Source organism: Theobroma umbraticum, unplaced genomic scaffold (assembly GCF_002168275.2).
Source record: "Theobroma umbraticum cultivar Fairchild unplaced genomic scaffold, ASM216827v3 scaffold_81.0, whole genome shotgun sequence".
NCBI classification, from domain to species: domain Eukaryota; kingdom Viridiplantae; phylum Streptophyta; class Magnoliopsida; order Malvales; family Malvaceae; genus Theobroma; species Theobroma umbraticum.
The window spans coordinates 1,408,912-1,480,044 of NW_018397268.1; the positions used below are offsets into that span (position 1 = coordinate 1,408,912).

Here is a 71,133-nt window from a genome sequence, read left to right on the forward strand (position 1 = left end):
GAAATTGACAACTTAAAAATGTACCAAAAAAGGGTATAAAACTTTGTAAAACTCAGACTGGGAAAGAAAAAAAGCGTGATAAAAAGAAGCAAAAAATGGCAAGTGAGGGGATCAAAACAAGGAACCTGCTGAGACAGAGAAAACCCTAGCTCTCTAGCTATAGGGAAACTAGGAAAGAGAGAGAGCCCCTTGGCTGGGTCAAGTCAGGGCCCTGTCAATTCCAATCCAGCCCCAGCTCTCCACCACTTGATGGAAAAATACTTGTTCAGGACGCAACATATACATATCAAAGCCACCATTACTGGGTAAGTTTTTGTTTTTCTATTTTTTTACCCAATTTTCGTATTGGCTAATGATATTTCTGTTGACATGTATAGTGAAAAAAACAAAAAAATAGAGCAAAAAACTGAGTCACAGACAAGAGTAAAGAGTTTTGGTAAATTTGGTGCCAAGGATTACGATGTGTAACTGTTGTGGGTACTCAGTCTCTCTCTCTCTCTCTTTCCCTTTCTCTTTCTCTCTTCTATCTGACAAATCTCTCAACTCACCCCAAGTCACCAACCAATCCAAACCTATTCATTACTCTCTTTTTCTTCTTCCTCTTCCTCTTTGGTGTACCCTCGATCTCTATATATTTATACCCTTCAACCCTCTCTTCTATATCCCTCAATAGTCCTCAACATCTTTGCTGTCATTTCTCTCTTAGTTTTAGAGGGTTCCTTTTAGTTTTGATAAACTTTGCTTCATTGTTCTTCACTTACCTTTTTTTTAAGTGTATGCAACCACACAAACAAGTACCTTTCTTTTTTATTTCAAGTGGGTCTTTACTTATTTCACATATCTAGATATTGGGTTTAAACTTTTGAACCCTTTTTTATTTTTATTTTCTGCTTTTTAACTTTCTTTTTTCTTTGCCCTTTTTTTTCTTCTTTTTTATTTCACTTGGGATAATTATGATTTAGGGTTAGGGTTAGGGTTTTTTTATCACTCCTTTTCTTTTGCATGGGGCTGATATGATGATGAAGTTGAAGATCTAATGATGATACAACAGTCACTGTTTGCTGATGGAGCATCATCAAGATTCACAAAACTTTTTTTAGGGCTAATGATCAATGGTGAAGATCATGCTTCACTATAGAATCAGCCCTTTGAATATGTATGGGAATCTTGATGATGCTGCAGCGGCAATAAATGGCTAAATATTTATGTTCCCATTTCCATCCACAAGATAAAAGCAAACAGCTATCCAAACATGGTTTCTATGATCATGTTTGATGAACTTTACCAGCTACAAAAAACCAATGAAGGTGAAGTGGTGAACTCAATTAACTCCCTTTTTTATTTCTCCAATTTTCTCTTTAAGTAAAAATGTTTTAACATTCTGATAAATGTTATTAGGGTTTTGGCTATGACCCAAGTTGCAATATAATCTAATAATATCTGTCTGAGATTTCATTTTTCAGTGTTGGATTGTTTTCTGACTATTTTCAGAAGATTTTCAGCTGCAAAAACTCCTGATTTCTTCAGTGGGTATGTCTGTACTTTGCTTTAAATTTTTATGTACCATAAAGAGAAATGATGATCAGGTAGTTGCTTTTTATTTCTTGGATACTTGAGGTTCTTAGTCCCTTTTACCCTCTCTTCTCTTCAGGTTTCTTCGCTTAGATCTTTAAGTAATTTCCATATTGAAAAAAAGAAAAGAAAAAGAAAGACTATGCTAGTCTTCAGATCTCTGTAAGCAGCTTTTCTTTTACATATTATTCACAGCTCACAGCTTGGGAATATATAACAAGTCTTTCATACAATCATTTTGTTACTGTTGTACATTTTTTTGTTGATTTTTTACTGTGTTTTTTTCCTTCTTTCTTTGCTAATTGTCTTTCTCTTTTCCTTTCAAATTAATTTCATTAAAAATATTTTAAACTTTTACAATGGAAAGGTGTATTTTATTGCAGTTTGGGGTTACATGTCTTGTCATTCACTATTTACTTATATTTGCTTTAAATGGTTCTTTATGATGGAAGATAGGCCATATTGGATGGTTTCTCTCTATTTTTCTTATCCTTTTCTAATGTATTATATACTATTTATCATTGAGTTCTTGAAGGTTTACCAAGAACATAAAAATCACTGTGAAAAATTAACAAAGAGATCAGAAAAAGTTCATTTTGCATGTCATTTATTTTAATCATTGAGTTGCTGATGTTTCCTCTTGTTTCACAGGTCATAGAGTTTTGCTCTCTCATTATTACCATGTGCACTACTGGATCTTCCACAAAGATTAATGGTTTCTTCTTAATTTTATGTGTTTTTTTATTCTAATTAATTGATTGTTGCATGTCCTTTTCATAAAATTAATAATCAAAAAAACCCTTTTGATGGGATTATAAATGTAATTGGGTTGGATACTAAGCTTATGTATTTCATTTAGAAGGTTTCCTAGTTCATTCACTTCATTGTATAATGTGGAGCAATTAAGTATCAAACAATCTTGTTTTACTAAGATTACATGCCAAGGAAAGAAAATGGCTAAGGTTTCATGTGGTTGATTTTTTTATTTATTATTTGTCTTTGATTTTCTATTCAAACAAAAACTAAATGCATATATGGACGCATGAGATCCATCTTAATGGACAATACGAAAAAGTTTTAATTAAAATTTTGATTTTAAAGGTTAAATCGGATTTTATAAATTAAAATACTTGCAATAAATTTGATCATTAATTGTTCGAAATAACTAATTGATTAACACTACAACATATCTAATATGATATTCTCTTTGAAAACCCTCCTACCACTTCATATCTGCATATCTCAATCTCTATCCATTGGAATATCCAAATTTCCCTCTATCCATATATTTGATTTAGTATTATTAGAAATAAGCTAAATTGACATTAATTTGATTGACCTAATATAATTATTTGCTAAGGTTTCAATTTGATTTTGCTAATTCCTAGTCAAGGTTCTTATAAATATTGGAATGTATTTTTTTACCAAACTAAGGTATCAATTGTAAAGATGATGAATAGATGGAAAGCTAGAAAAATAGTTTGATCTAATAGTTAATTATACATAATTTTCTCCTTAGATCGTAACTAGGCATCAATTTTTCATTTATAATCCTAATAGTTTTCACCTCAAATTGGGCCTTGTTGTGTAAAAACTTTCATGTAATTTCTCCAAATAAAAATATTGGGAATGACCCATTTCTTATATTGGGCCATAACTTTGTTAGCCCAACTTGACGTTAAGAATATGGACTGATGGGCCTAACCACCCTATATCTCCTCTGTGCAAGTGTTGGAATTTATTTATATCAATTCAGCTGTTCTACATGAGTGTTAATCTAAGTTGAATTATTTTTGTATATAGTTGTTTAACATCAGAGATTGCTAACAAGTCAATACAATAAGGTATTATAGAGTTTTTGGTCTTGATTTACAACTCAAAATTAAAAATTTTTCGAGATAACGAATATTATGATAGTCAAACATTTAACTTATCCGCAAGGTTAAACTTCAAATGGTAATATTCAAATCATAAATCTTACCCTATCAATTTTTTTATTTAAATGGAAATTTTCATGTTGAATTTTAGGTTTATATTGTATTGGACAATCAAAATTCCCACTCCTTAATAAGCTAGCCCAACTTGGCAGATAAAAATACATGCATGCAATTAAGTCCTCTGTTTACTTTGTTAATAAAACTGAATAAGAAAGCTTAGTTTAATTTCTTGCAAATAAATTAAACATTGGTTCTTGTCTGACAAATCAAAGCATAAAATCTCTTGCCATTAAAATCTTCCAAACTATCCCAAAGCACAAATAAAATATTCAATCATTGTGGGTCAGATTTCTTTGTTTCTTCTCCACATAATTTCATTCATGTTTCTTATCAATTTTTAGATTTAGACATCAACTCAAATAAATAAATAGGATTGGAACAAAGATATGGGGAATGATGCTCATGTGTCTCCAAATTTGCCAAATGAAAGGGGGCAAATTTATACACTCCAAACCAACTTGCTCCAACAATAAATGAATTAAGGGTTTTTTTAATGGAAAAAAAGATTTGGAAATGGATAAGTTAAGGGTCTAATTATTAGAAGTAGTGGGAATCAATGGAAGAAGATTGCTATGCTATCTACCTTTGCCTTTCACATTTCTTCCTATGTTTTTCTTTTTTTAATTTATTAACTGAAAAGACAACATTTTCTATGAGAAATGTAAGCTATAATTTTCTTTGAAGGTAGCACATGGAAGTGACGTGGATAGAAACCTACAAATTAGAATAAAACATGTGAGGTTGCAAGCAAAAACTACTTAAATTATAGTATATATGTAAATATAAAGAGAGAGAAGATTCATGCGCATGCATAAATATGTAAAACAGTTACACTAACATCTCATGGATACATCTTATTAAAAAATTAATAACGTCACAAGTAAATATAGGCAATTTGTTGATTTTGGATTCGAATAATTTATGATCCATTACCTACTACTATGATGCTTAGATGCCTCTTTATTTCTTAATTTGAGTTCTTGATCTCTTGCATGTGATTTAGGTAAAAGATGTAAAACCCTAATGTTACATTTGCATGTGTTTTGCTTACATTGATATTGTAGAACTTTGACTGGTCCCTAGTCAACTAAAACACATTCACAAGCATAAAAAAGATACCCCCCCATGAACTATAGAAAAAGCTAAAGAAATTGTTAAAGAAGAGGTGGATACATTAGAATAGTAAGATAATATCCCATCCATTGAACAATGGCATGGTCTGGCCTTTGAAGGAGTTTGTTCCTCATGTAATTTCACCTTCAGCCCCAGAAAAAAAGGATTATTCTTTAGCTTAGTAGCAGTACATGCGTGGAAATTGGAGTTTGGATATTGATCAAAGCCAAGGAAAGGCCATGTAAGTAGAAGGGTTTCTGTGATAAATAACTGTCTGGTCTGAATTTGTACCAAGCAAGGAAAATCTCCTGTCTGGGGTTCTACTTTATGAGTCAAGATAACTTACTTATTTGAGTGAAATGAAACAACCAGGGAAGTTGTTCAATTCATTCGTAGAAAGCAAGAAAGTTTCATGTCTGTCCCTGTCATGAACAATTCACAATTTCAGTGGAAGTTGTTTGATCTCTAGGATTGTGTATGTGGCTAAATGCATTCCACCAAACCCTGAAAAACTTTGGGGGGATCATATTTAGTCATCCTGAAGGTACATTCCATTGAGACAAGCTAAATTAGAGGCATATTTCAAGCTGAAAACTTGTGTTCTTTTCTTTGATTGCTTCAACAACTCTGTATATATGCCGAATTTCCATCTAATTTTTTAGGTACTTGCCCGGTGGAATCATTATCAACAGTTTCATCAATCCGGCGCCTTATCCAGCCAAGAAAACAATCTTTATAGATGGATGAATTTTGGTAGAAAAGAAAGGCATCAAATCTCATCTAATCATCATAGAAATTAGTTATGAAAATTCAGTCAATAAAGCAGTCCTCCGTAAACAAGTTAGTCAAATGCTGTCATCTTTCCCCCCCCACCATCTTTTTTGCTCCAAATCATGCTTTCTTTTGGATATAATTAACAAATTTCAGACAGCATTAAGAAGCATGCTAAAAATATTCCCTTAAACAGTGATAAATAATAATGTCTCATCATCCTTTATCACTTCTTTAAATTTCCCATGCTTTGTAGCTGCAAAGATTTGACTGGGGTTTTTGCACTATTTTGCTATTGAATTTCTTTCTTTTGTCTGATACTAGGCATTGTTGGTTTGTGAACATCCAAATACTGCATGATGCGACTGTTTTAAAGGGTTTTCTCACATGGAAGCATGTGACTTTCTTTTTCCCCCCATTGGAACTGACTAGATAGATAGGAAATGAGTTCATTAATCTTTCCCTAACAGGTAGATTTTCCCTGTTAAAACTATTTGTTTATATGTCTATATATCCTGCTTGTGCTAGGCACGTCCATTAAGTTAATAATTTGAGCAGTTAAGTGAAAATCTGTAAAGTTTACATTCAGATATATAGATGTCATACTTTAACAGCCTTAGCTGCAAAGCTGGGTTATATATGTTTTGAATAAGGACAATATCTAACTACCCCATGATCTTAGATGCTATCCCTTCAATTCTTAATTCAGTACGTATTTGTTCTTCATGTGGTAGACGATGAGGTTTGGCATAATAAGGCATTTTCAAGCCGTTTAGGAGAATATTAAGTTGGCAATTAAGCTTGATGACCATACATAACAAATGGAAGAAGAAAACATGGTCATGTATTTTACTTTTGGTCACTGCACCCTATTCCTTGAACATGGGCATGCTTCAAGGGATCTGTTTCTACATTTGAAACTCGATTATATTAAGCATATTACTAAAATTTGAATTGCTTTAAAGGAGCTTATGATTGAGAATGAACCAGCACTGCTAGAAGATAGAGTAACGAATTTGTTCACAGTTTTTATAATTTCAAGATCATATATAAAGGCAGTCTAGGATATCCATTTTTAATTATAATGCTGACATGGAGAAATGAGCTGTCTGAAGAATTGTTTATGGCTAATTGAACTTCTAGTTCACCATCAAAGTAATCATTGGCTTGGGGACTTTACTAGGCAAGCAAATTTTCCCATTATAAGTGGATATGAAGTAATCAAGAAATCAAGGTAACTTTACGGTTTTGTACATGGGAAACTGTTGATATTTGCAGTAGGCAAGGGTATCTGAAATTTCTGCAAGGAAGATTGACTGAAAATGGTATGAAGGAACAAGAAACAGATGGTTTTATCAGGGATAAGTTGTCCAAATTCATTTAACAAAATCCATATGAACGTTATAACGAATCAAGTAACCGGATGGTATGCTATCAGTGTGGTTGATACGTTCAGTTGGAACGGATTGAAACTTTAGGCTCAAGATAGATAATTGAATCACAGCTCTGAATTATGTTTTATATACCAGTTAATGCGATGACTGCATACCTTTTGGTGTTTTTGTGTGGCTATAGTTAGGCCGTGCATACTGGTTGGTGTTCATCTACTGCAAGCAACATTAATGTTTGGCATTGGGAAGATAGTTACAGAATTAGGAGGAGAAAACAAGATTGGCAAAGCTTTAAATGGGGCAGATCATGTTAATGAAATCTATTGTCTTGGTTAAAGAAAGTCAAACAAGGCAAGAAGATCTTATCCAATCATGGTTATCAGTATCAAATCATTAGATTATAAACCAAATGTAACAGTCAAATTATATCAGACATTTGTTGTTGCTCTCTCTTATCAAAGTTCTAGTTCCACATAGATTCTGACAGCAATAAGAAAGAAACTCTTTCTTTAAGCAAAAGAATATGGAAAACAATACTGCATATGTCCCCTCTTAAGGACCCTCTATTTCTTTTCCCTCTTATCATATCCCTGAGAAGAAAGAAAACAAAAGGGTTTGACTGCAATTTTTTTTTTCAGAAATTTTTATGCTCTCTGTTGTTACTTGCATATGGTTAGGCAGTTTTGCAAGGAGGTTGGTGTCTGGATATGAAGACTCAAAACGGTATTCGAATCTGCTGGTTGAAGGTTTTGCCTCACATGGCTGCATGTGAATGTTTCTCATCTCTTAGTAGCCACTTGATACATAAGAACAAACAACACTGTTGGGTTAAATTCAGCATGTAATCTCCACTTGAGCTTGAGAAAACAAAAGGGTAATCCAGAATAAGACAAAAACCCTTTCTAATTGTTGACCACCCCTTGATCCAAGATGCCAAGTCCTCATTCTTTAAACTAGTTTTTCTTTTGTATTTAACTTAATGAGCTTACAGTAAAAGTCTTTTTTTTTTTTTTATGGAGCAGCATGTCTGGTACTACCGAGAACTTTGACTGGTATAGTAAGCAAAAACAAAGATACCAATCAAATCCAATCAAAGTAGACAGTTTAAAGTATCTTGAGAGCAAATGCTGGCTTCTCCAATAAACATGGCAAGCTTTAAGGGAGCTGCTGTTGATCATTTCTTCATGTTTTTCTGTTTCTTTTTGTTATGAAAAGTTGGGGAAAGTGATGCAGTGATAGATTCCACATGCAGAGCTGACGGTTGAAGGTGCAATTCATAGCACTTAAAAAGAGGTATTGGTGATTTGTTTCCAATTTTAATATCTTCATTCATGGAAGGTAGTCTTGGATTTGTTCATAGGCAAGAGCAAAGACATCTTTAGCTCAGAAGAAAAAGTGTTCTCATGTCGGAACTTTGCTACGTAGAATAGATGTAATCAAAATATTATTCATTATTTTATATCACGTAATGTTAATTTAAAAAAATATCAATATGTTATAATAAATTATTACGTGATAAATTAATGTAATATAATGATATAATCATGTGTTATATTTTATTTTTCACATTAACAACACGTAAGCATCATGTGGTTATAAAATGATGTAAAATTTTAATTAATATTAATTAATCAACTATTAATCATAAGAATTTATTTGATTTAGAATATAAAATTTTGATTAAATATAATAGGAAAATTAAAACTTATTTAAAATTTTTAACAAATTCATATACTTTTTTTAGAAAATTATACCTTCGATTTAATATATTTATTTAAATAACTCAACTACACTAAATTAATCAATAAAACATAAAATTAATTTGTACCCAAAAATAAAAATCTATGTACAGTAAACAGAATAAACTTTCAACACTCTTTGCATTAATAAATTTTTTTTGGAGAATTCTTTGCATTAATATATTTGGATTAAGAAAAAAACGAAAATAAATAAAGAAGCAAATTGAAATAATATACTAAAATAAATAATAATAAAACAGAATCAATCAAAGGTACAGGCGTTCAGGCCAGTTTCTCTGTAAACCCATGTATTGTTCCGACGATTTGAGCCGAACTAAAATAACCGGCTAGGACTTTTGGTCCGAAAGACCAGAGACACGGGGGCTGCCTTTGTGCCGACTGACACGTGTGCATAAAAGTAATAGTACTAAAATTTAATAAATTACCACCTCTATTATTTTTATAATTAAAGAAAAATAAAATTAATATTATTATTAGTTTTCGAAAAGACGGTGCCTCGACGGTCACGAGTGAATTTAATCTAATTTTATAAATATAAATTTTATTAATTTGTTTATGAAAATTAAGACTACGCAAATTTTCCGTACCTCTTTAATAATTTACTCTTTATAAGAGTTATATTATTTTTCATTTAAAGAAATTATAAGTTTATCATAGGCAAAAAAAAAAATTATTAGGGTATAAATGAGGATGTCATTAATTTTGCTTAAATAATAATATAATTTACAAATTTTTTAATTTACTCAAAAAATAATGTGCTATAATAATTTTTGTTTGTTTCTTTATTTGTTATGTATGAAGTATGATATATCAATAAATCATAGTTCATATCAGTCATTCATTGGAATGGCAATCTATCAAAATCCCAATCCAATTTCCAAATTGATGATATATATCGTAGAGTGGGGCCTCCAACCCCTTCTTCTTCTGTTTTTGCCTTTTAACTTTGTGTAAATGCTTTACTATAATAGTACAATAGCATGTTGATTGATCATGACTCACTGATCTGTCATCCCTGTATTTGATCTGATCCCCCATTTTCCTTTGATTAAAAATCAAAGCCCCTGCCCCTCCCACCATAGTCTATAAAGCATGTCTGCTCCATCCTTGGTACGATTCCATCTATAAGAAAATCAAAACATATTTTATAAAATGTTATTTTCTTTCTCATATTATATTATATTGATATTGTTAATTTTTAAAATATATAAAGATTTAATTTTTATAAATTAATTATATAATTTGATTGTTTTAAGTTAAATATATATTTTAAAAATTTAACATGATATTAGTGCAAACGCTATTTACTGTTATTGTTCCTTTTGTGATAATTTTTTCATGATTAGAGATTTAAATGGATTATTGTTAGTAAGTATTTAATCAGATAATATAAAATTAAGATACTTTATATTCGTTTATAGGGCGAATCTTGATTGGTTATCATGTGTTAAGCCCATCATCCTTATGAGATGAAGAGGGGAACAAAGAAAAGGAAAATGGTTGACATAATAAAATCCATGCTTCCAATTTTGAATCTTATGAACAAAGAACATGGATAAAAGAGTGAGTTTGCCTGGCCAGTTTGGGTGTGTTTGAATTAGGAGATTAGCTAGTCGGTGCAAGGAAAGATTTACCGTACCCTTTGGAATAGGTGAAAGTTACTAACTATTTACCGCTCTCCCTTCAAGATCTCACTTCAGTACTTTTTTTTTTTTACTGAGCACTTGACAGCTGTTAATTTGGAACATTGGGGGAGGGAGAGGGGGAAAATCAAGAAGATAAAAAAAAATTACTGAGATTAAAACTTTTCCAGGATTTTGCTTTGTAACTTCCAAATCAACCAATTAATAATATTTCTTTTTACTTTTTTATTCCTTTTTTTGGGGGGGTTTCCAAAACCTTAAAATGGGTTTTGTTTCCATGATTTTTCTAAATCTAGAAAGTCTAATGCCTCGGATCATGTATGCTGAATTTAATGCTTTCCTTTCTAAGTAGGCAAATTTATTTGGGTTTGGAAAATTTAGGATTAAAGGTTTGAATTATCAACTTTAGCCTTCCTTTAATTTTCTTGTTAATTAAGCAAAAATGATAATTTTCAACACCCGTAGTTATAATCTCATTTATTCTTACTCAACGTTCATAATTTAAGAATTCGAATATGAAAATAAATTTATGATGTTGCATAGGTACATACATATTCATTGATGTTGTACATGTAAATAGATTATTTGATATTTAAAATAGATGCATACATTAACAGTGTAACAAATATATTTTGATTATCAGATACAAAATTAAGCAATTGTCCTTGGATTCCTATTCTTTTCCTTACGTTCTCAACATTATTTCAACACCCCAAGTTTGTTTGTCCTTTCCATACTATTTTTTTCTTTAAATTTGCAAACTACCAACCCCAAATTGAAATGCCTTTACCAAAAGCCAATTTGATGTTAATAGAAACAAATGCCCTTTTTCTTTTGCTTGCAACTAAGATTTCAAGCATCCAAATGGTCAAAATCATAAACAAAACAATGAGGAAAATGTCACCAAGGCAAAGCCAAAAGGAATTCTCAAATTTATTTTTTGCACTATTGATGCAGTCAAAAAAAGAGAAAAGAACTTGGAAGTGCTGGTAGTTCATTTCCATTTACAGCCCCCACTCCATACCGAAACTATTCTTTGCAGTAAAACTTTTTTTGAGTTATTCCTTTTTCTGGTTTTGGCCTTTTGGGCTCAGTTAGAATTTACTGCACAAAACAATTGCTGCAAAAGGCAAGATCTTTTACCTTGATCCTCCTCGTAAGACACTGTGTTATCTTTTCTCCCACCCTTTTACCTCCACAAGAAATTCCTCACCTTTTTTTAATTACCTAGCAATTTTTTTTACCAGTGACAGGGACCCCCCCACCCACAAAAAGTGCACTGAGATTTCCTGCATTCAATCCACTGAATTAATTATCCTCCACCATGACGTTTTTCATTGGGAAGCCACCTCTTTTTTATTTAATTAAAATATCTTAATTATTTATATTTTATTGTAATTATTAAATTTAATTATACTAAAAAAATTTTAAGAAAATATATTATTTGGTGGGCCTATCGAGGCAAAGAAGCCCAGGTGATACCCATTGCCACACCCCATCTTAACTTACTATAAATACTGACCTTAATTCGTCCCTCTTCCCTCACTCTGCCCTCAGAATCTGAGGAAAAGAAGCTTTCTTCACTCTTTACCACTCCAAAATTCACTCCCTGTTAGCTCACTCTGTTTCTCTTTCTCTTTTGCTTCCAAAAGGGTTCTCAAAGATTGGATCTTTTGCCTTTTTGGGGGTCTTTTAGCCATGGCTGCAACTCTTGCTACATGTTCAAGTGCACCACCAAGTTTTTACTTTGATGATAAATGGAAGTTGTCAAAGAAAGAAAGCTCATCAAGAAGCAGGTCTTCTTCAACATCTTCATTCATCAAGAATTCTTCTTCGTCGTCGTCCTCCTCTCATAAGAGATGTGCTTTTACAAGGAAATGTGCTAGACTGGTCAAAGAGCAAAGGGCACGGTTTTACATCATGCGGCGCTGCGTTACCATGCTTATATGCTGGCGTGACTACACTGATTCTTGAGGAGAAGCCAGAAACAGAAAGTGTTCTCTCTTTTTTCCTTTTTCTTCGACATGGTTTCTTGGCCTTTTTGGGGTTAGCTTAGCTAGCTAGGCTTTCGTTTCTTTTCTTTTCTTGTCTTATCCAAGCAGGAGGAAGAGGAAGATTATCAAGTTATATATATACTTGTATATAAAGATTTGTTCTTTTTGCCTATTTTGCGGTGGGATTAGAAATTTTAGATCTTTTTCTCTGAATCTCCATTGAAGGAGATGATGGGTTCTTATTAATGTGACTGTTACTTCCAATCAAATGATTAATATTAATATAACTAGAGAGAATCAATTATAGTTTTTATTCATATCTATGGCTGCTTCTTTTTTCTGGGTTTGTTCTTGATCTCTGAGATCTCAAAGACTCTCTAAAATCTTTGAGAGAGAGATTCCACCCAACCATTGCAGGGTTAGCTCTGTGTGGATCTGGTGTGGTGTTGCTGACACAGATTACTATTTAATTATATTAATTTAATTATTTCTCGACACATTTGGAGGTGTGACAACACAGAGAGTTGTGTATATCTTCCTCCCCTTGGATGCCCTTAAGGTGGGCAGCAGTGCAAGATACCATTTTCTCTTCCATTTTTCTGCACAGTTAACTTGTACAAAAATTTACTCACAGATAAGAGGAATTGAGAGGAATTTTGTATGCTCCCAATGCTGCAAAGAAAGGCTGACGACGGCATGAGAGAAGAAGTACTTGGGGAGGCACTATTTTCAATGGCTTTCTGCAATATAAATCCAAATGACCATATTATCCTGCAACTTTGAGGCCTTTGACCAGTTATGGACAACTTTGACCTCTTATCCTCTCTAGGGTTATATTGGTAATTTAGTAATTTTATTTTTTTCAATAAAAATACAGGGTATTTCTGTCTAAATATTTGTTTATTTATTTTTACAGCTGGGGTTCTCCCTGTAGTTGATACTGTGGGTGATGGGAGTGTGGATGTTTTGATCATGGATCTGACCATTCATTTTTCTTTTATTAAAAATGGAAACCCTTCGGAAATCATAAAGTTTCAGAACTAAAATAAGTAATCTACAGTAAAGTTATTTAATTCTTTTGCCTGGCATATTATACAGATACTAATATTAGTTAATTATTTATTCAATGAGGTAAGAATGGTAGCTTTGGAAATGAAAAAGTTGGTACCCATTTCACATTTGCAACACTCAATTTCAAAATCCTTCTCCTTTCGTTGTTAAGAGTATTCGTTAATTCTAAAATATCTTAAAATATAATATCAAAATTTAATTATAAAATATTTTAATTATATTTTATTAAATTGAATAATATAAGATATTCGATTATAAAGTATTATGTAAATTTTAAGCAATTAGTCGAGGAATAAAAGAGAGGAGACCCATTGGCATATATATATGGAATCAATTGATTGATGGTGGGTCTCTTTCAATCTTGTTATATAACCATGACATTTGATCTGTTTGTGTCCAAAGTAAATGCCAAAAAATGTGTTGTTAATAATGTGAAGTTTTGTTATTATGGGTGTAACTTTGTAAAGTAAGAGAACGTCTCTAGTTCATGTTTCCAGATAAAGAATAATGTGTTGAATTTGAATATGATCATACTAAACAATAAATTTTAACGAAATCCATTACATATCTTAATTTCGATAATAATCAATCTATTATATTTTAGTATAAAAAAAAGTAAAAATTAAGTATTTTACCCATATTTTTATTTATCTCTAATTTTGTATCATCTGAATTAAAAAAAATAAATAATTTTTTTTTCACGTGAATCACATCTCTGTCTAGTCCAAGTTTATTGAAAGAAACTGATCACCTCTAAATCTCCATTGTGGGCTAAGACAAATCAGTGCAATAGGTTGTCTTTTTTTGGCTTTTGTCTCTCACTTTTTCTTTTGATCCTCATAGACTTAGGTCAAAGAAGAAGCTTGCTTTCATTTATTTATATTTTCTTCTTTGCCGTTTTCATATTCTTCATGGCATGCTCTTTCTAGGTAATCAAAGAAACATCACTCAAGAAACTAGATCAATATTTGAACATTAATGATTGAATTTTAGCCTTGGCGTGCTCAATTGGACCCCAAAAGAAAACAATTTACAAGAACAAAATGATAAAGAAGGAAGAAAAAAGAAATAGTAGCAAATTGCTAAATTTCCGAATCCCTAAACTTTTAGGGTAGAGGAGGTGGCCTAGAACCCCCCCTCTCCCCAAACCTACACTAGGTCAAACAAAGAAAGTGGGAACATTAGTCACCCCACAAATCTTACTAGGATGATTAAGTATCTTTGAATTGATATTTGGGTGTGTTGATTTTATTAATCATTACACTTTGGATAACAATGATAAATCAATTTGCACTCTTTTTTTTTTTTACCAAGTCAATTGTGGGTCTATAAGAGTAATGTTGTTTTCTATTTCTTTTTGGAGGTTATAATGATGGGTTTCCTTTTGTTTTTTTAAACCAATTTGGACCCAAATTTATCTGCAACAATGACCCAAATCTTCCTTTATTATTATTATTATTTTGCTTTGCATTGATTATGGAATCTTAGCTTGTGACCACAACCTATATAAAATATTAATTCTTTTCCATCTCAATAAGTCCAAAATTTGTCATTTATTTGGTTCCACCATGAAATCCCAAATCTCTCTTTTCTTTTATTTTTTTTTCAATGTAAATAGAGAAAAATGTTCTCATGTCAATAACATAACCAAAATTGGTGTTAGAGTGGTCCATAGTTTAAGGAAAGCTGCCACTATATCCTTAAAAAACTTACTACAATTTATGGCACCGCATTCCTCTACTTGTCTATTAAAGAGTCAATAGATTTAAGTCCAAAATCTTAATTCTAAAAGCAATGGTAGATTTGAGATTTTACATAAAAAATAATTATATATAATTATAAATTTATATATTTTAAATAAAAAAAAATCGACCGTCAACACCTATCACCATTGCAATTTCACGTTAAAAGTGGTATCCAAACAAAGCCTTGAAAAAATGAAAGACTAACCCCTTACCAAAGACAAAATCATAAACACATTTGTGGGCCTAGCCCTAAACCCGGAGAATTTCCTTATATAGGACAAGGTCTATGAAACAGGCGGAACCTTAGGTCCCTGTTTGGTCAATGGTCACATCAAGAACACGCAAGCTTAGAAGTTGGAACAGTATGATAAATGCCTGAAATTAGAACCAGACCACATGGCAACCCCCCGTTGGACAGTCACCTTCCGAATGGGACCATCAGGCACATGGAAGGCTAGAAATTTGGGACCCACGCCCATGACAAGATAGTCTTTTGGCTCATTCTTTCTTGAACAAAATACACTGTATACTCTTCGAACTCGATATAGGCTTTTAGGAATCTAGTTTTAGAGTTGTCGGAATGGATTTAGTTTGGCGATAGTTATTATTGAAAATTTGATATATTTTTAATTAAAATTATAAAATTTATAACAAATAAAATAAATATTAAATAAATACTTAAATATTTAGTTCATTGATTAATGTATTATTTCACTATCTAAAAAATAAAATTTAAATCCTCTCCCTTTTAATTATAAAAAAAATTAAATATCAAACACAATTATTATGGGGCAAGATCCTTTTGGTCAAAGGAACAAGGTATTCTCTTTTATTAAGCTATCACTAAACATTGAATAAGGGGTGCCTTAGCCTAGACTTATGTATTGTGGGTGTGTATGCTTGGACTTATGCATTGCATTTGGACTTAGCTAAACCTTGTACATGAATAAGGCCTTGTTGATTTTGAGTAAAGGCTTTTAATACTTCATCCCTCAAGATGTAGCATTGGAGTAATGAGATGTCCTCACAATTGTTTGTATATGTCGATTTAGCAATTTTTAGTATGTTTTGTAACAAAAAATTCAGTTGTCATAATTACGGATAACTCAAATAAATAATTTTTTTATTATTAAATAAGTTCCAAGTAAGAAAGAGAATGAGTTCGACAAGTGATTTTTAAAATCATAAACGATGAGAACAAATTTTATTCGATAAAGATAATAATTAAAAGTTAATAAAATGTAATTTGAATATTTCTCATGTTCAATATTTATGTGTCTTTATCTAAAGTCATGAGTTCATGAGATCCAAATGGTTGGTAATAATTTACTATAATATTCAAAATCATATTAATGAGTTTGGGTAGTGGGTATCTTAAAACTTTCACCTGAACCAGTTACGGGTAATAATTTTATTATTCGAATCCGATTATAAAGTATCTTAATTTTAAACATTTATTATGAAAATTTTCAGTTTGAAATGCTTTTGTCTAACTTTCATGATCTCAATGTTTTGGGCTTTATTCGGTTCTTTTTTGGGGGCCGAGGCCATGTACAATTAAAACGCCCATTCTCTAATAATTTTGCATATTTGGGCTTTAAGCCCAATTCATTAGGGCATTAAGCCCAATCCATCAGAGCCATTGACCCCATCAGCCCAGCTTCATCCACCAACAAAGAGTTCAACTCACAAGAGCACGATTCACCTTCCTGCGTTACGCAAACGGGAATGGAATTCAATGTTTCTTCTCTTCGCCGTTTTCTGCACACGCTAGGAACGCGAGTGGGAATATTATTCGTCTTCTTTCATTTTGGGAAAAGTCAGTTTAATTTCATTTTTTGTTTTTAAACTCTTCGTGTGAACCCCCAAAACAAAGCTCCAATTTGACGCGTATATGGCCACCAGAACCGACGGCGATTTATCCGAAACATCGCCTGCGACCCGACCCGAATACCGAATCGCTCACTCTGTCTTCGCATCCTCAGTCCTCGCTCTAGTCCGGGTCAGTCCAAGAACACTTTCCATCTATTTACTTAGCTAAATTGTTCATTCTCTGAATTTCTTTTAAAGCCTTAGGGTTTTTAAGCCACTGTAATTAGATTGGAAGGAAATTTGAGGAATTGGGTTTCCTTGGGTTTTATGGTTTTACCTTTTTTTTTAATTATGATTATGAGAGAAATTGTAGGAGAAATGAACCCTTTTATGTAAAATGATGGTATGGTATTCATATTTCCATTTGGGGAAATTCTTGGGGATAAATTTGGGAGAGGGGGGGGGGGGGTGGAACAAGGGTAGAAGGGTTTAGGGTTTACTATTTATCCCTAATTTTTGAGAGAAATGGTAAGGAAAATAGTTAATTGTAAGTTTGAATTTGTTGTTGTAAAAATTTTTTCCAATTTTGGTCTCAAATTTGTTTACTATGGCAAGATATGATCCGTGTATGTGACTTTGGGTTGCGGGAGAAGGGCAGTTATTGTTGTTGTAATGTTTTATCAACATGTTTTGTTTGTGAACATGCAAGAATGGTAAAGCTTTTGGGGATTGGAGGGTGCTGTAATGGATTTGAGTTGCATTTACCTTATTTGTATGTCTTGAACAACCTTTTTGACAAGTTACTCTTAATTGCTTGCCTTTCTGTCTTTGAGGTTCACCTTGTTGTTCATTGTCTAAAGGTATATCATGAGCTAATGTGTGCATGTGCGTTTAGTTTATTGGCTAAAATCACTGAACTGATGTTGATAAGGTTCTAAAAATTCAATTTTTTTTTTCCATACGTGTTGTTTCTCTCGCTTGATCAGGTTTTTAATAGTCTAGACACCATGGATGATGTAATTGATTTGACTGGCGATGGAGGTGTTGTTAAGAAGATCATAACTCGAGCCAAAGCTGGTGCTCTTGCTCCTTCTGAGGACCTTCCTATGGTTGATGGTATGCACTTGTCGCATGCAGACTTTTGTTCATTTGCTATGAGATAGCTTGAAGCTTTTTACCATTTTATCTTTATTCTATCTATGTAGTCTAAGTATATAATGAGCACTCACCTTAGATTCCTGATTTGTAAAATTTGCTTGTTTGGTGTTGAACAGTTCATTATGAAGGCACTCTTGCTGAAACTGGTGAAGTTTTTGATACTACACATGAAGATAACTCTGTTTTTTCCTTTGAGCTTGGGAAGGGCACAGTTATTCAGGCTTGGGACGTAGCATTGAGAACCATGAAGGTCACATATGCTTTCTTCCTGCAGTTTTTTTAAGTGATTTAGATTTCCATTACATATCTTTTTTAACCTTTTTGACAGGTTGGCGAAGTTGCAAAAATAACTTGCAAGCCAGAGTATGCCTATGGTAGTGCAGGCTCTCCACCTGATATCCCACCTAAGTATGTGTGTCTCTTGTCATCTTTAAATGTCATTAAAAAATGCATTCTGAGAGTTAACAATTGGCACTGTTAATGCATCTGGAAATTTTGCACATATACTAGGATGATCCTCATGTTGAGTATACAATCAAACTGACCTGCTTGGATATTTACCTTTGAAATGGGATTATTTTGTATCTCTTTAATTTCTCAAGGATGAATTTTAGATGATTGCGTATTTTTTATGGCAGTGCAACCCTTATTTTCGAGGTGGAGTTACTGTCGTGCAGGCCACGGAAAGGTTCTAGTCTTGGTAGTGCTTCAGAGGAGAGAGCTAGGCTAGAGTAAGTCTCATTCTTTTTCTCTCTTGCCCTTATTGTCTTTGGTTCTGCATTTTATATGGTACATGGAACAATGCAAATTTCATTTACCTTTTGATAAACTTAAAATCAGAGAGCTGAAGAAGCAGAGGGAACTTGCTGCTGCTGTGAAGGAAGAAGAAAAAAAGAAGAGAGAAGAAGCAAAAGCTGCTGCTGCCGCCCGTATTCAAGCCAAGTTAGAGGCCAAGAAAGGTCAAGGAAAAGGGAAGGGCAAAGCCAAATAATTGCTTATCACACACTAATATAAAGATATATTTGATGATTGGACTAATAAAAAATGTATCAAACTTATTTTCCATGTAAGCTCTTTTAAATGGTGATACTGGTTACTGTCAATGTTGCAAAAGGGTGGCTACAACCCTTTTATCCCTGCAACATAGCAACTATGTTGAAAATGGTGATAAGTTTATATACTTTGTTTAACCTTTCATGCAAAAATGGCCCATGCATGTCATTTGAAAGCATACACATTTAGTTTAATCTTTCATACTAAAAGATGATACTTGACCAATTGATCCCGGTATGCTGACTCTGTTTGATCTTTCAAATGTCGTAAAAAAATTGATTGCCAACATAATTGATAAGATACGGCATAAGATCAGAATTCTTTTGTAACATCAAGAACAAACTATTATACAAGCTTGTTAGGTGATCATACAATCATCAGCTGTCAAGTGATTCACCAATTCTAGAAATAAGTTAAGGGATTCGACCTCTCATTTTGGTCAATGGGCTTGTATATGTAGATTTATATGTTAGATACAATGATGCACAGACAGCTTAAAGTGACTAAACCATGTAGGAAGCATCTATTCCACCAGTTTCATGCCACCCAGATCCTGCTCGGAACTTACAAACAGGGCATGTTCCTTGTTGTCGTAACCATGGGTCGATGCAACTAGCATGAAACTGCAGCAATTCATCATAAACTTGCATAAGACTGACATTGTTCTACATAAAATACAAAGACATTCAAGATAACTGCCTCTTTTTATTTTCAAACTGCATTAGCTTTACTAGTTTAGTAGAGGGTATGTAAAGAAGCTTTTTATCCAACCAGATTAACTGGAAATATTTTTATCCTTCATGATAAAGAGAAAAACCAAAAATAGAGAAAAGAGCTGAAAAACAAACCACTTTGAGGAGGGCAAAAAAAAAACCTGATGCAAACAGGGTAAACTGCGGATGAGGTCTCCAACACTGACTTGCTCCAAGCAAACACTGCAGGTCAATTCATCTTCTGAGCCCTTCATGCCACAAACTGGATTAGTAGAATCGTGCTTCTTCTGCCAAAGAGAATAAGTTACCAAATTAGACTCTTCATTTTCGGGAAAAAACAAGAGAGCATGCAGTCGCTATTTTCTTCAAATACCAGATTATGTGAAATGCTAACAGATAAAACCCTTTCAAATATAGTCTCCCAAGAACTTACCTTGGAAAAGATCATAAAGTGTTAATAATCCAATATTCAACATCTCCCTTCATTGCCAACAAAAACTGCCAGTGGTCATGTTTCGGACATTTGTATACTATTCTAAGCTAAACACTACACAACCCTTCTCAAAACAAAGAACACAAAGACACTATCGCCAAAAAAACAACACAAAGAAACCAAACCCAAGATATGAATCCTCAACTAAAAATTACTATTCTAAGGTAAAAACAAAGAGAGGGAGAGTTGTAAAAATACCTGAGGTGAGTTTGAAGATGATGCTTGTTGCATTGTAGAGTCACTGCTATAAAGCAAAAGCAACTTCTCATCAGATTATTAGCTTATAGGTTCCAAAAGAAAAAAAAAATAAAAGGTTATAACAATGTTTCAATAACTCAAAGATTTCAAAACTGAAAATAAAGACACTTCTGTACAGCTGTCGAAAAATCGTTTTCAAATATATCTAAGCATCACCAAAAAAAAAAAAAAAACCTTCACATTCCCAACATCTGCCAGTTATCTGTTTGTCATTCGAAACTTCTAGCACCATAGAAAAACTATAGCAGTAACTATTGGCACTAGATGATACACAGAAACAGCTAGTGAATGTTATGCACGAGGACAACTTTGGACAGCCATACTTGATCAGGATAGAAGTCACTCAAGATAGTGCTGCAAGTGTGCAGGACAGACATACACAGACAATATACACTTGTAAAGTTTCTTTTCTTTCCAGCTTCCTTTTTAGGGCTTTGATTAATGTTCACTTGTTCAATGAGATAGCTGAAGAAAAACCTCTGCTGTTAATATATACCTCCTTTCATAAAAGCAGAGGGGTGCCCTTCCAAAATGCATTGAGAGGAAGGTTTATGCCCTTGAATCAAGTGCACGAATAAATGAAGAAAATGGATACTTACCTTTGAGGAGCAGCCACCTTATACTTGTGAACTGGAAGGGCATTTATCTCTTCTTCGCTCAATGAAGTAGCTGTGGGGACATTGTCGGCATCAAGTGCTCTCAGAGTTTCATAATCTAGTGATAAATAGCAACTCCTTATAATATTAGGATGCAGAAAATATGGGCACAAAACCAAACAGAAAAGGTCCTAGCTAGGGTTTACAAATTGGCAACCACTGTATTGACCTATGAAACACATTATTAAGCCTAAATTTAAACACCATACCAAGATCATCAAATTCTCGGTCGAGAAGTGCAAGCTGCAATCTAAGGCCTTGTAGACGCCCTCTTGTTGCAAGTGCAATTGATGGTGGCATATGCAACCGCAGTTCAGTATGGCCAAGAAGGCCACTTGCTGCTGCAGCATGTGCTTGGGCCTGAGCTTGAAGTTGTTGACAGGTAGCATACATCCTTAAGGTTGCGGCCATCAAAAACACTCCAAGGACCAGCCAAAGCTACATGAATTGATTTAACAGGAAAGTCCCTTAAAATTTAAATTTCAACATTGTGAAACAGATAGACAACATGCTATTTAAAATTTAACTACTCAGTGTACGAAAATACCAGAAAATTAGGTGACATCTGGTGTGAGTTCAATATCATGAATAGCAAAAGTACTGTCACAACAAACAAAAATATCAATAAAGATAAACAAACTAAATGAAATATGTTGCAATTAAGACAAACAAAAAGCTATACAAGTACCTGTAACAAGAAATACAAGAGAGTTGGAATTAACAGGACGTCCTGCATGGACACGCTGACAAACAATAGACTTACATCAAATCATATTGATTGAAAAAAATAAACAAACTACAAATGAATAAAACAAAACTATAATCCTCTAAGTCTAAGCACCATTGGCTAAGTAACTTTTTAAGTCCAACCCTTGTAGCAGTGAAAACCATTTTAACCTCAAGTTGCTAAAAGTGAGTAACTTGAACCCTTATATGGGCTTTCATCAATTGTAACAATATAATCCCAAGGCGATGAGGTATCATAACTATAACAATACAAAGTCAAGCATGTGAAGTAATAGTAACATACCACAGCACGCCTTTCCGGAATGAATCCTGGAAATCCACTCTCTAAATCTGATCTCGTCCCTCGGAAAACGAAACTCATGGTTGTGTAAATAAAATTCACCAGTTCAATTACATACCAATAATAATGAAAAAAGTTCCCAAATTTTCCTGTCTAAGCAGAATAAAAGAATCAACCCTACTATATTGACTCCTCAAAAATCTGCATAAATTCAAAAAAAAAATGTTTAATCAGAAAATCAGTATACTAATTTTACAATTACTCCAGCCAATATATTTTAATTAAATTTTAACATAAATCTACTTTAGATTCAAATAATTGTAAGAAAAATCGAAATAATTTCATTTCGTATTAAATTTAATAAATTTTACAGATTTTACTCCAACATCGAATAAAAACACGTCGATTTAGTTCCGCAAATACAACGAAAATTACCTAAAAAACCTAATCTCTAATTATTTACATAACCAAGTGGCTTCTATGAGCAGATCCGTAATTAACAGATTAAAGCTTCAAATAATCGGAAAAAATTTGATCAAAATGAAGAAATCAAAGAGGAGAGAGATTACTTACAGAGATCGGGAGGGGAAACGACGGCGGATCGGAGTCGTCTTGGACAAATGTAATGTCGAGGCAACCTTTTCATGTAGAAGATTAGAGGACCGAGTCGACTCGGACGCGTCGGGCGTTTCCTGCCTAACGCTTTCCTCGTCAGCTTGTAAGAAGCCCTTTTTGCCTTCTGGTCTCTAAACCATAACGAAGACTCCAAAACGATGTCGCTTACCACTTTCTCGCTTCCACGTCTTCGTTTTTTACAGTTCATTTTTTGGGGTCTCGTTTGCGTAAATATGTGTATTTGAATTTAATATTTTTACTTAAAGTAAAAGTATTTTAATTTTTTTATTACCTTATTCAAAATGATGGATTAAATTTATTATTTATTTTTAAATTTAGGTTAAATTATTATGAAATTAAAATATTCTGAAATATTCTGTTATTTCTGTTACGAAATTTTCTTTTATCGGTAAGTTTTAATTATTTTTTACCCAAATTAAAAATTAGAATGATAAAATTACACCTATTTAAATTTGGACAAAACAGACAAATAGACAAACAAGGCACTGCAAGAATCAGATAAGGTGACAGCCGGGGCAGAGCAAAATACATCTCTGTGCTGAAAGAATTTTCTCTTTTTTTTTTTTAATACAAAAAAAAAGAAAATAAAAAATGTAGGAAGGTTTTAACTGAGGTGGGTCCTACAATCCCCCACGTGTCGACGTATGATTTTGACTTACTGATTAAAGTGGCATTTTATAAGATGTACACGTGCTTTCTCGAAATGTTATCAAAGCTTTTGATAAGTAGGGTCCACTCTACCACGCAGAAACTGAAAAGCAGCCAATACTAGCCTTCACCGCACAAAAACAGCCTAGTAGTAAGTAAATTTATTGTTAAATAATATATATCGATGACCTTGGTTATATCAAACTTTTTATCCCAACAAATGGAATAGAAATATGATGATGTTATAAAGTAGTTAAAAAAATGTGACTCTTAATTTAAAATTTTTAAATAATTTTTTATTTTTAATAAAATTTTTATAATTTATTTTAAATTAAATAAATTAATAATTAATAATTAATTAAATATATTTAATATATCAAAATATTTGATTTATTGATTAATATATAATTTTTTATTTGAATTCTTCTTTTTTAATTAAAAAAATATCTTCAATTAAATCATATTTTATATTAATATATTATAATAAATATTAATATAATCACATAATAATTTCATCTTACATACTAACGTATTGATTATTGTCGGCAAGTCATCTATTATACAATCTTTTTGGAAGCTAAATCTCTCACCGAATTTCAAAAATATTTATTTTTGATATAATAACCAAAACAGTAAAAAAAGAAAAGAAATTAAAAATGGAACAAAGAGATTTTGGTTTTATCATGGAGAGCTGGCATTGGCCCACTACCGAATATCCATGTGGCGGCTTTCACTATTGCCAGCCTGGAATTTTCTACACTTTTACTGTTTGTTTCAGAAAATTAACTCAAAAAATTTTAAAAAAAGTTTGATCATGATCATCAGCCTCCAGATTTCAGATCAGAGATTGATTCTTTATTCCCTATTATTACCAAACTCGACAGAGATTCAGGGAATCAGAGTTTTTTAAAAAAATAAAAATTTATTTACAATATAAAAAAAATCCCATACATTTTTTCAATCAAGACCATACATTGTCCGATCAAAGGTCCACCTCTACATAAAAAGGTGGGCCATGGATTGGACAATGTGGGCTCCATTTTTTATAAACACCCCCAAAAATCCCCTGCCATTTCGTGGGTCCATGTTGTTTTTAGAGGCCCATCCCGAGCCTTTGACCAGCGAGATCACATCTGATCTCTGCAAATCCGACCCGTGATCTCACCAGATCGAATTCCATCCACACGTTTTGCTGATGATGATGGCCAATCACAAACGCCTCGATCCCTAGCAAATCAGAGTTCCCGAATGTGAAGCAATACACGGAATCACTCCCCTTGTTCATCCCGGGTACTCGATATAATAACCTCTCGCCTGACACACTCATCTCGGCCCCTTGAAACATTAGGCTGACCCGCGGTAAATTGGAAAAACTAGCCCGAGATGAATCGCTTACTAGATAACACAAATCCATTGCCGCTTGGAAAACAAAATTAGGATCCTCCTGAACTCGTAAAACTCCTCTCGTTTGTTGCAAAAACTCGTTTTTTAACGCGGTATAAACCGGACCCAATAAGAAAGTAAATTGGGTGCCCGAGTCAACCATTGTTTGACCCGCACCGGTATGATCGGGTAGAAAAGCGGATCTCGGCAGGTTCAACATTTTATTCCCAACTTTAATACCCTCTAGTTGGACTGTATATGCAACCCGATCATAATATGGTAACGGGTCGGATATTTGAATCAAAGGAGTGTAATTTAACCCCTTCAGCCACGAGAAGCTAGCGTCACCGAGAAGTAAAACGCCAGACGAGTCAAAACCCGATATGCAGTAGGAGAATTTGGGAAAACCCATTTGACTCACGAAAGATAACGACCCACGGTTCATGCCCATTAACCCGGTCGTTTTCGAATCTTCCTCCGAGTTCGAGCTGAAACCCGAGTCCATGCACCCGAATAAAAACCCAGGTCGAGTCGAGGTTCCGATTACAAAATTTTCATTCGCGAGATTTCCTTCAATCGAGGAAGCGTCAGCATACGATACTGCCACGTGGCAGAGCTTGTTATTCGGATCACAGGAAGCCGGCAAGGTTAAGTCTCGGGTTCGGGTTCTACAAATTGGCGAAGTGCAAGGGATGGGCTTGTAAGACTTGGAAGCTTGAGGTGTGAAGATGGAGTTTAAGTTGGGAGCTTTCTTACAGTGAAGCCAAGAGAGTTCACTCCCTGTGTCGAGAACCATAGTAACATTCTGCGGGGGCGAGCCCACGGATAAAGAAACTGTCAAAGTTACGTTATGGTGGAAAGCAAGCTTGTTGGTGGCGGTGGCGATGGCGGAGGAGGAAAGCAATTTAGAGCTTCGACCAAAAGCATGTGGGTCATGACCAAGAGTCTTTTTGAGCGGTAAAAGGAGTGTTTGTTTGGAAGGAAAAGAAAAGTTTTGATGGAAAAGAAGAAGGAAAATCGTGAAGAGAAGAAGAAAACGAAAAGAAGACATTGATCTTCTTCTTCCTTCGTGTTTTCCAGTCGGAGCTTTGCCTTTGGTACGTGAAAGCTATGAGGGTTGGGTGTGTTTCAAGGTTTGAGTTGTGAGTGGCTTTGGTTCCTTAAATAGTACTAGGGTTGTGTCGGAAGAGCAAGCAAAATCTTTTATTTACATTTTATTAATATTTTAAATATTTTTATTTTTTTATTTGCATACCAAAATAATATATATATATATATATTTCCTTATTATTCTTGTGTGATCTAGGTGAAAATACCGTACAATTTTGGGGTTTTTTTATAATTATTTTTGTTGAAAAAAAATACCACCATTACTACTTTTGTCATATAATTTTATTTTTATTTTTACTCTAATAAAAATAAGACAAAAAATTAAATATAAGACAAAGATCCCGATGAAGTTCAAAAGATAATTATGATGGTAGTTACAACTTTAAATCAAAATATGTTCCAAAAATAAAAAATAAAAAGAGAAAAATAGACATATTTGATTTCCCAAATCTTATATTGTTTATTTATATAGAATATCCTAGGATTAATTGTGCTGCAACAGGGCAAAAAAGCTGTATTTTTTAATTTATCTATGTCAACTAGGAATAATAAAACAAACGGTAAATTTTTTTAAAAATTTCTTTCTTTTTGTAAGTGAAAAAACATATGGAATACAGCACACTTTTAGTGTTTTGTGTATGATTTTGACATATAATCATATAGATTTGTGAGCCTTTTGTCTGGCTGCGTTAGAAAGAGAAAATCCAATTGTGAGTAATTAAAATTACTAAATATTAAAATTTATTTGAATTTTTAAGAACAAATCCAATTAATTGGGGTAATTAAATTATTAATTGTCTTTTCTTTTTAATTTCCTGTAAAAATAAAAAAACCTAAAGGTTGTTGCTTATTGTTGGGACTTTGAAGTAAAGTTTGGGTGAAGTAATATTTACTTCCAAATTTTGGTTTTTGAGAAATTCAACTTATATCATATGTTCGGATCAAAAAAATAAAAAATTATTATTGTTAATTTGTATTTATAAATAGTTATTAATCGAATTGGTCAGGTTATGTAAAAGAAGCTCGTAAATTATATTTTCATTTGTAAGTTCAAAACCAGAGATATTTAAGTGAAAATTTTAAATTAATTTTATTTACTAGTAGAGTTGACTTGATAATGTAATTAAAAAGTTTTATGATAATAAATAATAAATTATTTATAGTAGAAGTGGGTTAGATTGTGCATGGAGACAAGGTTTTATTATTATTATTATTATTATTTATCTTAATGAACCGACATGCCCTTTTTGAAAGTGTTGTGTAGAAGGTGCAACTGGGGACAAAAAGTTGGTAAATTTTTATAGAAACCGAGGAAGAAGAACCAACCTCTAATTTAAGTCCTTGACTTTCGGTTTTTGGATTCTTTTAATTAATAGAAAAATGGGTAATTAATTTTGATAATGACACTTAATTAAAGAAAGGGTTGAAATAAATTATGTTCGGCGGACTTTGGTCTTGGGGGGTGAAGAACAGCTAAATGAGAGGGTTTTAATTAGTCAATCAATCAGACCTTTGAATTTTATTTTTTTTTAGATTTAGTTGAATTATATGATTAAAACCAAAATAGATTCAATCTCAATTATTGTTTGTGCAATTATCAAACGATTGATCGACTTATATTATATGTTTTAATATATAAGATTGTACGTATGGATAGATTACGATCATAATTAAATAATTTTTAATATATATGATATAAGTATTATATATTGATAAAATAATATTAAGGAATGAATCCAATAAAGGGTTGGTCTTAAATCTTCCTTCTTGTTTTTTCGTTTTTTTGATTATAAGTTTGATGTCTCGCATTTAGGTTTAAAAGTTTGGTAAACTTATTCAAGTTTAATTTCTCGTACCAATCGAGTTCCATAGATCATGGCATGAAAGATTGAACTGCTCTGGTACAAAATTTATAGTGAATTTAATGCCTTTGAAAAATGTCACAACAAAAGCATACAATTTTTCTTGGAGACACATTAAATTGGGTTTCTTCTTCTTTTTTTCCTACACTATTTGGTAATGGCGAATTTGACTCATTTTTAGCCAAAGCATCTCCATTTTTAATATCAAAATCTACTTTGTTACGAGATTAAATTTTCAATCCAAAATATATATTTATTGTTTGATAATGGCAAATTTAATCCATATTGATCAAAATGTACTTTTGTCACGAGTTCACATTCTCGATTCAAAAGACGTACATATTATAATTACTTATAAATTCAAGTCCCATCTTACTGATATAAGAATTTCTGGAAGAACATTAAAGTCAGAAATTATACATTAATTTCAAGTGCTGGCAAACATATAAATCTTTCACTATCTATCTTGCTTCCAATATTTATGGGAAAATTAGTCTTTCAACAGTTATGATACACGTTTTCTCCATAAAAAGACATAATTTTTGATGACACGTAACTAGTATATACACCTATACATGTATAGATGTTTCATTATCTTTCCCTTCTCCATCTTTTCAAATCCATCCATTTTCACCTACTCATAGCCAATTATTCATTAGTTGTTGATAGCTAGATTAAGATGGTGACTGCCTTTCATAATCATCGCCAATGAAACAGTTGCCTTCTTTTCTTTTTTCCCAATTAACGGGTGTTTATAAATATTGATAAAAAAATAGTTAAAATATTATTTTAGAAAAAAAATTGTATTAAATGCATTAACTTTACGAAATTCAAGAAGAGACTACACATTAATTTTAAATTTCGGATCTTAAAAATTCTCTTTACTTTTTAAACTTTACCAAAGGTCGAAGAGGTTAAAAAAGGTAAAAATTAATTTAATCGTTCTCTACCTTAATTCCCGTCTTATTAATATCTTATTTAGTCCTAAAATTCAAAAAAAATTAAAACTTAAATTGATTGTACAAGTGTAGATATATATATATATATATATATATGTATGCCAATGGGACAAATATCTTTGTGCATCCAATCATTAGACTAAGAAGAATTATGTGATTATTCTTTCAAAAATAAAAAAAAATATTTTAAATAAAAAAAACCTAACAAAATAAATGGTTTTTCAATCCTTGGATGCAGGCATTATATATGGTATTGCTTACACAATGGGCAAAAGGGTAGGGAGAAGTCAAACAAAAGAAAACAAAAGAATTGGGTGAGCTTTCATAATCGAAGAGTCACCAAGCAAAGGATAGAATTAAGCAAAACCAAGAAAAGGATAGAAGAAGATAAAGGTTCATGTAAAGTGTGATTTGAATTTGATTCTTTATAAGCCAAAGAAAAATCCCAATATCAAAAAATTGACCCCCCCTCCCCCCCGCTATCATTTTCATTTCTTCTAATCAATAGAGTTGTTAGTATAGGGGAGACATAAGGCCCATGGGTTTTGATTATCAATCCCCTTCGAACTTTTTAATTATTATTATTATTATTATTATTGATTAAATCATAGAAATTAGGTATAATACTTTTCAATTAAGTTTCTAATTTTTCTTTAGAGCAAGGAGAAGATGGTACATGATGGTTCTTAGTGAAAATGTACAGACAAGGGATGTGTGATGGGTATATGTAGGCCTTTTGGCTGCAAAAAGTCTTCTACTAATCAAGGCTAAAGACTTTAAGCAGCATTATGTACCCAAGTCATTTCACTTAATCAATATCAGTTTGTCTTTTAAAAAAAAAATTTAAAATTTTTATTTTGGGTCAAGAATACATTTATGATTAATTATCATTAATTAAAATAAAACTTATTATTTATACTCACATGATGTCAATGTGGAGTGTGAAAGTATCACGTGATTATGACATCATATTACATTGTCATCATTATGACATATAAGTATGCACATGATATAAAATGTATATCAAATAATATTTTGGTTAATAATAATTAGTCAATTATTAATCGTAAAGATTTATTTGACTCAAAAAAATATAATAAAAAATAAAAAAATTATTTAAATATTTTTGAATAATTTATTTTTTTTAATATTATGTCTAAGAATTAAGATTATTCAATCCAACATTACCATGTTAATTATTTAATCCATGTCGACCTTTTGACATTAGATTCTAGACCATGATGGTCCATTTGATTTCTTTCTTTCATCCTTTTCAACCACAAAAAAAGGCTCCATTAGCTTATATTTTTCACAATTTTTAATAAATTATTCTCTTTGTTTGTCTCTAAATTTGAGCTAGAAATTGTCTTGAATTGCTCCATTATTTTCTTTGCATATACTATACAATTAATCAAGCTTTTGCATACACTAAACAATTTTCTTTGCATGGCTAATATTTTGTATTAAGAGTTCTGTCCATTTAAGGAATAAATTTAGTTATCTTTTTTTTTATATAATTTGATTATATGCTTGTATCTTTGCAATATGTCAACATTTTGTATTTATTCAATGCCAAGCATTGACAATAATAGAGATTGAATTACTATTAACCTTGTAATCATCTTTAAGACTTTTTCTTCATTGATGTATCATAAATGGGTTAATTAAGCAACATCAATCATTATCATATATATGCATTTCATTGCTTGATTCTTATCGAGTTTAAATAATTGACGTTATCCGGATAATATTATTAAATAGAATTCGAACTTAACTCTTTTTAATTAAATATATGTATATTTTATTATTGAATTAAATACATGCATCAAAGGAGACAAAGAAAAAGAGGGGAAAATCCACCTCCTTTGTGGACCTATTACCTATAGTAGTGAATTATATAATCTAAACCTATGTGCTTATCCCTTTTGGACCAACTCTTCCAACCTTAATTATTTATAAGCTTTTTTCTATATCCTAAACTCAGGGTTACCTTAATATATGCATGTGATGTGGTGGAACTTTGTAAGCCAGCTTGGTCTAAGTATTGAAATGATGGGGCATAATTAAAGTTAAAGGGTAGGTCTTGAATCAAATTTAGACCCACAAAGCTTGCTAGGTGGTGGGTATTAACTATAGATTGCAAATTAGATTGCATAAAAATTAACAAAGACTTTTGTTTTTGTTTTCCTTTTATGTATCGAAATGAAAGGGTATTAATTGCAGTTTGGGTAACATTTCATATTTGTAATTAATGACCAATGATTAATCTAAATTAAAATTAAAAGCTCACCTCAAAGTATATTAATATATATATAGCTAATTAATGACATCAAAATGGATATGATATGTGTATGATAGAAAGAAAGAATATTATTTGTCAATTTTGGCTTTTTATAGCCTTTACAAGGTGCAAATTTGATCATCCTTGAGTTGGAATAAGTGCATTGTCTTTATTATTGGATTGATTCTTCAAGTGGATGTCCTTTCTAACTTGTAGTTTTCCATTCTTTAGTGTTTTTTTTTTTTAAATTTATTTCATTGTTGCCTCCCTATACCCAAAAGAATAAAGTTCCAAAGCAACCAAACTTCAAGCAATAATTGTTCTTTTCATGCAATTTGAGAAAAATGATTGAAGTGAAAGAAACCCAATTTTTTTTTACCCAATTCTTTTTAATTTTTGGACAGATAAATTTCATTTAAGCCTCATGTCTTTGTTGAAATGAGAATAAATTAGAGACTATTTTGTTTTTTAGAAAACGAAAACACTTTGATTTAAATTTAAGATTATTACGTAAATTGCATCTAATTCTTAATGGTTTGAGTGTCCTTAGTTCACATTGCATTTCTCGTGTTTAATATATTTATAAAAATCATTAAAAAAAAGAAACCTTCGAATGTACAATCTACTTGGAGATGTTTTCTCGAAAGACAAAATTGAAAAGACTTGGAAGTTTGATAGTGGGAGAGATGGAAAATTTAACGAGGACCATTTTGGAAATTTGGCATGCTTAACAAATGACAATCTCACAAAGTTGAGTTACTTTTTCTCATTTTCTCCATGACAAGAGTGTTGCTTTACTATTTGATTATGACTTCTCAAAATGTATGTGCATGCTTCCAACATTATATTGGTCATTTGATCATATAAACAAATACATATTCTGATATTCAAGGTGTTCTTTAGGTTTCAATCAACTAGGCTATGAATGGATGGAATTGGGTTTGCTCAATTTGGGCTATTTTGAAGCTGATATGGGCCTTTAAACCCCATTCTTTTTGGGCCAAGAGAGGGGTTTCCTCAGGTTGAAGTGAACAACTAATCCCAAATTGGAGAAGAGGAAAAGGCAATCAGTGAACAAAAGGATCCCTTGTGCCAGAAGGATGAAAATTGAGACTTAATATGAAGGTCAAGCTTTTGAAATTTGAGGGAAAAATTTATAAAAAGAGAGAAAAATCAAGGGATGGGGATCCCTTGTCTTATATATGTAGCCCCTTGGAAACTTAAGCATTGAATGGAGTCTTTACAAATTTTGAATCTCTGACCAAAAAGTGCAGATATATTTGAAAAGTCAGCAAGACCCATAATGAAAGAGAGTAATCTGATTGTCTAATACAAATTTATTTCTTCCCTTGACTTTTGTAGTTCGTTGGCATTGAGTTGTTTCTGTGCAGGATTTCCAAAACTACACAGTTGCCCGGGATACTTTCCTTGCACACCTTGGTGCGACCCTATGGGGATCTGTGAGACACATCATATCTCCTTCAGTTGCTGATGGTGCTTTCCATTATTATGAGAAGATTTCGTACCAATTGTTTTTCATGGAAGCAAAAAATTTGACTAGCAAAACTATTACCATCACTTAAGCATCAAAGAAGAAGGAAAAAAAAAAACAAACAAACCAAACCTGCCCACACATCCATCACGCTGCATGGATCACTATCATCCAGCAACAAAGAAAATTTAGCCTTTTTTTTTCCTTGGTGGGTGACAGCTGCCAATCCATTCTCATACCCTTAAAATATCTGCCTGTAGCTCGAGAAAATACAGTTATAAAATTTTATTCTGTTTAAGCTGCTGATCATTTATTGTACCAAATCCTATTCCATATTAATTCAAGGATATTGTGGCTTATATTAGTGCATATTCAGAACAAAGTGTTTAAAAAGGTCGGAGGAAGGTGTTTTCAGAAAGTTTATCATGGTTGGCAAACAGCAGCAAGGATGCAAACTGAGGAAGTACTTGGTACATCTTATCCATGTGCAATAATTCAACTTTCATGCTTCCCAATGAATTGTTTCTTTTGACCGTAATGTCAACTTGTCATTACTCTTAGAAAAGATAATACAATAGCTAGAATCAAGTTATGCACTGACATTACAGTTAAGCCATGACTGACTATATGACCCTGATTGATTCTCTGGTCTCACTCAGATCTTATACGGCTTTGCAAATTGTTCTACTAATACTAATACTTTAGGAGCCCCCACAGATACAGCAATACCTCATAATTGATCAGAATTTCCAATTGTTGGGGCAAAGCTCATCAAACACTAGCTTATCCCACTGCCTATCTAATGCAGTGATGGAAGCCAAACCCAAATCTAAATCAGGTAGACCAAAAACCAGCTCATTTCAATCACAGCATTAATCACAAAACAAATTATAATCCAAAGGTTTGTTGGATGACAGGATTCTAGATTTCTTTTCTGCATCATCTATTCAGCTATCAACTCAGTTTCATTTTTTGGTCCAAAGACTGATTCAACCATATTCAATTAATAATCATTCAAACTTAATAAATTTTCGGTAGTACTAGAGATAAAAAGGTATATATCACATGATTTCCCACCAATTGCTTCATTGCACTTAAACAGCATTTCCTCCCCACAGCTGACATATTTTTAACACCTCAAGGCATAACATTGAAGAACTAGGAAGTCATTGATGTTCTGCAACCCCAAACTCAAAGGCACTGGCAAAAACTAATGAAAAGTGGAGTCCAAAAAACACAATTTTAAACACAAAGACTAGCTAGATTTAACACAGTTCATAATGAATTAAGGATTGGGTCCTTGCATCGCCCCCTCAAGAACACCAAAAGCAGCTCAGAAAGGATTCAAGAATCAAGACATTTGCTAGGAACATTCAAACTAAAAGAACCAAATTATGTAACACAGAGTTATTCATTCATATTCCAAACAAAATTTTATGCTAATTTCTTGCCAAAAAGAATCAAAGACAGCAAACTACATATTACAAATAATGAAGGAAAAAAAAAAAAACAGCGCAAAACTAAAAATTAAACAAAGTACAGAGGCACCGACGTACAATGAGCCGTGTACCTTCTAGCTCTCTATCTAGCACATTTTTTCCCTTCAAAGCCTCTGGCTTCAAGCTTCCGTCTCCTTCTTTGCTTTTTCCCTTCAATTATATCAAAGTCTGAACCTTTCTCTTCAATTCACAAAACCATCAATTCTTGACAAAATATTGTGAATTGGAAAACACCCCATCTCATAATTTTTCTTAATATTTACAATGATTTGAGGATCTCACAATCTTTGGGCTTCAAAATATTTACCATCTTCTTCTTCCACTATCAACTTCCACAGCCCAACCTCTTCTTCTCCTTGAAGAAGCAGTAAAGAGCAAAAGAGATCTACTACTTCTACTTATCCTTGAATCCAACCGAGCAGAACTTGAACCACCAAAACACCCAAACAAATTTCCCAAAAGCCTTCCAAAAAACCCTCCTCTTTCCCTCCCTCTACTCCCTCTGCTCCCCCACGAAACCCTCCGCGGCAACCCTCCACCGCTAAAACCACCATCCATTTCCGTATAAACAACCGGAAACTCTCTATTCTCCCCTGCTCCTCCTCTTCTTCCCCCTGAAAACCTCCCCACAGCGAACCCTCCGCCCGGTAACCTCCAAATAGTCAATCCCACCGGAACCTCCTCGGACGAATTTAAATTCGCGCCACCGCTTTCGCTCCCTTCTTCGCCGACTGCGGCGGGCAACTCATGCCGGCAAACGGGGCATGAATTTCGTAACTGAAGCCAAGGGAGTATGCAGTTAGAATGGTATAAGTGATTGCAAGGCATGTTTAGAACTTTGGTTCCCAACTCGAATTGCTCTTTGCAAACTGCGCAGTATAATTCGTTGCAAACATGGGTTTCGTCTATCTCCACCGTTGGCATTGCTTCTACCGCCGCTTTAGACGCTGGCGGTTGCTCGTAACGGCCGACGTTTTGGATTTCCATTTGTGATAACTGCTCAATCAATCGGTCAAACCCCGAACCTAGCAGAAATTCCGACATACTCGGGGGTAACGGCCGAAGACCTGACCCCCCTCCGTCGTCATAGTAAAGCTCAAACCCTCTCCCGTTGTGTTCAACATTTGAATTTTCCCCGGAGGCGGAGGATGTGGCGGTAGAGGCTCCACCTCGTAAGACGATGACGGGATTGAAAGGTGACCGATCGCCCCCGTTACGACGGCTACGGCGGAGGATGGTGCTGGTGGTAGGACTAGTGTTAGTGTACATCGAGGCTGCTGGGAACCTGTGGCTGCCAAAGCGACGGGAACCGGCCTGGACCGTACGCGCTGTGTGAGACGGGTTTTCGATCTCTTCTACGAATCCACCGTCGCAGCCGGGGCAACTGATCGGATCTTGGTTAAAAATCCGGACGAATCGGTTGCATCGGTAACACCAATACGACGAGGTCGTCGTCGCCATTCGTCAATTCAGATCTAAGACACAAAACAAAAGAAATTATAAAAGGAGGAAAAAAAGAAAACTATTTTTCGAAATGAGTGAACATTTTCTCTCTTTTCCGCTGCTTGGTACCGGAAACAAATGAGAGAAGAAAAAGTTTGATAAACTGTAAGAGAAAAGAATAATTTATTTTTATATATAAAGGTTAGATTAACAGGAAAGCCGCGTTAGCGTGGTGGCTACGCTGTAATTTGCACACGTGGATTGTTTCCATTGGATAGTTTAAAACGATGTTTAAAAACTACGTGGATTAAGCTTATAATGGGGGATTAGTGAAGTTAATTACCTGGCGGGTGGGGTTTTAACAGCGTACATATTGTTGGGTTTAACTTTTTACTGCGATAAGAAAAATGGAAGTTAATTTGTTGTGACAAATTTATTTGGTTCAGGTTTTTTTAAGGTTAAATTAAAAAAAAAGGAAACAACTGTAGGTTTTGATTTCTTTTTATTTTAAAGAAAATTAATATAATTTAACGGTAAAATTAATGTTAATATAAAAAATTTATTGATACATGACACATAATTATAATTCGAACATGTTATTTTAATAATTTTATTATTTTACAATTAAATTTTAAAACTAAAATTTGGTTAAAATAGATAAATAATTAAAACATAACATCAATTATAAATTAGAATTATCCATTTTTACAAAAAGAGAAAATTATTTTACAATTTCAATTTTTGCATCATTTTTATTTTTTACAAAATTATTATAAATTTATTAACATATAAATAGTTATTTATATAAAAGTAAAGTAGAATAATATATCGTTTTATTTAAAAATGTATTATGTATAATCCTTAATTGTTTAAAGTGTTGGAATTTTTTGTGCAATCAATTGGTGAATATTTAAGTTTAAATTTTAGCTTTAGAATTCAACTACCCAACAATTTTGTACCGTTAACCAAATTTAAAATTTGATAAATAGGAAAGCACCAAACGTATTTAATTAAATTTAAAATACCACAATTAATGAGTTATTAAAGCAACAGCCATTTTGAATTTTGAATCAAAGGATTGTAACTTATATAGTTGAAGTCAATTAATAATATAATTAATTCATATACTTCACAATTTAAATCACAACAAAAACATTATTTTAAACTTTAATATAATCATATATTTCATGAATAAAAATCTGTTGTCTCAATTTAATATCTTATTTTGTGTTTATTTTTGTAATTTTACATCATATATCTATTAAATTTCTCATATTAACATTATTCATACGGTTAAGTGTTAGGGTTAAGAGTTTCGGTTGTTTATTCTATCTAATCCTTTCATTTCAAAGGAAGAATGATAATTCATATTTATTTTCTTAAACTTAAGTGTAATTACTTTTTTATTAAAATTCTTAATTCAAACAAAATTGTCTTGTTGATGTTAAAAATTTTGGGTATATAAATTCTTTAATTTTAAAATTCAAAAAAGATTTATTGTATCTTATCGAGATTTATTAAGAGAAATTATTAATAAAATTTGAATATTACTTATTATTGAAATGAAAATTTTTTTAATTAAATCAACCCATAGATTGAAAATTATTTTTTTCTTTAGAAATATAATTAAATTATTTATTAAAAAGAAAAAGAAATACAAGAAAGGAAAGGAAAAGAAAAAGAAAAGACAGAAAGGGCGAAGAATATTCCAAAAGCATGGGGCACCATGTATGGTCGAGTGGTTGACACGCGCGCTGATTGATATCCTTGATATTCCCATCAAACACGAAACGTGGCACGCGTTTCGAAATCCGAGTCATGATACATGAACAATGTGGCCCACGTCTTTATCGAACACGTCATCAACTTTCTAAATTTCGCATGCTTTCGTGTCTTCTTCCTCTTGTCCCTTTTAAGGCTGTGTTTGGTCGTGTTTCCGGAAATTTAACTTCATAGGCCGTCAAATCAATCAAAAACCAAGTTAATTTATTTTAGTAGTAATATTTAATTAATAAAATCCTATATTTTATTATATTATAATTCGAATTTAGAATTTTTATTTGGGAGCAATCATACAATATAATTTTGATTCCTTATGTTATTTATTAGTGAATATATAAATGCAAGTTTATAATTAAAATAAAATATTTTTTGCAGGCACATGATTTTTTAGTATATTTTGCTTATAGTTTTTGTTTATTGTGATTATGGACGTGTGGAGTAATGCATATGCTTGTAGACAACTTGGTTATTATAATTTTTAAATTTTTAATTATCTGTTGAAATAATTGTGTTTTTTATTAAAAGTTATTAATATAATCCAAAAGGGTATAATCAAACCGACCATTATGTCATATATTTCAATATTTTAAAAGATTTGGAGCTTTAATTCGACTCTCAAAACAATCTAAACCCACAACCAATAAATTAAGATGCTATGTGATCAAAATATCGTCACTGAATTGATTCAATTATTAAAGCAAATAAATAATTATAGAAGAAGAATTCCTTTTATTTTGAAAAAAAAAAATCATGACACTATTCATGAATTCAAGCTTTTGAATTATTTAAAAAAATTAAATAATATTTTTTATATTTAATTAAATTTTTATATTTTTATTTTTTATCAAATAAGATTTTATCATTAATAATTAATTAATTATTATTTATTAAAATATTATTTATTATTTTATATTTATATGATGTTAACATAAAATCGTTATAAAAAGTAAAATATAACACGTTATCATGTTTTATGTCATAATAACATATTATATTATCATACGATATGATATGTTAATATGTCACGTCAGTATTATGTGACATAAAATAACTAATAACGTTTTGACTAAACAAGAATTAGTGAATCGTTAGTTATAAAAGTTTATTAAGTTTAAAATAAAAATATAAAAATTTATTTGAATGTAATAAAAGAATCAAGACTTATTTAAATTTTTGTAAATAATTCAATTTTTTTATATCATGTTTTTATTTTTTAATTATAAATACAGTTTTTACTATTACTTACCTTCTATGATCTCCTTATCTAACTTACATATCACTTATTAGTGATATCACGTATAACAATATATTTTCAGATTTAAATTCGAATTTTGAAGAAGCCAAATATAGGGTGATCTTATTTTTATGTATCATTCATATTTATTTATATACGAATTACGTCTACTTAATCACAATTGCTAAAATTCACATTAAGAAAAGACGAAATATGCATAGAAATAAAATCAATTTAAAGTTTACAATACTTTGCCTAATCTTGAATCTAATCAAATATTCCAATCGTGAAATTGATTCAAGCATCCATTAATTTGAGTAGTTTGACCGTCAATTTACACTGTATATATGGTTGATGAACCACCCAATAAAAGTCAAAGCAATTTCTGAAACAGAAAATGATATCATTACAATGACTTGTCAACGTTGGTTGAATGACTAAAGTTTTTGTAATCTTTTTGAACAGATCCTTCCATGGAAAGAAAATATTTTTGTTTTGAAATATAAAAAATAACACATTTCGATTCGATATGAATACGTCATTTAATCTTTAAAGATTTAAAATAAATGTCGTAGTCGTGAATTTAAAATTAATGTCAATAAAAGATTATCAAGATGATTTAAAGTTAAATTTCTTTATATCAGTGGAGACAACCGGACGGACTTATTAATTAGTCAATTCATGTAAAATAAAACTAAGTAATGGTTTTGAATGATACATGGAGAAAAAAGTTTGAATGAAAAGACACATTACACATCACATGGAACAAATTGCTATAGACTTTGGAAAATGTTGTAGTGCCCACCACTCGTTTACAAAGACTTTTTCTCTCTTATTCATTTACAAAAGAAAATGAGAGTTTGACCATGGATGTGATTCCTTAACACAATCCCAAACTCTTTGAAACTTCGAGTGAACTACTTTTCAAAGGTTTTCTTGTAAACCCTTTATTCAAGGTTTCTTAGCCAAAAAGGCAATAAAGAGAAAACCCTTTTTTATTTTTCAAAGTCATTTCCATTCAAAGTTTCATGAGCTTTTTGTTCTTTCTATGTGAATTCATCATTGTTCGGTGTTGTTAGGTGGACAGGTATGTATGCCTTTGCTCTTTATGACCTTGACCAAAGCTTCTTTTTTTTTAAGGAATTTACATGTTATTTCAAGGATGTTTAACCTTTTTTTGTTAAGGCTATGTTCAGGGTGATTTTTTGTAGACATGAGAGTAAGTGTAATATCAATAAAAGATAAAATGAATTTTGAGATAAAATATTTTTTAGATTGTAAATACGGGTTTGTGACATTTACATATCTATAAAGATACATTCATAATGAAATTGAAACAAGAAAAATAAAGTTAAAATTTATTAACTTTTATGTGATGATAATGGAATTTTTTTAATATAAAAATTTATGATTTATGAACAATCAAAACTCATTTATCGATTTTAAGATTTGAATCTAAAACCTTAAAAGAATCGATGGTGTCTCGAATTTATCTATCAGGATGCATACGATTTAAGTAATTTTCTTGATTATAATTTTAATTATATTTCCACTATTTCAATATGAAGTCTCCTTTTCTTTCTTTATTTTTTTTTGAAAGTGATGGTATAGCAAATTTACGGTCACTTTCAAGATTTCAATTCACGTGATTATTATATTATTTTTATTTGACTTTTTTAAATCCAATTTTTAAAAAAATCTATAACTTAATTATTTAAATATTTAATTAAATAACTATCAAATTTTTAAAAACTAATTGAAAAAAAATTAACTCAAAAAGAAATGAGGTATATATATATATATAATTATTAAGGAGAAAAATATTTTTCTATTTTGAACTAGCTGGGACTGCAAATTCTCCGAGCCAAAGAAACTTTATAACAGGGCTTAGCTAGTGGGCTGTAGATAGGACTCTAGCGGGCTTCCCTTTAAAACTTGTGGCCAACATGGGCCCATAAAAGTTAATTAATTTATAAAGTATATGAAAGGGCACTTATATTTGGTTTGATGTTACATTGTTAATTTCTATGGGAATATTTAAATTTTATAATTACCTCATTGTAAATCATAACATAATTCATGTGCTTAAAGGTTTAATCCTTATTTAAATCTACATTAAAATGTAAAATTTCTCATTTTTTGAGGAAATTGAGTATACAATTTTTGAATATAAAACTATGTATAATAATATAATTTAAAATAAAATGTAATTATCATCAAAATCAGTATGTATATATCAAACTTTCAATCTAAGTATCAATATTTTCGATGCCAACAACAAATCTACAAGGAATAAATAATTCCTTGAACATACCTTGACTTGTATATAAGATATATTTCTGGCTGTGAGAAATAAAATTGGTAGAATCATATTGGACATATGAACAAATTGTATTCATATATTATTCAAATGGAAGAACTTGTTAAATACGTATACGTGTCAACACGTGACCAATTGTAAATAGACATTTGATTTTATATTTAATTATTTTGTAATTAAAATTTTGTAGAACTTTTGTATAAATAGGTGCAACAGATAGACTATTGACTCGAAAAGAAAGTTTCTTTCCTTTTCTTTCACTTATCTGGTTCTACACTTTTCTACAGAGTATTTTTCATGTTCATCAATAAATCCTGGCAAACTAACATGGTATCAGAGCGTTTGATTCCAGGTTCACATCGCTAATTTTCCTTTTCCCTACTAGCTCATCATTCTTTCACAAGATTGAGTTTCAATTTCATTTGTTGTTTTACTTCAATTGAAACCCTAAAATGACTAATTCTTTATCAAAAGCTGAAATTTCACTAGCAAAGAATCCTTCATCGCCCTACTATATTCATTATTCTGATCACCATGGATCAGTGGGGATAAATCCTAAGCTAACAGCAACAAATTCTCTCTCCTGAAGCATAGCTTTCTTGCTTGTACTATCAATACAAAAAAAGAGGTGTTTTATAAATGGAACGATTGAAGAGCCGAAATAGATGGATCATTTGTACGAACACTGGTATAGATGCAATAGTTTGATCGTAGCCTAGTTGCTTGAATCCTTAACACTTGTGATTGCATCAAATGTGATTTACATGGATTGAGCTAAAGAAATATGGGAGACATTGAAGAATCGTTTCTCCTAGCCTGATGAAACTAGAATCTGTAACCTTCAATTTCAGCTGAGTAATATTGTGCAAGGAACAAGGTCAGTAGATACTTACTTCACTGAGCTAAATTCTATTTGGCAAGAGTTAAAGAATTTTAGGCCATTTCCTTAATGTGATTATGGTGGGTGCAATAATAATTGCTATCAAAAGTATGCTGATCAACGCAATAAAGATCCTATGTTTCATTTCTTGAATGGTTTAAATGACTCTTTTTCAGCTTTAAGGTCACATATAATAATGCTTAAATCATTTCCTAGTCTTGATCAAGCCTATAGTCTTGTGATTAGAGAGGAGCCACAAAGATCTATACTTATGCAATCTCAGTCTCCTATTGAGAATTCAGCCATGGCTGCTGTTATAACAGATGGGAAAAGAAAATCTAATGCTAATATTGTTTGCTCGCATTGTGGCAAAAAGGGGCATTTCAAGGAAAAATGTTACCAAATTATAGGATTCCCAAAGAACTTTAAATTCACTAAGTCAAAAGAAAATTTTTGAAAAGAAGGATCATCTGTTAACAGTGCAGCTGTAAGTACTAAACAGGAAATTTCTAAAGAGATAGTAAACAATCCAATCTCATAGTTGTCCTTGACTAAAGCACAAATTCAGAAGCTCATGACATTAATCACTGAGCTGGATGATACAGATGATGCAAAGGAAAATCTTGTCAAGCCAAGCTGAATAACTGCGCTGACAGGTATGATTTCTTCTCATAATTCTTTAACCAATTCTATTTCACATGTGTTGCCTAATTTGAATCATAATACCTAGATTTTAGACACAGGAGCTAGAGATCATATTGCTTGTTCTCTGCATCATTTGGTTTCTCTATGCCTGCTCGTAATATATTTGTTGAGATGCCAAATAAAACCAAAGCTATTGTTACTCATCTAGGAAACATTCAACTTACCAATACCTTGAAATTAGAAAATGTCTTTTTGGTTCCTACATTTAGATTTAACTTAGTTTTTGTTAGTAAACTTACTCATGATAAAAGCAAGTGTTTATGCTTTGTTTATAATCACTGTGTTATTCAGGATCTCCATACATGGACAGTAATTGGGCATGCTAAAGTCACTGTTGGGCTCTATGTCATACAAAGACAGTTGAATGCACAATTTCTTGCCAAATTGAATATTGAAAAGAATCAAGTTCCTGTTAAAAATTGTTCTGTTTTTTCTATTTTTCCTAAAACTAGTCATGATTGTGTCAAGTCTATAAATACAAAGCCATTGTTAGTTCATGGTGTTCGTTCAAAGTCTGCTTATCATCCTCTAAGTCTTGGTATAGATATATGGCATTATAGGCTAGGCCATGAATCACCACAAAGAATAAAACAGATTCATAAATGTTGTTCTGATGTGAGTTGTACAGAAAATTTTCAATGCAATATATATCCTTTAGCTAAGCAGAAGAAGTTACCATTTCCTTCACACACACAGTCCACTACAAAACCTTTTGAATTAATTCATGTTGATATATGAGGACCCTATTTCACACCCACATTATCAGGATATCATTATTTCTTAACAATTGTGGATGATTTTACTCGGTTTATTTGGTTATATTTGATAAGAGTTAAATCTGATGTTAGTATTATCATTCCTGCATTCTATCAAATGGTACAAACTTAGTTTCTTGCATCAATACAGATCGTAAGGACAAATAATGGATAGGAGTTTAAGTTAACAAATTTTTACTTTAAACATGGCATTATGCATCACTTGTCTTGTGTGGAGAGTCCATAGCAAAATGTGCATCAATTGTCTTGTGTAGAGACTCCAGAGCAAAATGGCATAGTAGAAAGAAAACATCAGCACTTGTTGAATGTTACTAAAGCTCTTTTGTTTCAAGCTTCTCTTTCTATTAAATTTTGGGGAGATTCCATTTTGACAACCACACATATCATTAACAGAATACCCTCACCGATCCTTCAAAATAAAACACCTTTTGAATTGTTATATCAAAAACCTCCTTCATATTCTCATTTTAAAGTTTTTGGTTCATTATGTTTTACTAGTACTTTGTCACAGAACAAAAGAAAATTTGATCCTAAAGCCAAACCATGCATTTTTATTGGTTATTCGTTTGGTGTTAAGGGTTACAAGCTTTATGATCTAGAGATTCAAATGTGTTTAGTTTCTAGGAATGTTGTGTTTCATGAAATAATTTTTCCCTTTCAAAAGTCAAGCAACACACAGTTTTCTCCAGAAATTTCTTTACCTACTTGTTCTTCATCTCCTACACCATATTCTTTCTTTGATGACTCACCTCTTTCCCATAAAAATTCTAGTTTTGATTCTCATGAACAACCAGAATCTTCTTTACAGCCCGAGTTTGATGTACAACCAGATCTTTCTTCATAGCCTAATCTAAATTCTAACCTCGGTTCACAGTCAGATTCATCCTTGCCTAATCTTAGAAGGAGTGTTAGAATAAGACAAGTTCCTAATTATCTAGATTCTTATCAGTGTGATTTTCCTTCATTAACATCTAATGTTACAGCATATCCCATTAGCAAATACCTGTCAACTAATCATCTCTCCACCACTCAAAGGATTTTTACCACTAATCTATCCAATATTCTTGACCCTACAACCTATGCAGAAGTTGTTCAGCATGCTCAGTGGAAGAATGCTATGCAAGCTAAAGTGTGTACTTTAGAAGAGAACAAAACTTGGAAAATAATTACTGTTCCATGTGATTTTTCGGTTATTGGCTGTAAATGGGTGTACAAACTTAAACTGCTAGCTGATGGCAGTATTGACAAGTTTAAAGCACAATTGGTAGTTAAAGGATACAACCAGAGGGAATGGTTTGATTATCAAGATACTTTTAGACCAGTTGCTAAACAAACTACTGTTCTAGTTTTTCTAGCTTTATCTACTATTCATGGTTAGTCTCTATCACAATTAGATATTAATAATGCATTTCTGAATGGTGATCTTCTTGAAGATGTTTATATGGAACTGCCTCGAGGGTTTGATGTTCGAGGAAAGTGTCCACCAGGTGTTAAGTTTGTTTGTAAGCTAAAAAAGTCATTATATGGCCTCAAACAAGCTTCAAGACAATGGAACGTAAAATTTACACAAACACTGATTCAGTATGGGTTTGTACAATCAAAGGTAGATTACTCTTTGTTTACAAAGACAACAAATAAAGGAGATGTTGTGGCTTTGTTAGTATATGTGGATGATATTTTGGTTGCTAGTTCTAATGCACAAGTTGAATTTGGGGTGAAAGAGTATTTGAAGTCAAAGTTCAAATTAAAAGACCTTGGTGTACCCAAATATTTCCTAGAGATTGAAATATCTAGATCTCCTAAAGGTATTTTACTGTGTCAGAGGAAATATGCACTAGATCTCATTGAGAAACATGGTTTGTTGGTATGTATAGACAGCTTCAACCCTAATGGATTATAACCATAAGATATCAGCTGCAACAGAGAATGATTTGTTATCTGGTGGTGCTATGTATAGACAGCTTATTGGGAAGTTAATATATCTGACTTTCACCAGGCCAAATATTGTGTATGCTGTGCAAGTTTTATCTCAATTTATGGACAAACTAGGAAATACTCATATACAAGCTGCTTACAGGATTCTGAAATACTTAAAAGGTTCTCTAGCTCAGGGAATTATATTATCAGCATCATCACATTTAAAACTAAAGGCTTATTGTGATAGTGATTGGGCAAGCTGCCTAACCACAAGAAGTCAATGACAAGGTATGCAATTTTTCTTGGGAATTCCTTAATAAGCTAGAAATCTAAGAAACAGAATGTTGTGGTGAAGAGTTCTATTGAAGCAAAATATAGATAAATGTCTGCTACAAGTAGTGAGATCATTTGGTTGTTGTTTTTGTTGAATGATTTTGGTGTAACACTCTCAAATGCTGTTGAGTTGTATTGTGATAATCAATCAGTACTAAGTATATGCAAAAATCCTATTTTCCATGAAAGGACGAATCATATAGAGGTAGATTGTCATTTTGTGAGAGAGAAGGTGATTGCAGGACTTATCAAACCAAGCTACATACAGACAAATTTGCAGTTAGCTGATCTTTTTACCAAGGCATTTTTACCACAGCAATTCCATTTTCTACTCAGCAAGATGAATATTCTGAACATCCATGTTCATAATACTCATCTTGAGGGGGGATGTTAAATACATATACATGTCAAAACGTGACCAATTGTAAATAGACATCTGATTTTATATTTAATTATTTTGTAATTATAATTTTGTAGAACTTCTATATAAATAAGTGCAACAGACGGATTCTTGAATAAGAAAGTTTCTTTCCTCTTCTTTCACTTCTTTGGTTCTACACTTTTCTACAGAGTACTTTTCATGTTCATCAACAAATCCTGGCAAACTAACAGAACTAACATTAACCTTAAATTCAATGATTAACATTAATCATCCTTACAAATTATTCAACAATTCCATAAATAATAAATCCAAAAAAAGAAATTAAACTACAAATCCCACCATGTACAAGAACAAAAAAAAAACACAATTAAATCAATTTATTCCAAGAAATTAAAATAAAAAAAACAAATAATCATATTTTTTTTGTTCTTGATAATTTCATTGAAAAAAGGGCTTAAAAGTGCTCACCACCTTCTTCACCCGATCAACAAAAGAAGTGCATGAAACTGTTCCATCATTCCCAGCCAATACCCTGTACTTGTCTTTCCTAGTAAAGTTCGTGCACTCGAACCCTAACGTAGCGGCCAGGATTCTTTGCACGTAGTTCGCCACGTCGTGCGGGCTTTTTCCCGACGAACACGTGGCTTCCGCTGGCAGTTGGTTCAGGAACGTCACCTCGTAAACGGGTCTAGGATTCATGAAGAAGAAGACTGGGTCCAGGCCTTTCCAGCCTCTAGCCGTGGTTGCATGGAAAAACCCTACCCTGTAGTTCATGGCGACCGGGACGATTCGGTCTGTCAATTCAGCAAAGAGGGCACTAAACCTTAGCAAAAATGGTTCCCTACATGTTGTTCCTTCGGGGCATACCACTAGATCACCTTTGGCTAGTTCACGCTTGATTTTCTCTGCGTCGACTTCCCGGATTCTTGTTAGTCTCACGGTCGGGATTGGTGACAGGATCTCGGATAATCTCGAAATGGAGTACGTAACTGCTGGGATTTTGCGCATGAGCACGGTGGATAACACCACGGGGTCCATCAGGGTTCTATGTGTGCAAACGAATAAGACCCCGGAGCTGGTACCGGAAACGGGTGGCGGTGGTTTGCCTTTGACAATGATTTTACCACCAAATAAACGGGACATGTAGGGGATAGCTCGCATTGGAAGGATTAGACCGACGACGATACGGATGGTTGCTAATAAGATGCCTAATGGCATCCATAGAAGGATTAGGAGAGCGGTTGGAGGGGTCGGTCGCTTCACGAGCCGGCCGTCGTGGAAAATCACTGGGAGGGGGCGGAGCAGCTGGTTGTCGTGGAGGTTTTGGTTGGTCGTCAATGGTGGGTGCATTTGTTCCTGTTAAAAATGTCATGTTAGCATGAAGAACTGGTACACTAGCATTATAACTAGAAAAACCTTCGGACCGTAGATTTCTCGAGGGACTTACTTTGCATAGAGAAAAGAACTGAAAGCTTGACGGAGCTCTTCCAAGCCCCAAAGTAGGCTCTTCGTCGACAAACAACTTGGCTACTCTACTCGAAATAGAAGCGATATCACCCTTAACGAAACCAGTAGCAAACCCAAACCGGTTTACCACAAGCTCACTTCCGAGGACCTCATCAGCTCGTAGATGCTCCTTGACGAACCTCTCCACCATAATCCTAGGCGTCTTAGTCACCGCAACTCTTTTATCATACGAGCTAAACACTTTCCAAGCCTCCATGTCGACATCATCCATGTAAAACTTTGGCAAAACAGCTCTCGACACAGATTCAATCTCCGACTCTCGAAGCCCCGCCGTAGCGACAAAGGTCATCAACTTCAACCCTGCATCGTCCAATCCTAACATGTCCAGCAACCGAATCACTGGCCAAAACAACAGCAACAAAGCGAACCGGATTAACCCGGAGGCCTCAAACGCCACCAACATGAAGTAAGAGAAAGGGTCTGGGTCTTTCAGAAGAACCCCTTCAAGCTCAGAAACAACTGATTCCATTGTTTTCCTTTGGTTTTTTTTTTTTTTGGCTTATGTGATCCCAAAAAAAGTGTTGGGTTTTCTTGATTGAAGGAAAACGAAAGGGGTTGTGGGGATTTAAGGTTAGAGAGCAAGGGTTTGGATTGACTAGTCTCTAATGTGAGAGCAAGGCAGTTCATCAGTTTCACAACTACTTCTCTTGTACACATTTTTTTTTCTGGAAAGTGTGTCTCTTCGGCCTTAAGCCTCCATAAAAGTTGGATATATCCGCAAAGAATAAAGGATTATACGCCACGTTAATACTCGAAGATTGATTACTTAACCTCACCAAACTTAGTCAAGATTTATGGACGTAAAGTTATGCTTTTTGGAAAAAGAAAATGGCGACTGCGCCATCGGTTTATGGCCCTTAATTAGGTCACTAACTTGGGTTAATTTGAACATGTATTTAAATGTTATATACATAAAGTATATATATATTTATATATTTGTTAGTGCTAGAGAATGGGTCACTTTCTCGATGTTGCATGGGAAGGAAGCAAGCAATTTCTCTTTTCCAATCCCAGTGCTTTTTGTTGTGATGCCATTTGGGACTTTGTCACTCTCAGAATTTTTTTTTTCAATTTATTCGGTTTATTGTCGTGATTTACAAAATTATGACTCGAATTTAAAATTTTAATCTAAATATAGGATTGGAGAATTGGGTGGTTGAAAAAGAAATGGTTCATATTGATCAAGTTTGGTAATTACTTATTGTTCTTGTTTTTTGGAAAGCATATTATCTTAAACGGATTAAGGACAATAGTACCATATGCTGGTTAAAGTGCTTTAATTACGTAGAAGACTTTCCCCTACCTTAATTGCTAGCAAGTACACTGATCTCATTTTCCTGCAAAAGGGTAAATCCAACCCCGTGTTGCATTTACATTCACCGGGTCCCCTACACTTCACTCCTGGTGACAGGCAGCACTTAATACCCTTAACTCGACCTCTGCGAGGCTTCTTCATCCTCCTCCAGGATCGTGCAATCCCAGCCTTGGGTTCGGTTTAATCTCTCTCCCTCTCTCTCTCTCTCCATGTTTTCTGTTCATTGTTGGAACTGAAGATGAGCTGTTCATCTTGATTACAAAGCACATGTGCTGGTTGTGTCCCCTGGACTTGAAGCTTTAAAAGCCACCCCTGTCGAAAGCCTTACAAGTTGTTAATTATCCAATCCTTGAAGAAGTTAAACTACACTGGAGATTCGGTTTATATCTATCACAAAACATATTCCGGCATGAACAAGTCACTGTCTGTTGTTTTCTAGTTATTAATACATACGCAACCATTGAAACAACAGTATCAACATCGTATCTTGCAACTAATTCATTGTAACTTTTCTAATCTGTCATAAGTACCTCCTTTGCTGGAGTTTGTTGTTGGTATTTGATTAATTCAAAAGGCATTTTGATTTTTTTTATTTGATAGCTTTAGTTTCAGTAATAGAGAAGAGACAGTTTCTGATTTGCTATACAGGAGAAAAGTACTTTCCTTAATATAGGTGACAGCTATATTTATGAACCCTCCTTTTTCTACTGTAAAATATTATCTGAAATTGATTTATCTGTCTGCGATGGTGTTCCTTGTTCATATAGTAATGGCCTGCACCATGTAAACGGTGATTCTTGTGATGAAAAAAAAAAACGTTGTAAATAAGTAAGAAATGTATCAGAGGTGATAGAGAGAAAAATTGAAGTAATTTTTTAAACACTAAATGTCGTGACAAGCAAAAGAGAATAAAAAAAATAAGTGTTCTGAGTGAGAATAAGTTAAGGGGAAAAGCTATGAGTTCTAGTTTGTTATATGTGTAAAATTGTTATTTTATACAAAATAATTATTCTACTTGTATTAATTGTTCCACGTGAAATAATGTTTCACTTATTTTAGTTGTTCTGTATGAAGTAATGCTTCACTTATAATGGTTTTTATAGAATAAGTATTAACCAAAATCAACTATTTACACACCATATTTCTAGTGTTACAAAGCTGAAATTTTCTGCCCCTGCGCAACTTGCCTTCGCAACAGCATGAATTAATTTTCCATCTAGTTACTCAAATGGCGTAGGCAATCTCATTAATTATATAATAAAGCTGGCAATTGGGCAATTTTGTTAATGGGGAAGCTTGCAAGAAGAATGGAAAGTAGGTTAGAAAAGGTTTGCAAATTTTTGCTGTCTCTCTGAATTGGTTGCAAAGTCTGGGAAAATGGTGATTCATCTCGTCAGGTTCTCACGGGGAAGAATTTTTTCCTGCCTAAGTTAGGTAAAAGGTTGGTTAGAAAACTGAAAAGTGGAAAAACCCTTTGTTTATTCATCGTTGAATGTTTGGTAAAACCACGTATCCTTTTCAATGGGGTATTGAATAAGTTTTTTATATTACCATGTCAACATGGGTCTGATCTGTCATGATCAGGTACACACTTTGATAGATTTTGCTGAACACAGACATCCTTGTCAATGGGATTATTCCTTGAGTAAGATTGAAGTTAAGGTTATGGCAGTATGGCTTGATCACCTCGAATGATCAATTTTCTTTGGATTTGACAGACATTTTTTGTAATCATGCCATGATTATGATTGTAATCTCCAAAGCTTAGATTACAAGGTCATTGTCTATATGACTATGATTGGGCTCATCAAATACCATTTCTAAGCCCCAGCGCTCACCACCTAGGCAGGGTGCAGCTCAAACTGAAAGCAGTTGGGACTGGAAAAAATTTTCTCCTCAGCCTGCAATTTATCCACTTTTTCTTTCATAGTCTGTCTCAGATAACTGAGAGATTTTTGTAGAACTTTGAACTGCAATGTTTAACATGTTGGAATATAATCACACTTGTGGTTTCTTTCTCTATGTTTTCATTCCCAATTGAGTTGAGAAACATTAAATTAAGTCAAATCAGACAGATAGAAACAACAAACTTCATGTATAAGCTATAACTATGGGACAACATTTGCTGTAAGGCATATCATACAACCTTGATCTATGTGAACAGCAGCACATTCTTTCTCAGGAAGCAAAATAATGGATCCCAACATAGCTCACTTGATAAACAATGCTTTGTTCAAAAGAAGAAAGAGGAAACTTTGCCTTCTCCATGAGGAAATTTTGTCTGGCTGCTTTCTCTTGATGCAGACTAATCAATGGCATCCTCTCCTTGGGTGATTAATAATCAAGCCTGTACAAACAAAAACACTGTTGCAAATCCAACTAATACAAAAACTATTTGGCTGCAATAGTTGGACCTGATAAACTGAATGCGTTGATGCACTAAAACAACTGCAGCTTACACCCAAGAGGTAGAAAAGTTCCATTATGCAGCAAAATTTATTTCAGAGGATTCACCATGATTGTAAGAATCGTTGATACAATGGATTTAGCTGCCATTTAAAGACGATTCAGCCTGTTAGTCTCAATCTTAACATTTGCTCCAAATTACTTACTTGCAACATAATTTTTCAACCTGCAGAAGACATGATCAATTTGGGGCACTTCTCTGTTTCCATAATACATCATTTCCTTGAATCGTCCTTGTGCTGTATAGCATAAAATGACAGGAGACAAGCACCAATGACTAGCAAATATAAGCAACTAAGCACTATTCATAAGAATTCAGCTCAGGAGTCAAGAACATACTAATTCACGCACAATCTCAACCAAAAGAAAGGGTACTTAGATTAATAAGAGAAGTCATTTCCTATATCAGATATTCAGATTCTACCAAGGAAAATTAAACACCCAAAGAGTGGGAGTTTATATATAGCAGCTACTGCTTCCGTTTGTAGAAGAACGCATCGTGCATAGGATCAGCCATGCCCTTTCATATCCAGGGAAAGCAAAAAATTTTGGCATGACCAGAGAATTGACCACCTGCAAATCACTGAAAACAGATCAACTAAGCCAGACCTATCTGAATTTAAACTACCATGAGCCTCTTTATCAGTTGTTTAGCTAAAGGAAACAGGGAAAGAGGTGGAAACAGATGCAAAAATCCTCGAAAAAAAATTTGGACCATTTCTCGATTTGTGCGTGTCATCCTTGCGCAGGGGCCATGCTAATCTTCTCTGTATCGTTCCAATTTTATCAGATGTCCCCGAAGGGACAACCACAGATTGTTGCTTTCTGGTATATAAAATTTGTTATTGTTCCGTTCCTGACTAATGTGGGAGGTTTGGTTGGATTCTGACTAAACTGACTAAGGCCTTACAAGTGGGCTGGTTGAGCCTCAGGTATGGCACAAAAGCCATGGGCTTTGTGGCTGTAGGACCCTTCTAATTCACGTAACCCCACACGTGGCTGTTGACGTGTCTCAACCTAGTGAATGGGTCTGATTCCTGGACATCAAAGCCCAGCTGATCACTTTTCCTGAGGGAAAAACTTTTCATGGGGCAATTAGCTTTATGTTTTGGTCAAGTTTTGGTAACAGTTGGCATAACTTGATGATCCCAAGTTTGTAGTTCGATAATTACACCTTGTGATTCAGAAGTACCAATAGTGCATGACTAAAGAATATTTAACAGTAAAGCCCCAGCATGTTTATGGATGGCTCTGTCACTTTCTATATTTTGGGTCTTCAATTCTTGGATGGTGCACTCAACTGGCTCTTCCAGGCTAGCTTTTCTTCCCTCTTTCAAGCTCCAAAGTTGGAGAAGTAAGTATCTCCCACTTCCATTGTATTCATTCAATCCCAACAATGCATTAGATACAGCTTTGCAAACCTCATTACAGTTGATTATTTCCTACAGCATCACAAAAAGACAAAAGAGAATAAAATTCTGCAGCGCATTTAAGCATAGAGATGTAGTAAAATGATTAATCAAATTTTCATGTTATCACATCAAGTTCAATTTGTTCATCCACTTGTTCCTAACCTGTTCCAATCATGCTGCTAATTTATCATTTATAACAGGACTTGGGTTCATATGCTTGAAGATGACCACACTATGCCAGAACACATAACAAAATAAATGTGTAAACAGAAGAAAATTTTCTTGCAAGGAACCTCTTATGGATTCAAATTTCAAAGTAACAATCATTAGAATTAAAATTAGAAAGACAAAGACATGGAACAACACAAAGGAAATTGGGATTCAAGGATAAGACACTCTTTTCCCTCCCACTACGTATTGATACCTGCAAAATGTCAACAGGCTGTAGCTATCCTGACAGTTCCATTAAAGGAAAAGAAAACAGAGAAAAGGTAGGAACAGATCAAGAGGATGAAGGTTCTACCATAACAGAAATATCTAAATTGACATCTGCAGGTCAATTTTTGGGCCTCTTGCTTCCCTAATTTTTAGCTTCCTATTCAGGTTCATTCCTCAATGGCACCAAATTGCACTTCATGCTGCAGAATTTGGTTCTTCAATTCTGCTAAATATATCAGAAGATTAGCACCGATAACCAGCAAATCTAGGAGCACTATGTACGGAAACTCTTAGTCAAGACCACATTGTACAATTGCACAGCTTTACTGAATGGAAAGAGTTGATGGATTAGACCACCAAGTGAAACGAGATACAAGTGCTAAGTCCAATTTTTGCACAAAGCCAGACAGCTGAGCATCCATGAAGTACATATTTTATATCAAGCACAAACCAGCTAGCACCTTAGAGTTTATTCATAAAATTTGGACCTATTCTCGAATTGTGCATGTCATCCTTATGCAATGGACAATCGTGTGTTGCCATTTTCTGGTATAGAAAAACCTTTAATATCCTGTTCATAACTAACGTGGGATCTTTGGTTGGTTTTTAGCTGGTCAATTACTAGTTTAGTGATGATAATGGGTACCTTTTAATCGAATATTGAATGCATTAATATCTTATATTCAAATTCGAGATAAGTACAAATAATAAGTTTAGTATCGATTTCGAGTTCGAGTAGCACTCTTTTAATACCCAATATACAAACTTGATTACAGATGTTTCCTATACATGTTTATTTATTTATTTTAAGTTATTTAAGTTATTGTTTAAGAAATTTTTAAAATAATTTGTCATTGAAGTTTTAAATTGACATAATATCTAAAAAAAACCTCCTCAATTATTAAAAAATTTCAAATAAGTTCTTAATGTTTGTTTGTTTTTATACATTTATTATTAGTGACTTGTATGGATGTGAATTGTGAATTACAAATATACCTTATACAAGTACGGATATGAATTTGAATAATTTGATAATCATGAAGAGATTAATCAATTTTTTTACACAATCGGGTATTTAAAAGGATTTGAGTAGTTAATGGGTAGTGAATAGGGTATTAAGCTTCAAATTCAAATAAGAAATTTCAAAAAATAATGAAGTAGTTGTAAGGTTCGACTCTCCTAGTTATTAATAGGGGTTTGGGGTAGAGTACCTCAAAATTATCGAATACTTCGCCTAGAAGAAGAGGGAGGGGTGCTAGTATGGGCCTCGCCCGCTTAAACTTTTAAAATTTAATAATTGTTCTTTATTTTAAAAAATTATAATTTTATTCTTTATTTTTTAAAAAAAATTATAATTTCACCCCAACAAACATAAAATTTTTTATATTTTTTATTTTCATCCCCTCAAACATAAAATTCTGACTTCGTCATTGGCCTTGCTTTTGGCAACCCTAATTCACGTCATTAATCTTGACTAAGCCTACATAGTTTAGAAATCGAAAATATGAATCATGTCCTTTTTAGGTCATGTGTCACTTTACATGAATTTACTGTCACATTTTAAAATTTTCAATAACATAGACAAAATATTTTTGTTTCACTTTATATTATGAGTATGAATTATAATTATTGAGAAGGGAAATACAAAAAATATTTTTTTTATTTGTATTAATTAAATAAAAGTTAAAAGAAAATATATATTTTTTAAATTTGTTTCTTAATTTTTAAAAAATGATTATTTTTTAAACAAAATGAAGTTACATCACGTGTCATAGACCAAAGAGTAATGTGACATTATTTAGTCACATGAAATATTTTAATTGATTCATTAACATGTCATAAGATTTTCTTAATGAAATTAAAAGTTGATAAACAAAATAAAAATTTAGGTACCACATTAAACATTCTCTTAATATAATTATCATATTAGACATTTTTTAAAATTATAAAAGTGACATTATAGCATTATACTAAGGTTCATATCCTATCATTTAATAATAATATAAAATTTCTTTCATCATAAAAGAATGTAAACAAGAAAATTCATATTTATTTATTTTTATTTGTTGATCACATGAGCTCTGAAAATAAATGAATAAAAATATGGTAAATGATACTATTAGGAACGGAATATGCTGGACAAAATTCAATGAACTTGATTATATTAAACAATATATATAACAAACAATTAAAAAAAAAGATAATGTTCTTATTTCCCTCTTCCATTCTTGTTTCCCCATCATTTGTTTAATAGTTTTTACTCACAAACTTATAAACAATATTTAAAAGGAGATCTAGTTATACAAATGTGACAATTATTAAATTTCATAAATTTGTAAGTAAATTAAATTTTGCCAATTTAATAGTTCATTAATAATATATAACAATTAATATTTTTCACCATATGATATACATATTAGATTATTTTGCAATTTTACATGTAAAATTTAATGATCGACCAGTAAACAAATGGAAGAATGGCCCAGCGGTCAGGTGGATAGTCCTCAAACTTGTGGAGGTACAAGCGGTGAGTTTCTGCTGCGGCGAATGCAAGATTAGCCACCACAAATCCAAGGAGTAGCCATACAGTGAAGTCAGTTCCTCCACTGGCTACCAATAGACCGACATAGATTATCATCTCAGCCAGATAGTGTGGGCTTGAGACGATGTTGCACCAATCACCACGTGGAGTCACATATTCAACAGTTTGATCTGATCTATGTCCTCTAAGTGAACCAAGAATTGCATGACAAGAGTATTGATACAACCATCCACAAGCAAATATAGCAGCACCAGCCCATTGGCACCATCCAAGCCTTGTGATAGGCTTGACATATCCCCACAAATCAAAACCTGTAATTGACACCATTTCTTGGCCTTCGACATTGAATTCAGCCACTTGATCAGCCGCACAAAATGCAGAGAGTGACAGAGGTGCTGCTATGTAATAGCAAATGCCAGTGACGTATCCAACAAAGTGCAATCGTGCAGAAGAGCTGTAGTTGAAAACAAAAAGGGTCTCATAAAGGCGCCTCAGGACTTGAATTTCCATCAACAACAGCGTGAACACAGACTTCCAGACTTTGAATCTGTCTTCCGCAGAGGTAAACCCAGACTTGTGCAAGGAAAAAACATGAGACCCACCTCCAGTTAAGTGACTTAAAGGAGCAACTTTGTCTGCCAACCACCAAGTTCCCATTAACAACACTGCTGTCCAAACCACAGCCAACGAATAAAAATGTAGAAAGAAACTCTTGAGGAACTGTCAACTTGTGGGATGAAGAAGATGGCATAATCTTGCCCCTCTTGGCAAATCCAAGTAAAAGGGCATGAAATGAACCGAGACGTGAACAAGGGAGTGAAGTGATGAGGAAAGGGAGAGTCCCGGCTACCCATCCCGCCCTTAGAAGCCAAATAAAGCATGTTTTCATGGTGTCCTTTGACTGCAAAGAAAAAGCTTGGATCAAAACTCCGGCCACTTCCATTCTTCTTGGAGTTGTATAAGTATTACTATAATTTATAAATTTTATTTATATGATTATATTTAATAATTTTATTAATTATCATCTTAAATTTTATAATATATTATTTATAATTAGTTATGTTTATATAAACTTTAATATAAAACACTTTTACGTATAATTTGTATCATTAATTATATATATATAATAAAGTAATATATTATATATGCATATATTTAATTAATACATAAGCATTACTATAATTTATAATAAACTTTATTTATATAATAACACTTAAAAAGTTTATTAGCTATTACTTTAGATTTTATAACATATTGTCTATAATTAGTTATTATTTATACAAACTTTGATATAAAATATTATAACATATAAATTGTATAATTATTTATATATATAATTATGAATGAAGTTTATAAATTTTAATATTATAATTGACAAAAAAATCATGATAAAACTTTGATCCATTAGTCTAAATTCGCACTAACCAAACCAATTTGATGTTTGGTTAATTTGGTATTTTTTTATATTTGGTTGATTTTTTAAAAATGATTGACCCATTTAGTCGTTAAGTATAGTAAACCAAACCACCTAATCTACCTATTTACTCACCTCTAGACAAATAGAGGCAAATCAAAGAGAACAACATGGATTTTATTTAAATAAGATATAATAAATTATTCAAAAAAATTTAAATAAATTTTTATTTTTTGTAATGTTCAATTAAATTCTTTATTTGGGTCAAATATAGGTTAATGGTAAACTAATTGTCATTTTATATATACATGATACTGATATGACGTTGATGTGAGTTGTAAAAAAATACTGCTTCAGCATGTTCACGTATTATTAATCATGACATGTGAACATCATATGGTATAAAATAATAAATGATATTTGAATTTTTTAAACAATTCGACAATATTTTTAAGATATTATATCTTTATATAAACCTTGTGATAATTAAAGGAAAAAAAAACCAAAAGAGTGTCATAAGAGATTCATATTCACTTAAGCATATAATTAGGATTAGATCTGGTAATTTTGGACACGATACATTAACACAACACAAGATTAAACAAGTTTGGGTTTAACCTTAATGTGTTTCATGTTTAATCATATTTGACACATTTAAGACATAAAAATTTTCATGTCTTAACATGTTATATATGAGTAACACATTTAATTAATCATGTTAATTGTGTTTAAACATACAAACATGTTCAAGTATATTTAAACGTGTATATGTGACACGTTTATCAACTTGTTAAAAATTAATAATCCAAGACTATTTTAGCCTTACTTAAATAATTTTAAATAATTATTTTAATAAATTTTTTAAATTTTATAAAGACAATAATGTAATTATGCCATGTCTAAACTTTAATTTTGAACTTTTGTTTTATTATATTTGATGTTATTATTATTTTGTTTTGTCATAATTATTTTTATAATTATTGATTTTAAATTTAAATGGTACTATTATATTTAATTATAAATTTTTTGATTTAATCATGTTATTAATCATGTCGTGTCGTATATTGACGCGTTTAACAGATGTGTTAATCGTGTTGTGTCATGTTACAAAGTTATTAAATGTATATGTGTATGTGTTTTAAATTTACAACATGAATATTATTCGTATCATGTTTGTATTTAATTTTAATATGTTTCGTGTCTGACACGTTTAAGATACGAAAATATGAATTACCAAAACTAATTAAAGTAATAGTATTTAATTAATAATAATTATATTTATGAATAGATTAAGGGCATTAATTATGTGATTAAAGAATGCAAAGGCCAAAGAGACAGATCACGTGACCCTCATACCAAAGCATTTTAAAAGACTAAACAGCATCACATGTCTACAGGTGTGTATCTTTGTACATTGTATCATAAAGATTAGGCAAAGCTGACATTTCCCTACAAAATTAAAAGATTAATATTGCTTTTGCTACCATATTAAAATAATCAAAAGGCAAAGTCTTAGCCCCCGGGTTTAGGTTGTTAATTAAAATTTGCTGTTTCTATGTCATAGTGTGTGGGATAATTTAATTAGATAGACTGGTCCATGTTTTGCCCAAAATTTTCCTTCAAATAATTTATTAACTTATTTCAAGGTAATTGATGGCCTTTCTTTTTTTTTTTTATAATGTTTTAAAAGATAATTATAAGATTTTTTTTAAATAATTAAACCTTTATCCAACAAAACAAATTGTAAAAATATAAAGAAATATATTTCAATACATCAAAGGTTATTATTATTATAAGATTTTATTTCAATGATCACTTGTAAGTTAAAGAAATTTTTATACAAGTATCACAGTTATCGATCTTACATCGATAAGAAATAAGATAAGTTTTGAGTTTATAAATAAATATCATCTTTCATCTATTAGATATGTCTTTTATGTTAATATGTGGGCTCATGAATATGTTATAAGAGTTTATCAAACCCTTCACTAATGTGAGACTCTTTGAAAAATATAGAATTGAGTTAGATCTAGGTCAAGGTGGGTTTTTCCTTTTCTATAAGTGAAAGAGTCAGTATAACAAGAGAATTCGGCAATCAAGTAGATAAAATATCACGTATTTCATATCAATGAAAAATGCATGTGACGTTATCATTTTGTCTTGAATCTTACTAGTAAAAGAAAAAAAATGAAAAACAAAATAAAGAAAAATCAAGAAAGGTTAACAATTTGATTATTGCTCGGCAATAAAATAAAGAATTTTTTTATTTAAAATATCACGTATTTTATATTAGTGAAAGATGTATGTGACATTACCATTTTGTCTTGAATCTTACTAGTAAAAGAAAAGGAAAAAAAATCTTGAAAGATTAAAATTTTGTATATTGCCCAGCATTAAAATAAATGTTTTTTTTTCTTTGAATTGAAGATAACAATTTTCTCCATGGTCCCCCAGTTTTAAATTAGCCATGCAACTCCATAAATAATAGTTTGACAGCCACTAGAAAGGTATGGAAGTGTATAGGGTTATACAATTCAAATCAAACCGAAGAATTAGATCAAACCAAACAAAATCAAAGTGAGTTTGGTTTTCTCGATTTAGTTAGTTCGATATTTGATTATTTAGGTTCATTACGTTCAATTAAAATGATTTAATTGATTTGATTTTTTATTTTGATTTTTCTCAATTAAAGTAACCGAACTAACCTAATTGAGTAATATTTCAAGAAAATAACTGAGTTTTGAGTCCAAAAAAACAAATTAGAATTTTTCATTTATATAATTTAAATAAAAAACAAAATAAAAGAAAATCTCAACAATTAAAAAAAAAAAATCTCAACATGAGATCTTGTAAAAAAATGTCACATCCTTACAATTTTTCCCTCCACCTTCATGAGTTCTATAATAGAATCAAATTAATCAAAGTAATTCAGTGTTTGATTTTTTGGTTATTAAGCTACTTCAATTCAATTTCGTTTTTTTTAGAAGAAGAGTTCGATTTTCTATTTTGGGATTTTTAAAACCGATTTTACTGAATTAACTATTAGCTCAACCCTAGAAGTGTAGATATTGCCATGAATTTTTTTTCTTTCTAATTCATATTCCCACTTCCCAACTGTTTTTCTATTAAAATATTGTTTTGAAAACATCTCCAATTATTATATTTTTAATGCTATGATTTAAGTCTGAATTTGTTTCCTCTATTATCTCAATTACATGATTTTAGTCATTTATCCAAATTTTAATGAATATAATCCTTATGCTTTTATTAATTGATAACGTTATTAACCTATTTGTAATTAGATTTCATAACCTGATTTTTTTTGTTGATAGCGTGTTATACTAATCCAAATTTTTTTAATCATGCGACAAATTTCAATACAAAAGCTTTCATTTTTAATAAAAATACTAAAATTTTAAATTTTTTAAAAAATAATTATTATTTAAGTAAAATAATAAATTAAAATTATTAATCTATTTTAATATGTTAAGTTATTATCAAAAAGTCCCGTCATCGAAATTAAAAGTAAAATTTTGACATTACTTCTATTTTTCTTAAATCAACTTTTAATAAAAATGTGTTGACGAAATTCATTATATTCAAGATAGAGAAACTAAAAGCAAATTCAATAAAAAAGTATTTATATTGTAATTTTTTTTAATTTTATATAAAAAAGTCCAGCTATCGGGAAAAAGTTGAAAATATCTTCCTACATTACCTTTTGTTACATGAGAAAATACTTTTCTTATGCCTATTTTGGTCTTTTCATATAACACGATGAGGTTATAAACGTAAATGAGGAGTTGACCTGGTCTAAAAGAGTTGAAATGGGACCCAACTCCTGCGCCAAGTGTAATAGTTCCATTGACTGAGATATTTGACAATGATTGGCTACGTATCAACATCACTGTATACTATTCTTATTTATTAGATTTCATTTGTACCCCATATACAATAGAAATAAAATTTTGTAAAGGGATTGAAAGTTGCAATTAAGTTATATAATTTAAAAACAAATTATTATTATTTTTTAAAAGGGCATATATTGCTTTAATTAAATTTTTTAATGAGCAAAATTAAAAGGGTTTGTCTAACTTAATCATAAAAAAAATTTAAAAAGGGGTATTTTTAAATATAATATTTAAAGATAAGATGTTTTTAAAAATAGCTTTCAAGATAATTCTAACTATTTTTAATTAAATTAGATAAAATTATCTTTATTAAATTTACATGTCATGATGTTACATGTACAAAAACATATTACACGTCATGGTTAAGTTATTGCACGTCATGTTGAAAAAAAAAATATTATTGTTACACAAAAACATGTTACACGGTTAGGTTGTTACACGTCAGGTTAAAAATAATATTATTATTACACGCCTGCACATAAAAATGTTACTAGTTAAAAAAAATGTTACATGCTATATTGAAAAAAAAATTATTATTACATACCATGTTTAGAAAATATTATTACATGTCATTATTAAAAATATTTTTTTACACTTTAATGCTTAAAATGTTATTGTTATTTACGAACCAAAATTTCAAATTCTCTCAACTCTCTTCATTTCTTTTTATTTTTTTGAGAAGTGTTTTTAATATGTTTTCATAAATCAAAACATAAATTTTTTTATCTAAAATACTTATTTTGACTAAAAATTAAAAAAAATTCATTTGAAAACTTAAGTTTATAAATTTCAAAATTTTGAGTTTATTAGTGTCTCGGTCTCATATTGATTCAATTAAAAACTATTTCAAACATCTATGATCATTTCTACAGTTTTAATTTTATCCAAAATATTTAAAAATCAAAATTTTCAAATAACTACTCACTTAAGCACATCAAAACTATCGTTTGGTGTAGTATAGAAAAGAAAAATCTAGAAACGCGGGAGAGAGAAATCAAGAGCTGGGCATAGTAGACGAATGCCGAAGAGAGAAATTGATAAAATTAGAGAGAGTGAGATGGTGAGAGAGAAATTGGAAGCATAAATGGAGAAAAATTGTGATGAATGGTGTAATTTATTTAAAATAATTTCAATAGTATTTTTATGAAGTCTTGATTAAATATGACTAAAAATAGTTAAATTCATTTTGATGGTTATTTTTGAAATACCTTTATCAAGGAAGGTTATACCTTATAATTTTTTTCAAAAATTTAAAATTTATAATAACTTGAGTTTAAGTATGACGTAATAACTTTTCAAATCTAAATTATGTAATCTTCAAAAATTTAAATTTAAATTATTAATATTAATTAATTTAAATTGATTTTAACTTTTAACAATAATATTCATGTTAAATGTGAAATAAGGTATTACAGTTTTATCTACTTAAATTCTTGATACTCATCAAGGTCACACACTATAGTTATAATCGACCCTTATTTCGTAAAAATAAGATTTAATTGAAACGATTTCACATTTTTCTTTAAAGAGGGATATTTGTTTGTTGATAATAAAAAATCTACAAATTACCTCTAAATTTTAAGAGAAAATTTCTTGTTAAGGATTTAGAAATTTTTTTTTGCTATGAAGACGACTTAATTAATTAAGCAATAAATTTAAATAAATAAAAAACGTGTCCTTTTTAATTTATGGATTGAATTTTTGAAATTCTTGAGAAAAAATAAAACTGTTAAAAATAAAAAAACCCAGTAATTAAATTTTAATTGCTTGGAGTTAAAACCCTAAAAAGTCAGCATTGTAAGAATAAAGTTCTTTCTCCCCCTGGGATAAATCATTGCCGTCATTCCTTTTCATCCAACGGGTCAGATCTCCCAACCGGTTGTGCTTATCACTCCTCTTTTTTTTTTTTTTTCACTTCACTTGCTCTCTGTTTTATCTTCGCTGTCTCTGTGCTTTGTGTCTCGATATGGCAAAAGCCTCCACCTTCAAACACCAACTCTCTTGTTCAGTTCCAATCTGATTACTATATTTGTCGTTTTTTTCCTTAATTTTGTAAATACATCTGTAAATTTACGATCATGTTTCAAAGAAAAAAAAATGAAAAGCATTGATTATTTTGTTTTGCTTTTTTTTTTAATAAAATTTGAGGAAATGGGTTTCTAGTTTTCATCACAAAAATTTGACTTTGGAGCCTTTTTAGCAAAACCCATTTCTTTTTTATCAATCTTAAGCTGATACCCAGCTTTAAGTTTTCATCTCTTTCTCTTTTTTATTTTTTGTTTTTGATCACAAAAAACCAGAACCTTTGAGGTTTTGAAGCAAAACCCATTTCGTATTATATCAATCTTCAGCTGATTCCCAGTTCAAGTTTCGATACTTTAGGTTAATGGGTTCTTAGTTTCGATCACAGAAATCAAAGCTTTTTAGCCTGTGGAAAACCCATTTTCAATATATCAATTTTGAGCTGATTATCATCTTCAAAGATGATGTCTATGCTGAAAAACCCAGATTTCACTGAGGACTTAGGGAAGCTTAGTAGGGACCAAAAGCATCAAGATGGGGCAACTAACAGTACATCGAGTGATCTAGAGAAGGAACTGAACATTTATAGAAGTGGCTCAGCTCCTCCTACTGTGGAAGGTTCATTGAACTCAATTGGTGGCTTATTTAACAGTAAAGGTGGAATGTTGAGTGAGGAAGAGCTCAGGGCTGATCCAACTTATGTGAACTACTATTATTCCAATGGGAATCTGAACCCAAGATTGCCTCCTCCACTGTTGTCAAGGGAGGATTGGAGGTTTGCTCAGAGGTTGCAAGGAGGGAATGGGAATAATGGGAACAATGGGAGTGATGGGAATAGGTCACTTTTTGCGGTGCAACCAGGGTTTGGAGAGGAGGAGGAGAATGGTGGTGGTTGTGGTAGTGGGGTAAAGTGGGGAGGAGGAGATGGGTTGATAGGGCTTCCTGGGTTGGGGGGTCTGGGAACTAGGCAGAAGAGCATTGCTGAGATCTTTCAGGTGATGACTTGGTATATTTTGACACTGTTTTTGAGTTTATTCCGGATTGATAGTGTTTGCTTCAGTTTGATTTTGATAAAGTTTAGTATAGTTTCAGAGTTGTCAATGTTGTTCTGTTTTCTTTTCTTGAAATTAGTGACGTTTTAGTATATTGTAATTTGGTGTTTCTATTGGAAGTTGAGAGTTTTGAACTGAATAATCTGTGCTTTATGCAAAATATGTTACGGGTTACCTACTTGAACCTTTGGTTTTTGTAGTGTGTAATGTTTATTTTATGATGGTGCTTTTTTGGCAGAATAATTTGTCAGGCTTGACATTGGACGTCTGTGCTTTGACAATTGGGTTTTTCAATAATGCTTCATATTGTTTAACTTTTTTCTTTGGGTTCTTTAAATTTTGTTTATTTTTAGTGAAAATCCTGTAATATCAAAGAAGTTGCAATAAGTCTGCTTTTGAAACTGCGAATGGGAATGATTGACCTATTCTTTTGCTTATATTTGCTATTGAGTGCTGCGTATTGGTTGGGTTGTCTCTTGTATGGCTAGCTTCTGTCAGTATGTTTGCCAATCAAATATTGTTGTGTGATGTGCATTGAAGGTTGTTCCTGTCACTATCTTACAAGAAGAGAAAGAGCTAACAGCATAATTTCCATTGGCTTTTTGTGGTATGACTGTGGTGTCTTGGATCGGTAATGTGGTGGGAAGTGATTGGCACCCTGGACTGTTGAGGCATTGAGTGGGAAATAAACTTCCTACACTGGGATAACCTTTCAAAATTTTCTAATTTAATCATGGTTGTAATTAATGTGGCATTGAGGGTCAAATTATTTTAATTTCTTCTGCATAGTTGGGAAGATGGTTGTAATTAATGTGGCATTGAGGGTCAAATTATTTTCACTTCTACTGCTTATTTGGGAAGTTTCATTAGTTGCTCTGTAATGGCTTCTAGCCTGTAGGATCTAGTTGAAATACTAATTCCACTTTTAGATCCTTCCTGCATATGTTGTTATGTAACACATGTTTGCATTAAGTAACTGTGTGATTGCAACCCTAAGGATGTAGTTCTATCCAGTATAACGTGATTGTGACCTTTGCTTTGTTGAACAACAAATTAACAAAGAATCATTTTGCTTTCTTTGTTTCTATTTTGGGTACATAATTTTTGGAAGTAAGAATTCATAATGTCTTTTTATAATGGTCTTCTTTAAATTTACTTCTTGAACAAATGGCATTTGCATGTTTTATTTTGTGCATTTCATAATGTATACTTGTGCTTGTGGTTATTGGCTTTCATTGATGCTAGTCTAAAACTGTATATTTCCACTCTCCCTGTCATTCTCCCTTTCTTTTGCTGTTAGCTTTATTGTTTAATTTTGAAATGTAGGATGATATGAATCATGTAACGAATGCCTCAAGGCACCCATCTCGTCCAGCTAGCAGCAATGCATTTGATGATGGAAATGGAGCTTCTGAAGCCCAATTTGCTAGTCTGCATCATGAATTAACATCTGTTGATGCTTTACGCTCTAGTGCAAATAAACCAGGAATGCCTTCAGTCCAAACTGTTGGTTCCTCAGCTTCTCATACTTATGCTTCTGCTTTGGGTCTATCCTTGTCAAGAAGTACCACCCCTGATCCTCAACTTGCAGCTAGGGCTCCTAGTCCTCGCATTCCACCCATTGGTGGCAGGTCTAGTTCCATGGACAAAAGAAGTGTGACTGGTTCAAATTCATTCAATGGTGTTAGTTCCAACAGTTTTAATGGTATCTCAGCAAGTGTGGGTGAGTCTGCAGAGCTGGTTGCTGCTTTGTCTGGCTTGAATCTGTCAACAAATGGTGTGATAGATAAAGAGAATCATTCATGGTCACAGGCTCATCATGGAATTGATGACAACCATAATCTCATTGATCGGCAGGTTGATCAGAAGCATATCAAACAAAATTCATACTTGAATAAGTTGGAACCTGAACATTTTCATTCACATTCTACTGCTCAGTCTGCTAAAGGACACTATTTGAATATGGGTAAAAGCAGTGGAGTTGGTATGGACTTTAAGAAGTCTTCTTTAATGGCTGATGGACAGGTTGAACTCCGTAAATCTGCTAACTCATACTCGAAGGGATCTTCTACACCCGCAGTCAACGGTGCGGGAAGTCTTCCGAACCACCAGAATCTGGATAACATGAATTCTCCATTTCCAAACTATGGCTTAAGTGGCTTTTCTATAAATCCTTCATCACCCCCCATGATAGGAAACCAACTTGGGACTGGTTCTTTTCCACCTTTTTTTGAAAATGTTGCTGCTCTGTCTGCAATGGGAGGAACTGGCTTGGAATCTAGAGCACTGGCAGGAGGTTTGGCTATGAATCCAAATTTGATGGCTGCAGCGGTGGAACTGCAGAATCTTAGTAGATTGGGAAACCATAATTCAGGAAATGGTCTCCAAGCACCACTCTTGGACCCATTGTATCTTCAGTACTTGAGATCAAATGAATTAGCTGCTGCACAGGTTGCAGCTCTCAATGATGCCATGGTTGATAGGGAGTACAGTGGTAATTCATATATGGATTTGCTTGGTATTCAAAAAGCTTACTTAGGGGCACTTCTTTCACCACAAAAATCATACTATGGAAATCCTGGGCTTGGTCTTGGCATGTCATATCCTGGAAGTCCCCTAGCAGGTCCCCTTTTTCCAAACTCTCCTGTAGGGTCTGGAAGTCCTGTCCGACACAGTGAGCGAAACATACGCTTTGCTTCTGGGTTGAGGAATGTGCCTGGTGGAGTCATGGGGGCTTGGCATTCAGAAGCCGCTGGTAACTTGGATGAAAGTTTTGCATCCTCTTTGCTAGATGAATTTAAAAGCAACAAAACTAAATGTTTTGAACTTTCAGAAATTGCAGGTCATGTTGTTGAGTTCAGGTAAATTCTAGTTAAACACTTTTCCACTTGTTGCGGACTTCTAAAGGTTCAATGCATTTACTAACTACCTTATATAAGCAGTGCCGATCAGTATGGGAGTCGATTTATTCAGCAAAAACTTGAGACAGCCACAATAGAAGAGAAAAATATGGTTTTCCATGAAATCATGCCCCAAGCACTTTCTTTAATGACTGATGTGTTTGGTAATTATGTGATTCAAAAGGTATTTTGCATTGAGTATCAAAATTTCTTATGACATGCTTATGACGTTTAAGGATGTTTCTTTCATTTTCTTTGACTCTTTTTGTGATAATTTGTGCAATCATCTGGCAAAATCTCTACCAAAAGCTCATCAACTGATTTCTTTATCTGCGGATACAGTTTTTTGAGCATGGATCTGCATCCCAAATAAGAGAACTGGCTGACCAGCTGACTGGGCATGTGTTGACGCTTAGCCTTCAAATGTATGGCTGTCGAGTGATTCAGAAGGTGGATTTCCCGGACAGTTACTCTTGTTGTGGTTATTCTTTATTTCATATAGAACTTGTTCTTCCTGCTGGAGCTGAATCTTTCATTTTCCAAAAATCTATGGAATGGTTAATTCATATGAGCATTAATTGCGTGTGGCTTGACCTGCACAATGATGCATATTGTTTTAACTTATCGGCATTGCTGTATAAAATTTAATGATTGTTTTAAGACAGAATGCCTGTTTCACTACGATGCTGTTTGAATCTATGCTGTTATATTTGACATTGCAATGGAACTAAAGCTTTGCATGTATTGCTCTTTGATCCGCTATTCAGGCTATAGAGGTTGTTGAGCTAGATCAGAAGACTAGAATGGTCAAAGAGCTTGATGGACATGTTATGCGCTGTGTACGTGATCAAAACGGGAACCATGTTGTCCAGAAGTGTATAGAATGTGTACCTGAAGATGCTATTCAGTTTATTGTTTCAACATTTTACGATCAAGTCGTGACACTATCCACACATCCATATGGTTGTCGAGTCATTCAGGTTTAAAGACTTTGTGTTGCTAATTTAACATATGTTTTTCATTTGGGTATCATGGTCTGGGACAAATAAATTCAAATGTTGTGACATCGTAATGGTACATATGTTTTGTTACAGAGAGTCCTAGAGCATTGTCATGAAGCAAAAACCCAACATATAATGATGGATGAGATTTTGCAGTCTGTTTGCTTGTTGGCTCAAGACCAATATGGGAATTATGTTGTACAGGTTTGTCATTTATTTTGGCAGCTCTTTACGTTGTCCTTGTAGCTTCATTTGGTTCTGTATTACCTTGTAAATGGTTCTTTTGAGAGAGCAATTCCTTTTATAGTTTGTATTTAAAATTATATTGATTATAGAAAAATCTATGCATATGATACCACCGTGATGGGCGAAGTTGCATCCCATGGTTGATTAGAAAATATCTAACTTATGGAAATTTGTTGTAAGTATGCTGTCAGACATGTTGATTGAGGTAAAAATTTATATGCATTACAATAAGCTGCATTTTGCCTTTCTGGTCTTTCCTTCCGAAATAAAAGTTGAATGGACAGGCTTAGTGGTCCTGGTTGATGTCCATAAGTTTTCCTCTTAACTACTTGGGTCAATTATAGAATGCTGGACAAGTTCTAGCTGGAGAGCTTGAAGTAGTTTACAAAACCCCAATGCACACACATTGGAATCTGTACCCACAATGTTATTGTTTTAAAGCATCAGATGGAATCTACTTGCAGCCATTGCTTCTGTGCCTTTTAGCCTGTCTTGTTTGTCTTGTGTTCAAAATTGAGCTAAAGATCTTTCCTTCTTTCTGCCCCTTCTCTGTATTTGGTCATTCCAGATCATCTTCTTCTGACTGCTTGCTTCTAATAATATTACAGCATGTTCTGGAGCATGGGAAGCCACATGAACGCTCTGCGATAATCAAGAAACTAACTGGGCAGATAGTTCAAATGAGCCAGCAGAAGTTTGCATCTAATGTTATAGAAAAATGTTTAACTTTTGGAACTCCTATAGAACGCCAGAACCTGGTCAATGAGATGCTTGGTTCCACTGATGAAAATGAGCCCCTTCAGGTTTGTGATTCACCATTTGTTGACTAAACTGAAAAGCATTAATGCATGTTCATTTTCTGCTTTTGCTATTGTTTTATACTTTAGACCCTTGTCTCCCTACGCTGTCCATGGAGATATCATGGCTCCCCGATGATACAAGCTTGGGGTTTTGTAGGTTATCTCTCATGAGGCTGCATTGAGAATATGGCATCTTTTCTCAAGTGGATGGTTCTTTTTTTTTCTATTTTTAACTGGAACTTACTAGGTTTCTGTGTTTGTAAAAACAATTTGAAGGGCAGTGATGTTTCTGTTAACTTTTCAATGCTTTTACCATGTTCTAGCCTTGCTTCACGGTGTCTCAACTTTCTTCTCCTTAATTTGGTTTTTGTTTATTCTTGTTAGGTGATGATGAAAGATCAGTTTGCAAACTATGTTGTACAGAAAGTGCTGGAAACCTGTGATGATCAGCAGCTTGAATTAATTCTCAACCGAATAAAGGTTCACTTGAATGCTTTGAAGAAGTATACTTACGGGAAGCACATAGTTGCGCGTGTAGAGAAACTTGTTGCAGCTGGAGGTAATTGCATTTTATTTCTCTTGTCCCATAAGGTTTTGGCTGATTTCTCTTGTTGCATTGCATTGGCTGATTGTTGAAAACGTGGGTCATGTGCCAAATAGAAATATGTTTTAACCATTTGAATGGTTTTTTGGATGCCTGGGTTTCTTGTCTTCTACCAAATAGCATTGTGAAGTAGAACTTTGTATATATGCTTTTTCTCCCGTTGTTTTTTTAATTAGTTGTGGGTAAACAACACTTGCGCACCTGTTATTTTGGGTTTGACAGAGATCAATTTTGGTGGTTTCATTTTTGACCCTTACATACTGTACATGGGGTTCATAGTTGGAGATTGTAGGTTTTTCCACAATGCTACTGTTTTTGTTGTTTGTTAAAGTACCAGCAATTACTCATTCCCCTATTAGAACTGCAGTCTTTGATACCCCAACTGTTGGAAATAGCATGCTGATAACGGTGCTTCATCTTTTGCAGAGCGGAGGATCAGCATTCTGACTCCAAACCCAGCAGCTTAGATGGTGTAGGAAAAGAACTTGTTGTACAGCTAACTGAGGACAGTATGAGCGCCTCTCTCTTTCTTCTTTCTTTTTCATGTCTAATGACAGCCCTGTCTATTTATTTGGATAGATGGGAGCTGGTTGAAAATAAAATTTGTCGGTTGTACTTAAAACTGTACATTGTAGTTGGAGGATATACCTAGAATCAGGTTAGCTGAGGCTCAGATGGTGAACAAGCTGATGCCTTTATCTGCAGAGGAGATAAAAGTTATTGTACACGTTTTAAGGTTGTAAAAAGGGAGCAGGTAGTAAATTTGTGATCATGACTGTACAAATGTATCAGGTTGAGAGAGCCTTTGTGTTTAGGAGTCTGGAATTAACTTTTTCCTGATTTAATGAACTTTCCCCTTTCCGTGATGTATGCCATGTTTGAGCTAATATTGATATCTTGGCTCGATTTACGAGGGTTTTTTTTTTCCTGCTGCTCAATTGTTCTTTATTATACAGAGCCACCTGTATTTTGTTTCTCAGAAACTATCAAAGCCACTTGCTCGAGTAAAATTTTTAAGTGTAATGGAGAACTGATAACAGGAGACGTCACATACAAGCATTTTGAAGAGAGTTTAGCTTACAGGAGGTGAGAAAGGGAATCAGTTGCTTTCTGGTTTCGCAAACTCAATGTGAGCTTTCCCACCAGTTTCCTTTCCAACGTTTACCTCGGGTAATCAACATACTGGCTTTTTCTATACATCCTAGGACAATGGTGATCATCCACCATTGATTCCGAATGACAAATTTCCAGTTCATGATCTGGAAACATGGCGTTTGCAACCGAAATTCTTGCTTTTTTGTCACTTGTGTTGGCTCTGTGCTCTATGCTTTTGTACATACCGTTGCTTAGAATCTGAAAAATGAAACCCCAAACAAACAAATCATAAAGGTAGCTCATGACATAAAAAGATGGAGAATGTCGTCAGTCAGAAAGACAATGATCAAGCACTTAAGCAATGCCCAAAGACAGCAGAACTTTTTAACTACCAAGTACCTCCATAACGTCGCCAACATTTACCACAATAGCATTTGGAATCGGTTTAACAAGAAACCATCTATGTTTGTGCTTGATTTGGAGAACAGGAATGTCATCATCTTGCAGAAGTAAGGTTAT

General features: G+C 32.6%; 7 protein-coding genes, 1 long non-coding RNA gene, 1 other non-coding gene and 2 pseudogenes across 11 annotated transcripts; 3 read left to right on the forward strand and 8 right to left on the reverse strand.

Moving 5' to 3' along the window:
* Positions 1-11,805: 11,805 nt before the first annotated feature.
* Positions 11,806-12,554, forward strand: LOC149526615 (small polypeptide DEVIL 11-like). The gene has a single exon (XM_089785070.1). It carries the CDS (start codon positions 11,946-11,948, stop codon positions 12,219-12,221), a length of 276 nt encoding a protein of 91 aa, XP_089641196.1. The 5' UTR covers positions 11,806-11,945; the 3' UTR covers positions 12,222-12,554.
* A 4,210-nt stretch (positions 12,555-16,764) lies between these two features.
* Positions 16,765-19,224, forward strand: LOC110424924 (FKBP-like peptidyl-prolyl cis-trans isomerase family protein). The gene is made up of 6 exons (XM_021439634.2): positions 16,765-17,059; positions 17,856-17,985; positions 18,144-18,277; positions 18,356-18,435; positions 18,666-18,758; positions 18,868-19,224. The coding sequence occupies exons 1-6, from the start codon at positions 16,952-16,954 to the stop codon at positions 19,016-19,018; spliced, it is 696 nt and encodes a 231-aa protein (XP_021295309.1). The 5' UTR covers positions 16,765-16,951; the 3' UTR covers positions 19,019-19,224.
* A 163-nt stretch (positions 19,225-19,387) lies between these two features.
* Positions 19,388-22,965, reverse strand: SDIR1 (RING/U-box superfamily protein). 2 transcript variants are annotated; one of them, XM_021439633.2, is made up of 9 exons: positions 22,801-22,965; positions 22,231-22,428; positions 21,889-21,943; positions 21,748-21,800; positions 21,410-21,638; positions 21,144-21,258; positions 20,485-20,527; positions 19,955-20,080; positions 19,388-19,703 (listed from the first exon to the last, which is right to left on the reverse strand). In XM_021439633.2, exons 2-9 carry the CDS (start codon positions 22,306-22,308, stop codon positions 19,584-19,586), a joined length of 819 nt encoding a protein of 272 aa, XP_021295308.1. In that variant the 5' UTR covers positions 22,309-22,428; positions 22,801-22,965; the 3' UTR covers positions 19,388-19,583. The 2 variants fall into 2 exon arrangements, with proteins under 2 accessions (XP_021295308.1, XP_021295307.1); XM_021439632.2 differs by having other exon boundaries at positions 20,485-20,530.
* Positions 22,966-24,413: 1,448 nt separating this feature from the next.
* LOC110424922 (Eukaryotic aspartyl protease family protein) lies at positions 24,414-26,042 on the reverse strand. The gene has a single exon (XM_021439631.2). The coding sequence runs from the start codon at positions 25,943-25,945 to the stop codon at positions 24,605-24,607; it is 1,341 nt and encodes a 446-aa protein (XP_021295306.1). The 5' UTR covers positions 25,946-26,042; the 3' UTR covers positions 24,414-24,604.
* Positions 26,043-33,990: 7,948 nt separating this feature from the next.
* LOC110425082 (putative E3 ubiquitin-protein ligase RHC2A) lies at positions 33,991-35,701 on the reverse strand. Its single transcript, XM_021439874.1, has one exon. It carries the CDS (start codon positions 35,556-35,558, stop codon positions 34,401-34,403), a length of 1,158 nt encoding a protein of 385 aa, XP_021295549.1. The 5' UTR covers positions 35,559-35,701; the 3' UTR covers positions 33,991-34,400.
* Positions 35,702-46,082: 10,381 nt separating this feature from the next.
* LOC110425231 (glycerol-3-phosphate acyltransferase 5-like) lies at positions 46,083-47,997 on the reverse strand. The gene is made up of 2 exons (XM_021440076.1): positions 47,317-47,997; positions 46,083-47,225 (listed from the first exon to the last, which is right to left on the reverse strand). Exons 1-2 carry the CDS (start codon positions 47,863-47,865, stop codon positions 46,308-46,310), a joined length of 1,467 nt encoding a protein of 488 aa, XP_021295751.1. The 5' UTR covers positions 47,866-47,997; the 3' UTR covers positions 46,083-46,307.
* A 2,790-nt stretch (positions 47,998-50,787) lies between these two features.
* On the reverse strand, positions 50,788-51,998 carry LOC110425395 (uncharacterized). 2 transcript variants are annotated; one of them, XR_002446016.1, is made up of 4 exons: positions 51,893-51,998; positions 51,344-51,750; positions 51,171-51,260; positions 50,788-51,058 (listed from the first exon to the last, which is right to left on the reverse strand). It is a non-coding gene; the product is annotated as an uncharacterized LOC110425395 (long non-coding RNA). The 2 variants fall into 2 exon arrangements; XR_002446015.1 differs by having other exon boundaries at positions 51,344-51,963.
* LOC149526616 (U6 spliceosomal RNA) lies at positions 51,881-51,983 on the reverse strand. Its single transcript, XR_016351828.1, has one exon. It is a non-coding gene; the product is annotated as a U6 spliceosomal RNA (small nuclear RNA).
* A 3,463-nt stretch (positions 51,999-55,461) lies between the features above and the next one.
* Positions 55,462-56,512, reverse strand: LOC110425467 (polyprenal reductase 2 pseudogene; annotated as a pseudogene).
* Positions 56,513-62,808: 6,296 nt separating this feature from the next.
* Positions 62,809-70,451, forward strand: LOC110425017 (pumilio homolog 1-like). The gene is made up of 9 exons (XM_021439770.2): positions 62,809-63,911; positions 65,295-66,829; positions 66,911-67,052; positions 67,211-67,318; positions 67,636-67,848; positions 67,963-68,073; positions 68,724-68,918; positions 69,300-69,474; positions 69,946-70,451. Exons 1-9 carry the CDS (start codon positions 63,378-63,380, stop codon positions 69,984-69,986), a joined length of 3,054 nt encoding a protein of 1,017 aa, XP_021295445.1. The 5' UTR covers positions 62,809-63,377; the 3' UTR covers positions 69,987-70,451.
* Positions 70,452-70,618: 167 nt separating this feature from the next.
* LOC110425468 (protein LATERAL BRANCHING OXIDOREDUCTASE 1-like) overlaps positions 70,619-71,133 on the reverse strand; it is a 1,576-nt pseudogene continuing 1,061 nt past the window's right edge.

Coding starts and splice junctions, on each gene's coding strand:
- LOC149526615 (XM_089785070.1), top strand. CDS start 11,946: ATGGCTGCAACTCTTGCTACATGTTCAAGTGCACCACCAAGTTTTTAC.
- LOC110424924 (XM_021439634.2), top strand. CDS start 16,952: ATGGCCACCAGAACCGACGGCGATTTATCCGAAACATCGCCTGCGACC. Junction 17,060..17,855: donor CAGTCCTCGCTCTAGTCCGG/GTCAGTCCAAGA, acceptor TCGCTTGATCAG/GTTTTTAATAGTCTAGACAC. Junction 17,986..18,143: donor GGACCTTCCTATGGTTGATG/GTATGCACTTGT, acceptor GGTGTTGAACAG/TTCATTATGAAGGCACTCTT.
- SDIR1 (XM_021439632.2), bottom strand. CDS start 22,308: ATGAGTTTCGTTTTCCGAGGGACGAGATCAGATTTAGAGAGTGGATTT. Junction 21,944..22,230: donor TTCCGGAAAGGCGTGCTGTG/GTATGTTACTAT, acceptor ATTGTTTGTCAG/CGTGTCCATGCAGGACGTCC. Junction 20,531..21,143: donor AAGGTGGCTGCTCCTCAAAG/GTAAGTATCCAT, acceptor TTTGCTTTATAG/CAGTGACTCTACAATGCAAC.
- LOC110424922 (XM_021439631.2), bottom strand. CDS start 25,945: ATGTCTTCTTTTCGTTTTCTTCTTCTCTTCACGATTTTCCTTCTTCTT.
- LOC110425082 (XM_021439874.1), bottom strand. CDS start 35,558: ATGGCGACGACGACCTCGTCGTATTGGTGTTACCGATGCAACCGATTC.
- LOC110425231 (XM_021440076.1), bottom strand. CDS start 47,865: ATGGAATCAGTTGTTTCTGAGCTTGAAGGGGTTCTTCTGAAAGACCCA. Junction 47,226..47,316: donor AGTTCTTTTCTCTATGCAAA/GTAAGTCCCTCG, acceptor CATTTTTAACAG/GAACAAATGCACCCACCATT.
- LOC110425017 (XM_021439770.2), top strand. CDS start 63,378: ATGATGTCTATGCTGAAAAACCCAGATTTCACTGAGGACTTAGGGAAG. Junction 66,830..66,910: donor GGTCATGTTGTTGAGTTCAG/GTAAATTCTAGT, acceptor TTATATAAGCAG/TGCCGATCAGTATGGGAGTC. Junction 68,919..69,299: donor ATGAAAATGAGCCCCTTCAG/GTTTGTGATTCA, acceptor TATTCTTGTTAG/GTGATGATGAAAGATCAGTT.